This window comes from Macrotis lagotis, chromosome 1 (genome assembly GCF_037893015.1).
Source record: "Macrotis lagotis isolate mMagLag1 chromosome 1, bilby.v1.9.chrom.fasta, whole genome shotgun sequence".
NCBI classification, from domain to species: domain Eukaryota; kingdom Metazoa; phylum Chordata; class Mammalia; order Peramelemorphia; family Peramelidae; genus Macrotis; species Macrotis lagotis.
In genome coordinates, this window is record NC_133658.1 from 710,022,676 (window position 1) to 710,094,764 (window position 72,089).

The 72,089-nt window shown below is 34.4% G+C and overlaps 1 pseudogene; it reads right to left on the bottom strand.

The window, feature by feature from the left end:
• Positions 1-11,351: 11,351 nt before the first annotated feature.
• Positions 11,352-23,360, bottom strand: LOC141506300 (hamartin pseudogene; annotated as a pseudogene).
• Positions 23,361-72,089: the final 48,729 nt, after the last annotated feature.

Sequence of the window (72,089 nt, forward strand, 5' to 3'; positions counted from 1 at the left end):
AATTGTTCCTTTTGTTTCTATTTTCCAGGTTGGTTGTTTTACCAATGAAGTATTGTTACATTTTCTTCTACTTTTTCATTTTTTTTAAACAGATTCTTGTTGAATCATGAACTCATTATTTTCCATAGATTTCAATCTTTTCTTTAGAGAAGAGTTTTCTTCATTTACGTTTTTCATCTCCTTTTCCAATTGGTCAATTCTATTTTTGAAGGAGTTGTCTTTTTCCATTTGCCAAATTGTGTTTTTGAGAGAATTATTTTCTTTTTGCACTTGTCCAATTATATTTTCAAAGGATTTGGTAAGATGTTAATTTTCTCAGGCATAGTGTTAATTTTCTCTTGCATTCTTTTTTCCATTTGAATTTTAAACTCCTTTCTGATCTCTTCTAAGAAGTCTTTCTGAGTTGGAGACTCATTCATATTTTCTTCTAAAGCTCCAGTCCTCTCAGAGTTAGGATCCTTGTCTTCAAGGCCTTCCCTCCACTCTCACCCCACCCCCCATGCTTTGCACTGGCCTTTCTTTATTTTGGGTCCTTTCTCTAGGGTCTTTTGTTGGGTATTGAATTTCCCTGGGGCCTTGCTCACTGGGTTTAGGAATTCCAGGGTGTTCCTCAGTTGGCCTGCCAGTAAAGAAAGCCAGAAGCTTCCTCTGGATCATTTGTGATGTTGATTAGTGGCCCACTCCTTAAGCCTGGGGTGGGGGGTGGGGAGGAGGCATCAGGATCTGGGCTGTCCTTATACAATCTGAACTGAGCCCTCAGGCTATAAAGTTAATCACCTTAATCAGCAGTCAGCCTAGGGAGACCTGCTGTCTACTCCTGGGCCTTGGGGCAAGGTGAAACACCAGGAGCTGTTACTGTGTTTATTCTGGAGAAAATCAGGCCTTCCCACAGGAACAGGGGGATGAAGAGGAGTCAACTGGAAACACTGGGATTTGAGTGAATGGGGGGGAGGTTAGGGGGGGATGGAGGAAGTTGGTGGGGGCTTGTAGCCTGGGTCTTTCAGACCAGCTGGACAGATGTCTGACCTCTGTGCTGGAGCTCTCCTCTGCCCACCACACATACAGCAAATGGTCAGTCCCCTGACCTTACCCACCACTCTTGTGTTGGGTCTCTGATCTCTGTACCTCTCACCAGCTCTCCCTTGTGACAGACCTTGCTGCACCATGTTCCCCTGATTCCGGGTTCTGTGGATCCAAAATCTGTTAAGAGGCTTAGTTCATGTTAGATCTGAGGGAAAATCAGGATTGCTTAGGACAGTACCTGGTTTCTCTCCTTCATCTTGACTGGAAGTCATCAGTTCATACTTCTTAGAACTTTTTGGATTCTTCATTTTCATATTTCATATAATACTATCATTTCCTATATATATTATTATACCAAAGTTTCTTCAGATTTTACAATTGAGCTTATTTCCTTAGTTTTCTCATCTCCTTTCTCCTCTTGCTTTCTTCTCCTTTCTTTCTCCTCTAGCCTCTTCCCTCACTGCTTACTTCCTCTCATGCCCTACTCTCCTTTTCTCTTCTCTCCTTTTTTGAATTCAGAAAGTTTGTTTGGTTTTTGATTATTACTTTCCAAGTGTTATCTCTTTCTTCCATTTACCCTATTGAGCATATTGTATTTCCACTCCAGACATGTGTGTGTGTGTGTGTGTGTGTGTATGTGCGTGTGTGTGTATGTGTTTATGTGTGTGTGTGTGTGTGTGTGTGTGTGTGTAGATATATATACATATATACATGCAGGCCAGTCCATTAGGTCCTTTCTAACTAGATTCTAACTAAAAAAAAAAGACTTTAATAGTGAAATAACGAAGAGAGAGACACACATAGCAAATATTCTCCTGAAACACAGATATAAGCAATAGGAAAGGGATCAAAAGTCAAATGAAGAAGGAGATAAACATTTTTCATTCACATATTTCTGCAGGGTTAATATTCTCTCACTTTCCTTTAATTTAGGTATAATGACTAAGTTTTGTAAAATGACCAACATCCAACTACACTTTGCAATATAGCATAATCTTGCACTGGCTGTTCAGTGAGAAGGGGAAGAATAAAGATTAATGAGGTTATATTTGGTGTCCAAGTTCAATAGAAATACTGAAGGGAAAGAGTAGCATTTTTCTAGATGGGATGCAGTGCTTGTAGAAAACCATGATGGCTGTGTACAGAATCCTAGACTTGTCAATCTATCAACTTTGTTAGAATCCTTTTCCTGACTCTCACCTTGAGAATCTTCCATATCTTGATCCAGTTACTAATTTCATTTTCTGATTTTATCTCATCAACAACCATATGCACAACCTCCTGTTCCACCTTTGGATGTATTTTCTAGTGATAAGGTTTTTAGTATTTTCTACTATTTTCTCATTGATAGATCTGACACCAGATGAGCCCCATGTCATAACTTCATTACTGCCCAGCCTTTGTTGTCTGAAAATTTTCTTTTTCTTCTTAATATTCTCAATATTCAAAGGTAAGTTCAAGTATTAGAACTTGGCTTACTCTTCAAAACTCGGTATGATTTGATTCTTTCTAAACCTTTAAAATGCGATAAATTCCAACTAACTGAATCTGAGATAGGACTCCATCTAATAAGTTTCTTACAATACCCTAGAGCAGAGTTATTTGTAGGTAATGAACCATTAACATGTATTTTAATAGCAGCTTAGCAATAGAATCCTGCAACAAAGGGAAAAATATTGTGGAGAAAATGAACTTGGCATTCTCCTAACCAATATTTCCTTTGCCCTTCCCTATGTCTTTCATTTCCCCTTTCTTTCTCTTTCCAAAACAAAAACAGCCACCCCTGATGTAAAGGCCTTCAGCTAGTTATGGCATCATCATTCCTAAATGAGAATTTTGTTTCTCCTACTGTTTCTCTTTGCTTTCCAAGTGCCAACCTGCCCCACATGAGCATTTTCCCTCACCAAGTGTTCCCTGTGGTGAGACCAAATGTTATAGATCAGGTGGGCATGATTCAATCCACCAAAATATGTCACTGTCAGTGGAATGCACCATATGATCTCACCTATTTCCTTGTCCAAGTGACACACACATTTTGTTTTTATTCAGTATAAAAATTTGCTGGCAACTAGAAGCAGCATTCCACAATAGTCAGCCTTTAAGATCTCCCTGTGAATCCTATTGAGGGGAAATGGGCTCATTTTTGTGGCTAAAAAAATGCTGGACATTTTTTCCTGCTTTAGCTTTCTTTTTAGAAAATGGGTACAGCAAGTTAACATGACAAAACTGACCCTGATTTAAACTTCATGCCTAGGATATATAGCATTCTTCCATATCCATCCATTCATTCATTGACTTAATAAGCATTAAGTGAGGACTTAAAAACAGTTCCTACCCTCTAATATACAAGGACAATGGAAGGAGAGACTCAAGTTCTTCCCTACAATGGAATTATCTGACATTCATCTTTCTAACTCTGCCATTCCAAATTCTAGCCTTACTTAAAGGTCTAGCTCAAAGTTTTCCATGAAGCACCTAGAATTCCTTATTTGAACCATGTATGTTTCATTTCCTTCAACAAACTTAAATTCCTCGAGGGAGGGGACAATGCTTTATATTTGTGTTCTGTTTATTACTTTACCTATTATACTAAGTGCTCAGTAAATACTTCCAAAGAACCTAACATTTCCTGACTATAAACTTTTTCTCCCTTTCTAATTCATTCCTCATGTAAGTTTGTGCCTTATTAGTTACCAGGGAATATTACTTGTATTTTAATTTTTTTTTTATCCACCTAGTTCTATGAGGGCATATCTTATCCAAACTTTGTCTTTTTCCAGTGTCCAGCACATATTCTAAATATAGCAATGGTTCAATCAAGCTGAGTGGAATTTGTTTGTTCTCAGTTCCTTAAATCAAAGCTAAGCAGATTATATTCATTTTAATATATACCATAAAGCCTTTATTTTCTGTTAACTAACTCTAATTCATTCTGTATATGTTTGTATTATTATTTCTTCTATTTCTTCTATTATTTCTTCTATTATTATTTCTTCTACCTTTCTATTTTATTTGTATGTATGCATGCATGCACTTTCTTATCTGTGTATGTATGTATATATCTGTCTCTATCAGACTTGTTCTCCTTTTAGATTGTCATCTACTTAATGGCAGGGACAATTTGTCTTCCCTTTATCTTATTATCGTGCTCAGAATATTTTTCATGTTCAATAAAATTTCTTGAATATAGGAACATGGGAAAGTGGGTCAGTCCCCAGGTACCTGTTTTTAAATATTCCTTTCTAACTCATCCTGGTGCATAGGGCAATGCCCAGCATATAGTCAACATCTGATATATATATATTGATGTTGATAGCACAGATATTTTATAGTGCTAAGTATTTTTAGCTTCAAATGGAACAGTTATGAAAAAATTTCCACTATGTCATACTGAAAGGAAACTGGTCTCAGAATTGGGACAGCCTGGGCTAAAGTGTCATCTCTTACACATATTGGATATTCAATCCTGGGCAAATCATTTAGATACTCAGTGACCTGAGCAGTTGCCTAATAATCTTTCTAAAACTAGAAGTTGAACAGTAAGGGCTATGCTGCATGGGTAAAGTAAGTTTTCATATTAGAATTTCCCCTAGACCAGTGAGAACACAGTTCTAGTTCACATTACTTTCCACCCCAAAACAAATCAAAACAAAACAAACAATCAACCTGAAACTATAGCCTGGATCTTCAAAAATTACTAAGGGGATACTAAGAGAAATAGACATTTCACATAGCAGGATTTCTATTGTATTCAGGACAATTAAGCTATTATTGCAGATGGTCATTTTATGATTCTTTATAATATATCTTCAATTATTTGTTTCTCTTAATTTCTATAATGTTTTGCTTATATATTTATATTATATTATTTTATAAATTGAGTCTGCTTTGGTTAGTTAATTCCCAGATATTTTATATCTATTTTGAATTAAATTCTTCACATTATATTTTACTTCTGTTTTGTTTTGGTTTTTGTTAGCTCTGTATAAAATACTTTGGGACATTTATTTTGAACTTAACTACTTTACTAATACTATTACTCTGCTCAGTCAATTTTTTTATTTTTTATTATTTTGGGGCTAAGTACATTATATTGCTTACAAATTGGAATAAGTTTAACTCCTCTTTGCTAATGTTTACAACATTAATTTTTTTCTTCCTCTTGTTTTATTTCCATAACATTTTCTAGAATGTCAAATTAAGTTAGTCAAGTTAAGAAAGGAGAAAGGGGAGAATACATATTTATTAAGTACTCACTATTTGACAGACACTGTATTGAGTGCTTAAAACTTACTTCCCAATTTGATCCTTATGACCCTGGGAAGTAGGCACTATTATTTTTCCCATTTTATAGTGGAAGAGACTGAAGCAGACAGTAGCTAATTGACAAAGAGTTACATAGCTTAGGAAGTGTCTGAGGTCAAATCTAATCATTTTGTCAACTAATTGATCAAGATAAAGTTTCTTTATTCTTATTTATACTAGGGAAAGCTCTTGATTTTTCTTCAGTTTATGTTAATCTGGTTTTGTAGATATGCTTTTGGGGGGGGCGGTTTGCAAGGTAAATGGGGTTAAGTGGCTTGCCCAAGGCCACACAGCTAGGCAATTATTAAGTGTCTGAGGTCAGATTTGAACCCAGGTACTCCTGATTCCAGGGCCAGTGCTTTATCCACTGCCTCACCTAGCTGCCCTGTAGATATGCTTTTAAACATATTAAACAAAGGATGCTTTCACCCTTATGCTTTAAAAACAATGTTGTCTAAGGTTTTTTCTGCATCTATTGAGATAATCTTGTAGTTGTAATTTTTATTATTTCATATCTGTAAGAGAGATCACAAGGGGAATCCCTGATCTGCTGGACTGGAGAACCTCCTATGTATCCATTTTCATGGGGATGACCATATATTCTGATTTAGCACTGAGAGATTTCTGATTTGAGAAGGCAAACGAATTGATTTCCATATCTGATGGGTCATGGATGACTGACAAAATGTCTTTTATTTAGCAAGCAATTGGAGTTAAATGACTTGCCCAAAGTCACACAGCTAGATTTGTACTCAGATCCTCCTGACTCCAGGGCCAGTGCTCTATACACTTGGCTGCCCCAAGATAATTGAAATACTAAGAGCTGCTTCCTTCATAGGCTAGAAGATAAAGAAGAAGAAGAACTAGCTTTAGGTCTCTTTTAAGTCTTTCCAGAATTTGAATACAGCCAGTCTTTGGATTTATTGGGCAGATAGAAGATTTTTCTCCTTTCCCTATTCAGAACTTTTGGCTGTTTCAAGCATAGTGAACCTGTCCTTGACTAGGTGAGATTAAGACTGAACTGCTAGTCCATATCTGGCTCCTCTGTTTTAAGTTTCTTTGACTGAACACAGGACACTGAATCACATCCCTGAAAGATAGATATTTTCAACTTTGGTAGTCACCTTATAGGATATTTGAAAGATTTGGAGTAACTGAATTGCTTTCAAGTTCATAAGAGGAAGTGCTTCCTTAAATGGCAATATGCAGCAAATAAATGACTGGGTGATGCTAAAGCTAAAATGAGGAAACTCTAAGACATTCTTTGATGTGCTTATGAGAGCATGACTTGCGAGTTGTGCAGATAGTACAGGTCAAGAAATGAAATACTTACTTAGCAGTTCAATAAAGTTCCTTTACCTCCCAGAAGATTATAATAGGTGGTGAATTTGTGGTCCATATTTTAAGTACTTATTAACTGAAGCTTATGAGTTTTTCTTTTGGTGTTTTAAACATTTATTTTGGTGATAGAGGAAATAAATAGCTGTTATTTACATGAGACCTACTTTGTACATTGAATATCTTTTAAAATGAACACTATTAACCCATTCTAAAGTTCTAATCTGGTGTGGGGAAGACCCATAATGAGTCAAAGATTATGGAAAAAACAGCCCAAACTGAGTGCTGAATCAAGATGATGAAGTGAAAGTTTAACAACTATGTCATATCTCCCTCAAAACCTCTTCCATAGCCACCTTGAGAATACACCAAATTGAATTCTTAGTGGGAAAGTGACAAAATGTCATTTTTTCAGCCTAGGATTGCTTAAATAGACATTGAGGTCAGTAAATACTTAGGTGTGAATTGGCCAGGATTTCACCAAAGCAATAGAAACAATTCTGACACTTAACTGTGGCAGCAGTATCAAGATGGAGTGGCAGCAACGAGGAAGAATGGTCAGTCTAGAGCCCAAGGAGGGTAAGGGGACTGAATAACTGGGCAGAGCAGGAATGGGTACTATCCAACAGATTCTATTGCTTAGTTCTAGGATAGAAAGGAGTGATTGAGTTCACATTGGGGACATGGGTTTTACCTGTGTTAAAGATATATATTGAGAGAGAGAGACAGAGAGAGAGAGAGAGAAAGAGACAGAGAGAGATAGAGAAACAGAGACAGAGAGACACAGAGAGAGAGAGAGAGACAGAGACAGAGATAGAGAGACACAGAGAGACAGAAAGACAGAGATACAGAAAGACAGAGAGACAGAGACAGAGAGATAGGGAATAGACCAGGAAGGCAAACAAACAGATTTTTTCCCCACACATTGAAACTACTAAAATTTATTAACTCCCAGACTGGATTATAAAAATAGCAGAAGGACAAACCAGTTTGAACCTTTAGATGTGAGCAGAGTCCAACTCTAAAATAAATTCCAAATTCAAAACTAAGCTGAAAAAATTGAGCAAACAAAAGCATCAAAACTAATCTGACCATAAAATGGTACTATCAGGACTGAAAGCTGACTTAAAAATATCTTTTAATCAATTCTTCAAAAGAAAATGCCAACTAGACACAAACCCAATGATACTTCCTAAAAGAGCTAAAGATAAACTTTTGAAAAGAGAAATTCTTTTTAACCTAAGAAATTATCAAGGATAAATGAGAAAAGTAATGAATGTTATTCAAGAAAATTATAAAATAAAAGAACAGGTTGGTAAAGGAACCTTAAAAATTATTAAAGAAAATAATTACTTAAATATATGAACTCATCAAATGGTAAAGGAGATGTGAAACCTCACTGAAAAAAAACTCCTTAAACGTTAAATTTGGTCAAGTGGAAGATAATGACTCCAAGAAACATCAAGAAACAATAAAATAAAATCAAAAGACTAAAATAGGTAGAAAGAAAATATGAAATATAGCAAAGACAACTGACCTAGAAAATATGTACAGCAAACAGAAATAATTTAAAGACCATTGAACTACCTGAAAGCCATAAACAAGCAAACTAAAAATAAAAGATTTGGGGCAGCTAGGTAGCACAGTGGATAGAGCACTAGCCCTGGAGTCAGGAGGACCTGAGTTCAAATCCAACCTCAGACACTTAATTACCTAGCTGTGTGACCTTGGACAAATCACATTAACTCCATTGCCTTACATAAAAAAAATTTTAAAGTGATTTGGCATTATTCTTCAAGAAATTATTAGGAAAATAAACCCGGTATCTTAGAATCAGAGGGAAAAGTAGAAATTGAAAGTGTGCACAGTCACCTTCTGAAGGTAATTCCAAAATGAAAACTTCCAAGAATATTTTAACCAAATTCCAAAGTTCCTAGATCAAGTTAAAAATACTATAATTAGAAAGAAAAAAAGTTCAAAAACTATGGATCATGATCACAGTTCAGATTGCTTGTCATGGTGAAATGGAGAGGGAGAGAAGGAAGGAAAAGTTTAGGAACTCAAAAAAATTTTATAAAAATTAATGTTGAAATTCAACCTATAATTGGAAAAAATAAAATACTATTTATAATCAAAATAAAAATTCAATAACATTTTGTTTACAATAAACATACTTGAAACAGAAAGATACAGAGTTAAAATAAAGAGCTAGAACAGAATATTATGCTTTAATAGAAAATTTTTAAAAAGTCAGGAATAGCAATCATAATTTCAAAACCACAGCAAAAGTAGATCTAACTAAAAGAGAAAATCAGAGAAACGATATTTTGCTAAAACATAGATTGCACATATAAAGATTGAGCATGTATGTACCACATGGAACAGCAATTAAATTATTAAAGGAAAATGTGAGTTACAAGTGAAAATAGAATACTAGGAGATCTCAATTCTTCTCAGATCTAGATATATCTCACCATAAAATATACAAGAAAGAAGTTAAGGAAATGAATAGAATTTCAGAAAAGTTAAATATGATAGACCACTGGAGAATAGTAAATGAAAATAGAAAATAATATACCTATTTCTCAGTTCTGCATGGTGCCTTCACACAAATTGGCCATGCATTAGGACATAAAACCTCAAAACAAATGAAAAAAATCAAGATTCTTAAATACAACTTCTTTCTGACTATAACATAATAAAATTATATTCACCAAAGGGCCTTTGAGGCATAGGTTAAAAACTGAAAACTAAAATAATCTAATCCCAAAGAAGGACTGGGTCAAAAAATCATGTAAATAATTTAAATAATCATTAAAAATAATGACAACAGTGAGACAATACATCAAAATTTGTGTGATACAAAAACTACAGATTAAGCAGTACTTAAATGAAAATTTGTACACCTAAATTTTTATATCAATAAAAGAAAGAGCAGATTAACAATTTGAGCATACAACTAAAAACATTTTTTTTTTAGGTTTTTGCAATGCAAATGGGGTTAAGTGGCTTGCCCAAGGCCACACAGCTAGGTAATAATTATTAAGTGTCTGAGACCGGATTTGAACCCAGGTACTTCCTGACTCCAAGGCCGGTACTTTATCCACTATGCCACCTAGCCGCCCCCTAAAAACATTTTTAAATGTTTTTAATGTTTAATGTTTTAAAGAAAATACCATAATTTAAAAACCTCCAACTAACAATGAATTAGTGTCCCAGTTTCTCCACATTCCCTCAACATGTATCTTGTCTGATATTTTTTAGATGGTACCTCAGTTGTTTTAATTTGCATTTCTCTAATTAAAAGTTATTTAGATCATTTCTTTGACTATAAATATTTTTGACTTCTTCATCTGAAAACAAACTGTTCATATTCTTTAATGCCTTATCAATTGTAGAATAATTTGTATACTTACAAATTTAACTCAGTTCTCTATAATTTGAAAAATGAGGCCATTATCAGAGACCCTTGCCATCAAGATTGTTCCTAAACTTTGAGTTTTCCTTTTAATTTTGATTCCATTGGTTTCATTTGTACAAAACTTTTTAAATTTGATATAATCAAAATTATCCTTTTTTATCTTTTGTAATACTCTCTGTCTTTTCTTTTGTCATAAATTATTCCCTTCTATATGAATCTGACAAATTCAACTATTCTTTTCTCTCCTAATTTGCTTTTTTCCCTTTCTTTTGAGATACAATTCAAAAAACATTTTTTATATGATTGCTTTCCTTTTCTTGTCCTAGTGCTGTTGTTCTCTCTCTCTCTCTCTCTCTCTCTCTCTCTCTCTCTCTCTCTCTCTCTGTCTCTTTCTAATGCTCTCTCTGTCTCTGTGTCTCTTCAAGCTACCTTATAATTTGTATTTTTATGGTGATACCTCACATTAAACAGAATAGTAGGGTGCAACTAATTGGGGAAAGAAGGGAAAAAAGAAAGATGCTTATGAATATGAATTGGTCCTTGGTTTTAGCATGCATTTCTAGGTAAAGAAAAGAGAAGTTTAATTGAGAGTCAAGAGAAAAGTCAGAGGTATTTCATTGCCAGATCCAGATACTATTTTACATTTAGTTTTTTGCCAAAAGGAGCTGTCTTATTTTCATGGAACTAACTACTCACGTCTGAAATTATAAAATCTTTTATACATGCATTCATATCATGAATCTGAAATTGCCACTAATTGACCATCATCCTTCAAGTGGATTCATGTTAAATCTCTTTATAGTCCCTAAAATGAAATTGTCCAACACTTTTCTGTTTTTTGAGAGATGGGTGAGGGATATTACGAATCTGGGGGCTGGTATATCCTTCATTTTCCTACTTCAATCTTTGTATAATTTGATTTTTATTGTCTCAGAAAGGCCGTTGTTAAGTCTTCCTCATCACACTGGCTCTCACTCTCACTACAAAACAACTCTCGAGCCTTTATGACCAGGAAGCTCTTTGTACAAGGAGGTAAGCCAAAGTCACAAAGATGTTGGTCAAAGGTTCTAAAATTGTTATTTCCTGGGGCGGCTAGGTTGCATAGTGGATAGAGCACCGGCCCTGGAGTCAGGAGGACCTGGGTTCAAATCCAATGTCAGACACTTAATAATTACCTAGCTTTGTGGCCTTGGGCAAGCCACTTAACCCTGTTTGCCTTGCAAAAACCTAAAAAAAAATTAAAAATTAAAATTGTTATTTCCTGTCAATTACTGAATTCCCTCCCCTCTAGCCTGGGGTTTTGGAGGGTTTGAAACCTGCTGCTATTATTTCCTCCACCTTCTTTGCTGCCACTACTGCCCTGGTTACTACAAACTTAGAGGTCTTGTTCTCACCATTACATCCTATGGCCTTTTACTTTGCCTTAGCAGTGAATCAGGAGAACCCTTATCATGAGAGTCAAGCCTTTCCTTAGTTGCCTCGACTGCTTTAGCCTTTATGTCTTTTTAGGAGGTCATCTTTCTCTGGGTTGCTTTATAAGTCTGTGATTTCTAATTCATATGCCAAGGTAATCCTACTACCTGTAGCTGTCCTGTACACTGCTTAACATTTTCCAGGTATTTTTTTATGCTATTAGAAGATGATTTAGTTTTACAGGTGAGATTCTGGTTCCATAATCTGGTTTTGAGAGGTAACAAACTATGGTTCTGCTTGGAGGAGATGGCTTCCATTTTTTTCTATATTTCTTTCCTATAAGAAGTCTTCATCAATTCTACTTTCTTTGTAGTGTCTGCAATGCTTGTTCTGCAATGATTCCAAATACAGTTCATTGACCTCCCCAAAGACCAGCAGCTCCTGTTCAAGAACTCCATCTGTCACTGGACGAAATCACTGTTTAAAAGCTTTTGAGAAACTTGGCTGAGCAGAAATTCTCTAGGAGAGACACAGAGTTATACATCTCATTATTTGCTTTCTTTATTTCTGACCTCAGATTTGCAATCATAGTCCAGTAGTCTTCCAGCTTTGACTGTAATTCCTGGCTTTGGTTGCAGAATTCCTCACAATCATGCTGCAGCATTCTGATTTGCTTTTTGGAGCTGGATCACCACAGTGTTATGTTCCTCTTGAAGCTGATTGCATCTAGCCTGTACTTTCTGTAGGCTTACTTTCCACATCTAGATGTCCTACTCTTAGAACCTCTACTGATCATTCATTAAAGCTTTGTGCCTCTCCAGTGATGTTGTTTTGATCTCCTTTCATGATAGACATCTGTTTTGGAAAGCATATTACTACCTTTTGAAATGCTCAGAGGTGCACTGGTTGGATAGCAACAGTGATTGGTTCCAAAGGGTGTGAATCTCATCTGAGGGTGGAGAGTCTTCAAAGTGGGTCCAATTGGCAGACTTACTGGGTAAATGTAATTTGTTCAACTATTTGATATGTAAATCTGTTCCCTGGTTATCAGTTTATCCAGTACTTCCTCTAAAGGGAATAACTTGAGACTAGAACAGGAGTGATAGATTGGGAGAACAAAGATAAATGGGGGAATTAAAGTTGCAAGGCATATGAAGTTTAGATTTAGGGAACTTAAAGCATGGGGCAGAAAAAAGGAAAAAATGTTATGGTCAGAGAAAAGAATTAATTGTTGGAAGTATGATACTGGGGATATTATACTGCCTTTTTATTGGTGTCTATTGGATGCATGCTGGACCCAGAGTCAGGAAGATTTGAGTTCAAATCCAATAGTGGGTGTTTACCAATTGTGTGATTCTATGCAAGTCAGTTAACTTCTGGCTGCCTCAGTTTCCTCAACTGTAGAGATAATAGCATGTATCTCCTAGGATTGTTATGAGTATAAAATGAATATTAAACTTGTATTAAGTATTTTATAAGTAAATAATAGTTATTGTCATTAATGAACATATATTCCATAAAATGATATAGCCTATTTCCTTTGGAATCACAATAATACCAGTTCTTCCAGTTCTTTCATATGTTTCTCAAAGGAGAATCTGTGAATATTAGAGAATGTGAAAATCGATATGATTTTGATTCAGGTCCTTCAAAGGGGTTCTTGGCCTAAGGTTCATACATTTTCAAGGGGTACAGGAACTTGGGTTGAAAAGATTATAATAATTGAAATTTAATATTTCTTTAAAGTGTGAATATAGATAATAGACATTATTCTGAGGAAGTGTCTATAGGATTCAACAGACAATGGAGTTTATGGCACATATAAAAATGTTTAAGAATCCCTGACTTATATGTATATTGATTCATTGGTTGTTGAATAGATTACTCACATTTAGAGCCAATTGGGGTTTTCTTGGCAAAGATAATAGAGTGGTTTGCCAGTTCCTTCTTTAACTTATTTTACAGATGAGGAATTGGAGCAAGCAGAATTAAGTGACTTGCCCAGGATCCTACAATTACTAAGTGTTGGGATCAGATTTGAACTCAGGAAGATGAATCTTTCTAACTTCAGACCTGGCTTTCTATCCATTTGTGCCATCCAGCTGCCTTCACATTTAAAGTACTAATATTTAAATGAATGTTTTAGGATTATCTACAAATTTTTAGTACCTTTTACCTTATTTCTGGTTTGGAAATATCTCAAATGTGATAAAACTTTAAGCATACTTCTTTCCTAATGCTTCCTGATATTTTTACCCTTAAATTTTTCTAAGCTGTGTTTTTAAATCTTAATTTCAGTATTCACTTCAGAGAGTTTTAGTCAAATTACATTCCAAATACTACTTAGGAACTCTATTGGCGGTTTGAAGTGAATTTAAAAAAATTATTTTGTTGAAAATAAATCAAGGGGCATCTAGGTGGCGTGGCGTAGTGGATAAAGCACCGGCCCTGGAGTCAGGAGTACCTAGGTTCAAATCCAGTCTCAGACACTTAATAATTACCTAGCTGTGTGGCCTTGGGCAAGCCACTTAATCCCGTTTGCCTTGCAAAACAACAGCAACAACAACAACAACAACAACAACAACAACAAAAACCTAAAAAAAAGAAAAGAAATCATGATTTGATGGAAATAAACAAGTATAAGTTTGAACTCTGAGTAGAATTTGAAATCAGTATAATTATGTCTGAAAATTACATAGTAGAATCAAAAGTCCTAGAAGACTCATGATTGATAATGTGTTTCTTCACATAGTCAAATCACTTGTTTAAATTTTGCTTCTTTTCTTCTCTCAAAATGGTATCCATTGCGATCCAATATCTTCCCAATCTCCTTTGGAACTTTGACACAGTTTGGCTTCTGGATTACTTTTAGATTGTTTTCTACCTTGCCCAGGTTTAATAAAGTTCACTTTATTGAATCAACTCTGCCACCACTATCACGAAAGAAAGTGAAATCCATATTTAGTGATCGAATGTAGTGGTTTGATTGACCCTGGGATAAATTGCAAACTCTGGAACTACCTGTCAGATGAGTGAATATGGTTCCTCATTGAATTAGAAAGAGTTTTTAAACCATCTTCTTTGGACCTTGACTTGTAGTTGTAATAGAATATCAATTTGAAAATATTCAGAAGCAGTCCAAAGTAGTGCTTCCCAATAGCATAGTGCAAACTCTATTTTTAAATAGCCTAAATTGTTATGGGCTTGAAATATGTCTGTCTGTTAGTATTAAATCAATTCCTGTTTCATTAAGTACAGAATTATACCATCTCACTTCCTCATATTTTCTTCTTTATCTTTCATTGCTTGGCCTTCAGAGGCAGTATCAGGTATGGTGCTGCTAATACAAAAATGCCAGTAAACTTTAACATCTGCATCTCTTGCCAGTGGAAGATCAGCCACTCCATCTCCCCACCACAGCACACTGGGATATTCAAAGTTTGAATGTCTTAAATATCTGAAACATTCAGAATTTTCCTAAATATTAAAGATGATGATGAAAGTAACCTGGCAAACAGTTATGTTCCTCTTGCCTGGGACATGGGTTAACATGCCAGGAAGCTATAATCCTGGAAAGAACCTTAGAGAATTATTGAATTTTATTTTTTTTCTCGTCAATGGGGTTAAGTGACTTGCCCAAGATCACATAGCCAGGTAATTACTAATTGTCTGAGGCTGAATTTGAACTCAGGTCCTCCTGACTCCAAAGCCAGTACTCTAGCCACTGTGCCACCTAGCTGCCCAGAATTATTGAATTTTAAAGCTGGAAGTATCTTATAGTGTGTGGAAATCAGTTCCTTTATTTTAGAGACTGTTCACTTCTAGATAAACTTGAGTTTCCTCTTTCCTAAACAAGCCCTTCCAATACCCTATTTCTATTCAAATTAGCATTTTATCTCTCTCTTCACCTTCACCACTAAACATATCAAAAGTATAACTTGCAATTATTCCCTTTACTAATGACAATTTACTCATTCCTCAATCCTCAGAAATCAGATTTCCAATCAGAAACTACAGCTTTTTTCTTCAAGTTAATAAAAACAAAAAACAAACAACTGTGTCATGGACTCCAAGTTGAATTAAAAAAAAATCCTGAAAGGCAAACTTTCAGCAATATTTCAATCAATTAATTATAAGAATTTATTTGATACTGCAGGTAAATGTCAGGCATTATGCTAAGTTTTGAGAATTCAATGAAAAGCATTAAAACAAAAAAACAGTGCCTACCTTCCAGGAGCCCAATGTACAAAACTATGCAAAAGCAAGATAAAGACAGAATAAACTGGAGATTATCTTAGAAGGAAAGCTATACCATTAAAGGGTAATGGGAAAGACTTCTTGCAGAAAGTAAGTTTTTAGTTGGGATGGGAAGGAATTCAGGGAAGCCAAAAGACAGAAATGAGAGAGAGAATTCCAAGCATTTGGAATATCCATTGAAAATGTACTGAGGGCGGCAGCTAGGTGGCATAGTGGATAAAGCATCGGCCTTGGAGTCAGAAGTACCTGAGTTCAAATCTGACCTCAGACACTTAATAATTACCTAGCTGTGTGGCCTTGGGCAAGTCACTTAACCCCATTTGCCTTGCAAAAACCTAAAAAAAAAATGTACTGGAGTGGATGTAGCCAGATGGTCCACTGGATAAAGCACAGGCCCTGGAATCAGGAGGCGTCACTGCTTTGCAAAACAAAACAAAAACAAAAACAAAAGAAAGAAAAATATACTGGGCCAAGAGATGGAACGTCCCATTTTTTTTTTTTTTTTGAAAAGAGAGGTTAATGAAATTTGTAAAATATAGGCCAGTGGGCTACCACCTTTGGTGTTTATAAGAATAAAAGCTATCTGCCAGGCCGTCCACTAGAGTAGATAGAAGAGGATGGCCTAAGAGGCACAAGTTGAATGACTATCCTTTGAAAGAATTAGTTTGTTAAACTAGAGGAAAGACTGGACAAAAGATGAAAAGGAGTTTAAAATTAGGGATTGGGGAGACAAGGAGCTTATGATGAATGACCAGTATTTTTAGAAATAAAATGAGAAGAAAGTTCATCCACCAGAGGGGAAGGCAAAATTTTAGAGACTTGAGGAAAGAGGAGGTTTTGAACAAGAAGGATGATGGGAATTAGTAATGGAAAAAAGTGAAGTAATTCCCATGTAGAATCAAGGCCTTGTTGAGATCAAATAATCAAGGCTAAACTCCTTGAGAAAGTTATTCATACCTAATGTTTCCATGTTCTTTCTTTTCATGATTCAATTAACCTCTATTAGCAGATGATTCTCAAATCTGCTTACTCAACCTTGACTTTTCTCCTGATTTCTAGTCTCATATCTACAACTGTCTATTAGATTATTCAAACTGGTGATCTTCTTGTAGACATCTCACACTCAGCATCACCAGAACAGAGCTCTCCCCCCAACTTTTTTCCCCTTCTGAACTTCCTTATTATTGTTGAGGGGACTATGATTCTTCTAGTTTCTCAGGATCACAACTTTAGTATCATCCTTGATTATTCCCTCACACTTATGCTATATATAAAATATCTTGCCAAGTTTTATCTTCTTACCTTTATGATATCCCATTTTTTTCTTTGAAAGTCTATCATGGAGGTGAGGATTATGATGAATTGAGAGGCCAGGGATATATCAATATGAATACTTAGTATTCCTAGGTATAAGGGAAGAGTTTTGAATGTAGAGAAAGGGAAGGCAAATCACATGGGATTTGGTAGAGAACTATAATAACAATATGGGCAAAGATATATAGGCAGGTGGAATGAACCTCAAAGGAGGAAAAGTTGTTGAAATGATGGTAGGGAGAGAGCATAGGCCTAGAGGAGACAAAAGAGTTTTCTGACTTGTAGGGGAGAATGAGAAAAGATGCGATCTACACTAGTCTAAAGAGTGGCCAGAGATAAAGTGTTTTCAGAAGAAAGTCAAGATTCCTTGAATTCAAGAAGATGGAAAGAAGGAGTGAGGATGGAGGAAGACATAGGATACAAAGAACTCTGATAACTATGGATATCAAGTATTTCTAAACAACAAACCTTTATTGAGTGCAAAAGAATGGAATGGAATGAAGAGTCCAGGTAACTCTCTAAAAAGTATTAAATTATAGATGGAAAGAGTTTCTATGTCCCTGCAAACTAGATTGTTCATGTATTGGATGTGAAAGAATCATGACTTAAATGTGGTCTATTTTAAAAGTCATTTTCCTAGGTCTGATGCTTGGTTTCTCCATTGATGACACTAGCATTATTCTTTTTTTTTTTTTTAAGTTTTTTTGCAAGGCAAATGCAGTTAAGTGGCTTGCCCAAGATCACACAGCTAGGTAATTATTAAGTGTCTGAGACTGGATTTGAACCCAGGTACTCCTGACTCCAAGGCCAGTGCTTTATCCACTACACCACCTAGCTGCCCCACATTATTCTTTTTAGAGAAAACAAGGTCCCTTGTTTTTAGGTTTCTCTCCCTGTGCCTGTCCAAACCCTTTCCCTCCCTCTACTCTTTTTCCTTTTCCTTTGTAGCTGTGTACTAAACAGAAATTAGTTGAGAAACTCAAGTCAAGTCTGCATTTTCCCCAACTTAATTTTGATTCATCATGAGAAGAGAATCTAAAATCTTGCTAAAGGCAAGCTATATCACATTTTATTTCATTTCTTTGTGAATTTCTATACCTGTCACTGTTTCTTAGAAGATTAGATTATCTGACAGGACCTTTTCTTTCAAAAAGATTCTGGATTTCACTCAATTACTCAGTTTTCTTCAAAGTATGAATGAAGCTTTGAAATTTTTTTTTGCCTTAATACCTAAAATCAGACCAAGTACTTATGGGTTATTCTTGACACTACAGTTAATAATCTGTATGGCATTATGGGTTTACCTCTGTATTCATCTTAGCAATATGGGAGAAAAATCTCCTATGAGAAAGTACACTTGAGTGAGCTCCAGAATGGGAATGAAAATAACAGCAAGTCTGCAATTTGCATAGAGGTCATGTTTCCTTAATATGTGTCTTGTTGAAGCTGGCAGCATGGTAAAACCTGACCCAGCAGTGTTTTTAAATTTCAAATTATGCATAAAATGTGTATTAAATTAATTAGAGAATTCATTAAGAGAGGAGAGCAAGGAAACTAGTTAGCACTGTGCAACATTAGTAGCCCAAGTAATGTTCTAGAAGTGTTAAATATAAATTGTCTCATAACATTATCCTTTGGTAAATTATTGCAGCATTGTATGATATATGTGGCTTATTAACAGTTTCATTAATTACTATTAGAGGAAAGAAGCTATGAAATCTGGTATACATAGGAACAAATGGTAAAGCAGATGGTTGAAATGAGTGGAACGTGATCAGTTGCTGAACCAGTTTACCTAATTAGCTTATTACATCAAAACAGTTAAACTAAATTTGTCAAGTTGTCTTCAGGAGACCGAGACTTGTGGAACTTTCATCACTGGTGTCATATGTTAAAAAAAAGTGGGAAGCAAATAGCAAAGAACTGTGAGCTCACATCTATGGCTATCCTTGTGTTCTGTACAGAGATTTTCCAGGCTGGACTGAATAGAACAAGTGGGTAAATTCATTTTTTTTTTTTTTTTTTGGCATAGCCACCTGCACTGACATCTTTCCTATTGTCTTTACCAAAAGAAACAGAGGAAGGAGAGCTAATGGAAATTGGCTCCTTCCCCCAAATTTCCTAGATGCTGATGAATGCTTATGGAAGAATTCCCTGAGAAGCTGAAAAGGACTGGGTGGGGGGAAGGAACTATTCTACAAAAAGAAAGGTTACTTTAATGAGATCCCATGAAATTCTAGAGAAATAGTACCAGCTTTCTCTCAGAGCTCATATTTCAACTTGAGTGATAGAAGATAACCTCCTTGAGACAAATGCCACCTCCTAATTGAAGATTTTTGATCTTCCTGGTTATTTATTCTCTTTCCTTTCCTCAAATTATCTTGTGGGGGCTTTTAATGTAATTCTTATAACCCCCTAGTAAAATGTAAGGGATTATTTGTTTTTTTTTGTCTTTGTTATGTCCAGGACAACACCATCTCTGGCACATATGAGACATTTAACAAATGCTTACTGAATGAATGAATGAATGAATGAGTAGAATCAAAGCATTTGGAGAAGCAAAATGGTCAAGTGGGTCTTGGCTTTAGCCTTTCCCCCAATTCTTGGTACCTTGGGAGATATGCAGCACATGGTTTCAGAACTGGCAGTCTCTGGCAAGGAAAGTGGTTGCCAGCATAAGTTTTGACCTGGTAATTTGTGTGAGAGGCTCAGCCTGGAAGAGCAACAACAATGACTGTTAGCTACTCTGCTTCCTATGCTAATGTCTCTGTTGTCACTATCTTTATTAATTAATATTTTATATTAAAAATTATGCCCTTTCTGGAGTATCTTAGGGCATACTGGTAATAAATTTATTATTGGTTAAAATAATAGAAAAGAAACCTTCAAGCCAGCAGATTAGTGCAGACTTTAAACCTGCAAGATCTGTTTGATATGTTGTAATTTAAGTGCCATTAAATTTAAATGGAAAGAAAAATCTTAAGATGCAATAATCTCTAGGTTTGGGTTGTTCTCAGTTTTATCTCTGATAGAATGCCCATAGGAGGACATAAGGAAAGTCCACTGGATTTGGAATTGGAAGACTTGGGTTCACCTCTCTCCCTTATTACCTTTGTATTGTCAGGTCATTTTTTCTCCTTAGGTCTTAGTCTTCTCATATATTAAAGAAAAGATAAATGGGTGTTCTCTGAGCTTCCATTCCAATTCTTGAATCTATATTTCTAGTTCAAAACTATGTTCAAAGAGGATGAACAGTAAATATTCAGTGATCATGAGGGGGATATTTAGGGCAACTTTCTAATCACATAGACTGGAAAGAAACTAATTCATTATAAATCAAATTATTTATTGGATAATTATTGAATAATTGATTTAACTAAAAGGAGCAGTGGATGGAAAGTCAGATTTAGAGTTTGAAAAGTTTTGAATCCTACCTCAGACACTAACAATGTGACTCTGGCATTTAACCTCACTCAATGTCAATATCTTTATTGATAAAATCAGTATGATAATATGTAGCTCACAGACTTGCTGAGCATCAACCTGAATGTGCTATGTGCATTAATTGTTAGTATCAGCTCTATTGTTAAAACCTTTCAGTGCTTTTAGACAATGCTATAAGATGATAAATTGCAGAGAAGCTGCCCACATCTGTTGAGAATATTTCAGAGTTCCCTATACCAATGAAACAATAGGTTTGGTGATGATGCTACTGATGAGGATGATGATGATGATGATGATGATGATTTCTAATTCTTCCAAACTGGGACTAATGGGTCTTCTGAACCATATTTCAACAATAATAATCCATAGAAGTTTATTTAAGAATTGGAATTATATATCTTCCCTCCATATGAGTTTTTTTCTCTCTTCACTTATTTTTATACCCTATTTAAGCAAAAAGGGGAAACAGGCTGATTAATTCAATTATTGAATTCAAGTAATATTTAATCAGTACCTCCTCTATGAAACTGAGTATAGTTACTAACTTCAGGGTACTTTAAAGATATTCCCGAAGTAATCAGAAGATTTCATCAACAGGGATACTAGGATTTCACAATTATACCTTGGCTTCTTCCCTCTGCTTCTGGGCATTTCTTCCATTAATGAGTTCTTCCCAGAACTTTCTTTTGGGTAAAGGCAAAGAGACTTGGTAGCTCAAGATTTTTCCATTATATGCCCCATAGTCCCTTCAACTTGTCAGTTTTTTCTTTAATGTGTTGACATCTCCCATTAGAACATAAACATCTTGAGTTCAGGGACTCCCTTTTTGCTGATATTTGGATCTCCATTACTTAGCACAGTGACTTTTAAAAAGAAAGCACTTAAATTCTAATTGTCTATTGACTGACTGAGAGATTTAAAAATTTAAAAACCTAAGGGTTTTTATAGTAGCCAGAAAACTTTCTAGCCAAAATCCTCATTTTACAGTGGAGGATCTTGTTGCCTCAAGAAGTTATGTGACTTGCCACAGGTCATTCTTATAGTAAGCTAAAAAGCTGAAATTTAATTTTAATTTCGTATCCAAAATACTTTCCTTTGTACAATGGTATTATCTCATGTATATAAATGCTGTCTCCCCTAATAGATTATAAGCTCCTTGAGAAGGGGCTGTTGTATTTTTTAAATAATTTTTCAAAAGGTGAGTCTTCAGTGATCTTATGCTATCACTACATGAATATGAAAGACTTACTTTCATTAATATGACCCGGAAGGAGTTTAGGAGCTATTTTTACTAACAAGTATAGATAGACGGTATGATTCTTTCTGGTACCTCTTTGAAGATATGATGTCTAAATAAGGACTCACAAAATTGACATTAGCTTTCTAACCTCATCCATTTTTGTAAATATTCTAGACTCTTTGGGGAAAGTTAAGAAGAGGAAGAGAAGCTGAGAGTAGAAATTCTGCTACCTTTAGAAGCTCACTACAAAGAAACAAACATTTTAGAAAATATTTGATCATAGCCCTATTCTATTCCAGAAAATACAGTTCCTTTGAATACACCAACTTTTCCATTGTGCTATAATTATAAAGAATTTTCAATTTAATATATAAAATACAGTCATAGATCCACACTTGGACTCACAGAAATCACAACTAAACAGGTTTCCTTTCAGCGTTCTCAACAAATCACTGGTAGGAAGACCTACCCCAGTGTCAGAAGAGGAAAAAAGTGGTATATAGAAGAGATTGTTTGTTAAGTCCATTTCACAGTACTACAAGATGAATAGAACTCAAAGAAGTAAAAGGCAATCCCTGATAATTAGAAAAAGAAGATATACATATGTAAAACAACTTTCATAATAATTTTATCTTGAAATTTACATAGAGCTTTAGGGTTTACAAAGCACTATATATAATTATATATAAAATATATAATTATATCTATCTATCTATCTATCTATCTATCTATCTATCTATCTATCTATCTATAAAATTCCATTTGATTCCTGTAGCAATTCTTTGAGCTTGGCATTATTATTATGTCTTTTTTTTTACAAATGAGAAAATTGAATCTCAGAATGATTTGAAAATTGTTACCTGGCCAGAAAAATATCACTGGTGGGATTTGTATAGCAATTTAGTACAAGAAAAGACATAATCAAATTGCCAAATGAATGACAATAGGGATTTTGAGGACATCAGATGAGCAGAGGAACACTTATACCTGGGGAAGTTTAGGAAGGCATTCCAGAGAATGTAGAATTTAAATTCCTCCTTAGAGAATGGGGGGAGGGGAATTAAATTGATGAAGAATACAGAAATGGGACTATAAAGGCTGAGGGAATGGGATCAAGCATTTATCAAGCATCTATTAAGGGCATAGTATATACTAGAGTGTGCTTTAGACTACATAAGTACAAAGAATTGAACAATCTCTACTCCCAATGAGCTTATATTCTAATGGGAGGATTCAATAAGTCTATTTATATCTATATGTTTACATGCATATGTGTATGAGTGTATACATATGTATACATAGATTATGTATATATAATATAATGAAATATATGTTGGATAAATATAAAAGTTTTTATACATACATACATACATACACAGTCATTAAATTGAAAGTACTATAGAATGGACGATACCAATAGTAAGGGGGATTAGGAGTTTCATACTCATGGGAAGAACAAAAACATATAGCCAGAAAAGTGTCTTATATGTCTACAGAGCATGATATGGACAATAAGCAAACATGGTTGGAATGAAGGATTTACAGAGAATAATAGGAGATGGTAAGACTGGGAAGATAGGTTGGGGTCAGTTTGTGGAGGGCCATGCTTGAATTCTTGTCTAAAGCATTTGAATTTCTAGGGAAGAGGACTAATTAGAGGTATTTGGTCAGGGAAGTAACATAATAAAAAGAAGTTATATTTAATGATGCTTTAACATTTTCAAATGTAATGATCCAAGTTCAACCTCACAATAACCCTGTGAAAAAGGCAGTTTTTATTATTTCCTTTTTCAGATAAGGAAATTGAAGACCAGAGTGTGTGAAACATATCTAAAGTTATCTGTCTAATAAGTATCTAAGATAGAATTTGAATCCAGGTTTTCTTAACATTTCAAATTACATTGCAATTAAAGTAGTGCCAGAGTGAACAATAATCTTATTATGAGTTGGTTATATCTATGCATGAAGAAGCTAAGACATCTTTTCTTCATTTAGTATTTTAGAACATGGTTATCATGCTTTTTATATAAATATGTTATCAGAGTGTAAGTTCCTCTCTGACAGAAATTTAAAATGTAGTCTAAGAAATACTTTGAAATTTTAAACATATCCACATAGTATGAAATATTATTTACATTTATTTGTGTTAATATAGCCCTCTGATCAATGTATTTATAGAGGACACAGATCAATAACATAGACATATAAAGACTGGTATAAGCTCATCTAGGTGTAATGGTGATAGGTTACTAAGTCTGAACTAAGGAATTTTAAATCTGGTCTCAGATACTTAATAGTTGTGTGACCTGGACAAGTCAATTAGTCCTTTTTGCCTCTGTTTCCTCATCTGTTTAATGAGCTGGAGAAGGAAATGGCAAACAACTACAAGTGTCTTTGCCAAGAAAAGCCCAAATGGGGTCATAGTGAGTAGGACATGACTAAAACAATTGAACAACAACAAGAAAAAGTTCTAATGAGTCATAATGACACAGAGCTGACCTTAAAGGATAGGTCAGTGGAATGAAAGCTGGAAGATTCAAGTACGATAAAAATTGTCAAGTGTAATTCTGATGATGGATTGGATTTCTGCTTTCCAAAGACCATTCAGCTAAGTTCTAAGAGGTTCTTGCTTGAATGGTAAACTATATGCGATCCCTTCTTCCCTGAATATCACAGGGCAGTCTGTTTGACCTTTCTAATGCATTTAATAATAGTGTAATGTGTATTAAATTATTTGTGTATATCTTATTTTTCTTGATAGATGATAAATTCTTTAAGGAAGGAGATTTATGTTGATCCAGTTAATCAACAGATATGTATTAAGTGGCTACAATGTGATAGACACTATACTAGCCATTGGGCAACGATGATAAAAATGAATGTCTCTGCTCTCAAACATCTTACAGTCTATTAGGGGAGAATATATTTATATTTACTTATGCAAGTATATAGAGAATAGATACCAAATAAACCTATACAGTCTCAGCATAAGTGACAGCCAGTGCAAGGGTATGAAGACAGGAGATGAAGCATACTTTTTTTTTTATGAAGTATCTTCTTTAGAGTAGTCAGTTTATAAAAGTTTGTTGAAGTGGATTCAAGGACCTTGCTAGTTTTATCCTTTTCATCTTAACAGCAATATATAGAAAAAGGAAAATATTCTGTGGAAAACAGATAAAAATAACAAAAAATAGTAGAAAAATAAACTCTATGAGGAAAAATTTTGGGCGTCTTTGACCTGGGGAAAGAATTGGCAGACTGGGTTCTTAGATGATATTCAATACAGAAGGTCAGACATTATGGGTGTGTGTGTGGGGGGATAGAAAGTATTGTTACCAGTGTAGGCTTAACTATTCACATGAATTTATCTAAATGTGATTTACAGGAAAGTATGAACAAATAACTAGACTCCTTGCACTACTGTTCTCCAATTCCAAGGAAAATGAATTACTGACAAGAGAAAAAGAAGAAGAATTGGTTCTAGATGCTGGCCACTCTGCTCTAGAGAGGCTTGAATTATAATTGATGATGATGATGATGATGTTTATCCTTCATCCTCAAAGAAGATCATAACATCAGGGAGGTGATGCCATAACGAGCACTTGAATTGGATTTGAGTGAGGGGATGCTGTGGGTACTTCCTCCTCCAAAGTTATCTGGGTCCAGTGGTCAGATGTGAATCAGGATGACTGGAGATGGCTCTGGATGTGAGGTAATCAGGGTTAAGTGACTTTCCCAAGGTCACATAGGTAGTGAGAAGTGTCTAAGGCTGGATAAGAAGCTTCCATCCTCCTGACTCTAAGGCCAATTCTTTATCTACTGCACAGCTAGGTAGTACAGTGGATAGAGCATTGGTCCTTGAGTCAGGAAGACCTCAGTTCAAATTTGACCTCAGATGCTGAGAATTATAGCTGTCTCCTTTCCAAGTGTTCTTAGTCCAGTAGGGAAAAAAAGTTTAGTTTCAAACTGCATTCTTGATTGCTAATCTTTTATAGGGAAGAACTGCCTCAAGTTATCAATCTAAGACTGGGATCTCTTCCAACAAAATGCCAGTTCTACAAAGAACATCTATAGTGAATAATGTATAAGCCCATTTATTCAAGCAAGTAGCAAACAGAAATCAGAGAAGTTATGCAGATAAAACACACACACACACACACACACACACACACAAACACACATATATATATATATACATTTGTCAGATAATATACAAAGAGAATGAGTTAGCCCACTGGGAAGTAGTCAATAAACATTTATTACATGCTTACTATGTACCAGACCCTGTACTAAGCACTGGTTATACAAAGATATCTCCTGTCTCTCAGAGAGAAGATGGTCTAAAGAAAATAGACAACATGTAACCAACAATGCACAAACAGCTATATTCCAGATAAATTGAATAAAATCAACAGAGGAAATGATTAGAATTAAGGAGGGGAATGAGAAAAACTATCTTTAGAAGGCAGGATTTTAGTTAGGATCTGAAAGAAGCAAGGGAATCCAGGAGGCAAAGATGTAAGATATTTCCAATCAACCATGAGAGTCCCAGATCTCATCTCAAGAAGAAATATCCTGAAGTTTCTGGTATAATAAGTTGGATTATGGACATGATCATCAAGCTCTTCCACATGTTAATTACTTCTCAGTCTCTCCTTTCAGAAAATTCTCCTTAAAAAGGACCTGGAAATGGGTATTTTCTCTCTTGAAAGTAAAAGACGGAAGACCAAAATCTCTCTTCTGTCCAAGCTCTTGCCAACTCTACCCCTTATCCAGATATGTAGCATTGAGTAATCAATATCCATTAAAGAGGAGAATCTTATGCAAATAGGTTTTGAGACAGAATTAGATGACAAATATGAAAATTTCTTGATTCTGTATTCTAGAATTTTTGTCAGAGAATACTTGTTCCAAAATCCAATATTCTTCATCTAACTTCCAAATGGAAGTTACCCTTTTTGATAACAAGAGCAGGTGTTACCATCTGAAGTCCTGTTTCTTCACTTTTGACTAAGGCCTAATATAGGTCTTTGTTTTACCACTGAAATGTGCAACCTTCTCATTTCTGCCTCCCCTCAAGGACTAATTAAGGAACTACTTCCACTACATTTCCTATTTACACAGAAAGTTTTCTGTTCTTAAAATGATCCTAATGTGCTTCATTCTTCCCATATTTTTCATTTGCTACTTTTTATTATGTTTAATCTGTCCACCCTCTATTCCTCCTCACTTATGACCTCCAAATTATAAATTATTTGAGGACAGGAATCAAGTAGGGCATTAATGTCTAGAATAGTATTTTCTATGATGTCTGCAGAATGTATGAATGAATGAATTAATATTCTTTACTAAGGACAGAACTAAAAACAATTAGTCTTACACTGAAACAAGAATGACTATATATATATATATATATATATATATATTTATATATGTATAATGATATAGCATAATTTCCTGAATGTTGCTATTGAGGAAGAGAAGTTGTGAACTCTATTTTCTTGGAAATCTTTATGACAAAAATGGAGGTTTACATGATTTAAATGACTAAGGGTCAATTGATTTTGGAGAACTTTTAGAGAAGCAATAGAGGTCTCTTCCAGTTCCAGAATTCATTCTTTTATCTTAATTCTTTTCTTTAACTCAATTAGGACTTAATTTTTTTAATATTTACTTTACATTTATTTGAGAATTTAAAAGTGCAACCTTCTGACATTACAACCAAGAAGTTGAAAGAAGAAATGTTATAAAAGGGAAGAGAGACAAAGCTTTTATATAGATTTTAGAATATTCTTAATATTATTATTAAGAATACTGGTTCTTTGTATAAGAAACTATTAATGATGAAAAATGTGCCTTTGCATAAATAATTACATTTGCATTTATTTTCAAAAGACATGAGGCATTGTCACTGTTTATGATGAACATTTTGATACCTTAAATGAATGGGAAAAGATCATTGTTTCAATATAAACTATTAAAAATATGTGTATGAAGAAACAGATTTCAGGTGGGATTTTGGATTTTGGAAAGAAAGTGATCTGTGACATAGATTTGAGGATTTGTATCTCTTTGCTAACAATGTGTAATGATGCCTCATTTGTGTGGGAAGAGTTTAGTGTTATAAAGAGACTGAAAAATATCTTATTTATATAAAAAATAGAGAAATGTATGTGTGAAGAAACACAGTTTCAAGGGCACAAAAGAGACAGACTGCCTGGTTGGAGACAAGAAGAGGCATGATGCTAATTCATATATAACCAATTCACTAATTTATATGTTTTTTTAACTAAAGAGAGTAAAACTAGGGAAATATGTATATATATATGTACATATATATATATATATATATATGAATATATATGTGTGTGTGTGTGTGTGTGTGTGTGTGTGTGTGTGTGTGTGTGTGTGGAGGAAATTGGAAGAGATGGCAAGAGATGGCAAGAATAATAAGTAGGAGAATTTTAGGAAGGGCAGAACACTTTCATGGGTGGAGGGGGGAACAACTGATTTGATGACAGAAATTTGGGGAGTTGTGACATTTTAAGTTAAAGGTTAATCACTGAGAGTTAAGAGACTCTCATTTTAAGCTACAAATTCTACAGTGAGATAACTTCAGGTGAAAGACAAAATTTGAAGACATAGTAACAGAAGAAAAGGAACCTGAGAAAATAAAGATTGTGTGTATGTGGGGGAGGGGTGGATGGGGTGGGAACCCTGAGATCAACTGCTCCATTGAAACTAAGGCAGTTAGAGGGAGTCAGCTTTAGGGAAACAATGCAGCTGAGTAATAACTGATTGGGTGGAAAGAATTGATGTTATTGGCCAAGAACTCCAGGGACAGTGCTTTTGACCTTAACCTCCTAGAACCTAGAGTTCCTGGTTGCCTTATGCTTGTCTTCTTCCACTTTTGACTTGGAAAGGAAAAGCAGAGAGGTTTCTTAGGTGGTTTTGGAATCCTAGTGAGAGGAACAAGGTTGAAGAGAGCTCTATTTTGATGTATAGTGCAGTATCTGTGAATGAATAGTTTGTATAGCCCAAACAAGGCTAATTTGATGAATTTTTCTTTATTTGACTTTAAAGAGAATTGCTAATTGCATTAAAAGCTTGCAATATCTAAATGTCCTTTTAAGGTGAGAGCTAATTGAGAGATCTTTAAAGGTTATGTTCCAGGAGAAAAGAGACCATCTTTTCCCCAACTGAATTTCCCCAAATGTAGATGAATAGTCAGCCTCTGAGCAGAAGATTTTTATGTGGTGTTCCTGAATGGATCAATAACAATTCATATCTCCATATAGGGTTGTGATATCTCAAGCATATGAATTTTTTTTAGCAACTCATCCAATGTTGCTAAACCTATAAACCCATTCTTCATTATATGTAGTAAAGGAGTTTAGTGGTAAATGGGTGTAATCTAGATTGTTATATGTACTGTGATGTATTTTATTATATATTTACTTTGATGTATTGCTATTCATAATATTATTTATTTTGCCTTATTAACTAAATACTTATGATTAAACATATTATCTATATAGAAAAATTGGATAAGTATTTTCAAGAAGTAAAGTGTTGAATAGGGGGTGTTTATTTCCCCTCAACAGAATCATTCCTAGTATTCTTAAAGAGTTTGAAAGGAACCATGTCATAGTGGTCCTTCTCTTGAAACTTAGACCTGCCAGTGTGAAAGAAGGTTGAGGATCAAGTTAGATGTAGAGAGAAAGGTGATGTGTCAAACATTTAGATAAGCAGTGTGAGTCCTTAAGAGTGATAACTCTTGAATTGATGTCTTTATATTCTACAGTGCCTTTAGTGACCAGACTCCACCTGTATCATCTTTATTGTGTTACATTATGAGACACTGGAATAGACTAGACTATATAGACTATGCCACTACTATTGTTACATTAACAGTTTAAACCACACCAAGTAAATTTAAAGGTTATGATTATCACTAAATATTTTATTTTTTCTTAATTACATGTAAAAAGCAATTTATAACATTCATTTAAAAATTCCTTCCTTCCTCCTTCCCCCCCACTCCACATGTGCAACCATGTAAGATATTATCATATTAGTCAAGTTTTGAAAGAAAACTCAGATTAAAATATAGTATGCTTCCATCTGAAGTCAGAGTCTATCAGTTCTTCCTATACAGATGGATAGCATTTTTCATCATGAGTCCTTTGGAATTGTCTTATATCACTGTATTACTGCAATAGCTAAGTCATTCACAGTTACTCATCATACAATATTGCTCTTACCCTGTGCAGTGTTTTCCTGGTTCTGCTCACTTCATTCTTTTATGTGTCTTTCCAGGTTTTTCTGAAAAAAAAAAAACCCTACTTGTCATCTATTATAGCACAATAGAATCTCATTGCAATCATATACCACAACCTTTTTCAGTCATTCCTTGGTTGATGGAAATTTTCACAATTTCCAATTCTTTGCCACCACAAAAGAGCTACTATAAATATTTTGATACAAATAGGGTCTTCTCTCTCTATCTCTCTTTCTCTCTCTCTCTCTCTCTCTCTCTCTCTCTCTCTCTCTTGGATTCAGTTCTAGTAGGGATTGCTGGATCAAAAGGTATTTTCAATTCTGTAGTCCTTTGGACATAGTTCCACATTTCTGTCCAGAATATTTGGATCAACTCACAACTCCACCAACAATGCAATAATATCCCAATTTTCTCATACTCTCTCCAATATTAATTATTTTCCTTTTCTGTTGTAATAACCAAGCTGATAGGTGTGAGATGGTATATCTGAGTTGTTTTTATTTGTATTTCTCTAATCAATATTGCAGGGTAGTTGGGTGGTATACTGGATAGAACAGTGACACCATGAGTCAGGAGGACCTGAGTTCAAATATGGTGACCCTTGACAAGTCACCTAAGTATGTTTGCCTTAGTTCCTCATCTTTAAAATGAGTTGGAAAAGTAAATGACAAACTATTCCAGTATCTTTGCCAAGAGCACCCTGAATGGGGTCGTAAGGAATAAGACATGACTGAAAGGACACGGTGAATTAGATCTTTTTTTTATATGACTATAGACAGTTTCGATTTCTTTATCTTAAGACTTCCTATCCATGTCTGTTGTTCAATTTGATAAATTTGCCTTAGTTTTATAAAAATTTGAGAAATTCTTTTTCTCCATAAATGAATAGCATAAATTTGGTTCTCTGAATAATTAGTAAATAATTCATTCCTTAACGAATTTACCTCCTTAAAAATCCTTACCCTCTCAATGGGAAACATTAGAAAGACATAAACAAGAAACATAAACTGTTGTAAAACAAGTTTGCTTCCAGTTTTCAATATCTACACTCCTTTTCCTTTTGGCTTAGATTCAAGTGTTCAAGGTAAGCTTTAACATAAGTTTCCCTAATGGGCCTTTGTAATAGTGGGACAAAGAGCAGAAGGAGGCATGGCTTTTCATAATCTTTGTACTCCTCAGTGTGAGTTTGGGCTAGATACCAATCTCTCACTATGAACTTGCTCTTCAGGAGGATAAATAGAATAAATCAAAATTATTTTTGCCCTTTGTGCTTTGGGTTTCAAGGCCTGTTGTATTGAGAAGATAATTGGACCTGGAGTAAGAAAACTTGGTTCAAGTTGTGGTTATTTCTCTATTGGCATATAGTAGACCCTTAATCATGCTTGTTCATTGATTGCTTATTAGCTATATGATCATAGTTAAGACACCAAAGTTCACTGATCTTCAGAATCCTCATGTATAAAATGGAGAATAGAAAGATTAAATGTAGGTCAAGGCAGAAATTGGACCTTTAATTTCATTTTATCAGTAAAGGGAATTCTCTCCATCAATGCAAGCCATTTTTTTTTATAGTTTTGGAGTTATTTACTAAGAGAACTAAGGCAAAGTGACTTGTCCCTAGTCACAGAGCTGGGATATATCTAAAAAAAAGGTTTGAACTTAGATCTTTCTGACTTAGAGGCTAGCCTATAATGCTTTTGTGAATTATAATTAACATCAGCAATATTATTATATAAAATAAGGAGAAGTTTTATGTGTTTTATAAGAGGCATTTATAAGGGTGATAAACTAGACACTCCTGATCTGTAAGCATCACAGAATCAGAATGGATCTCTAAGTACTATATTGATAAAAATTCAGTGTTTTATTTTGCTTTACTTTCTCTCACTCTTCACATATTTGTGCTACATGGCTTTATTTTACTACTAATATTCTGTAAAAAAAATGTGATCTGAGCTTTTATAGTTAATGTATTTTCTACATGTGATTTATGTTGTAATATGTTTTATTACTTATATATTTGTTTCAATATATATTATATTATTTATTGTGTATTATCATAAAATAAATAATTACTTTGTGAAATAGTGTTTTATTATAACTATGATAAAGACAAAAATATATCTAGAATAATGGTTTTTAAAAGGATTACAAATAGTAATAATCTCAATAAACCATGTTGGAAAGGAAACTGAATCAAAGCCCAAGGGCACTTATCTTATTAATGATATTATTACCTCTTTGGTTTAGCAAAGCTCTGAACAGTACAATAGTGAGTTGGTAAGCACTTTAAAGAATATCCTATTTTTTTTTTTACTCTTTTATGAGTACTGAACTCTCTAGCTATCTATTGAAAGCAAGACATTGGAAAATGTTGGTGAGGAATGAATATTTTTCTGCATATTTTCCACATGACCTATCTAAAACCAATGGTCTTTCTTAGAACTTTGCCAGATAAATGATCCAAACTTCACTCTTACCCAGAATTGAGAACATAATGGGTTAGTATAATCTTTGCTTTTGGCACCTTCTTGATCAGGACTCTAACAAGTAAACAGAAGGATTTATTTATTAGAAATTCTGATGAAATGCTCGCTGTTAATCTGATACAAAAACCAAAAAGGTTTTTATTAAGACTAGGTTTAGTGTTACTATACCAGGAGACACTAGACCTGCATTGGATCAGGAAGATTAGAAACTAGATTAGGGAGCAGATTTCTGTTTTACTAATTTATAAAGTTCCTTGTTTGTAGAGGTAAAGAACAGATCATTTCTATAATCTCCAAATTATTCCGGAAGATTAACCTTTTTAAAAATTTGTCACAGTGTGATATATGGTTATTCTGTAGTCTGCTCTTTTTTAATGGAAATTTTGAAAGTATTTGGGTCATTTTTAGTGAGATTTAGAGGTAGGGTTCTGTGTCTAAGGTTAGCAAGTTCAAACTATTTCTAGTAAAATAATTTTATCTTAAATTTAAAAATAATCCACAAAATTATTATGAGAATGTAAAGAACTTATGGTTTGCCTTCTGCATCTACACTCAAACTTTGTGGTTAACATGGAGAAGTTTCATAAGAATTATTAGGAAAAGTGACAGGAGGTATAGGGAATGTTATTGGAAGAGGAGTATAAAGCTCTGTGCATTTAAAAGTAAAAATTCTTATATAGAGAAAGGACCTTTTTTGCATAAACATAAGAGATTTATATTAGAAATAAGAATGAATTTCCTGGCACTGAGGTCTATTAGACCTTAGAATGAATTATTGAGAAAGACTCTATAAACTTTCCTGAATGTTTTGAAAAATTGAATAAATTCTAGTGCAGGAGCCCTTAACCTTTTTTTTTTTAATGCTTTTGGCCATGAAAACTATGAAGTCTCTTCCACATACTGTTTTTATATGAATATAATCAATAGAAACATAGAAATGTGATATAAAATATGTAAGATTATAAAAGTTAACTATATTGAAATTGTCATCAAATTATTTAAATTAATAATACAAATCAGGTTAGGAAACCTGGGTTCATAGTGATATAAAAACAAAATACCTCAAATTTTTTAAAGGATAGACTTTTCACTGTTTAAGTTTAATGTACTAGTACTTTATATTGTATAATACAATGTGGTATAATTTGGTGGGTATGCAAAAATGGATGACAGATGACTTTTATGGGTCTCTACTTTCACTGTAGTTATATAATAAAAATAGTTTTCATTTATATAATTTTCAAACTGTAAATGATCTCATTCAGTCCTTACAATGTGACTTTGTGAGGTAGGTATCACAGACATTATTATCTTTATTCCACAAATGAGGAAACTGAAGCTTATAGAGTTTTTGAGTTGCCCATGACCATGATTTTGAAGTCATCTTTACTGAATCTATGTCTAGCTGGGTATCTTTCCAAGCTATGTCTCTTTTAAGATGCAAACAATAGTCTTACTTAAAAAAAAATCAATAATTAATTCCCTCAAATTATGTTATTTTGTGCCACTAGATTTTTTATATACTTCTCTTTTTTTAAAACTCTATGCATGTGTGGACTTGTGGCCACGATGGCAGAGAGAAGCTAGGCACTATGCTAAGGTCTCCTGCCTTTCTCTCAAAATTAAGATGAATCAAACCTCTTAACAGAATTCAAATCCACAAAATCCGGAAAGAGCAAAGGAGAAGAACATCTACTAACAAAGTCTGTCTCAGGGGAATGTGGGTGAGCTGCGGGCAAAGAGCAGAGAGCCAGTGCAGAGGCAGGGGAGCTCCAGTGCAGTGGCTAGATACCAATCTGGTCAGCTCCATTGGCCTGGAAGACAAGGACATTTTCAGTGGAGTCCCTGTGTTTCCAGTTGAGCCCCGCCTCCATCCCTGTGTGAGAGGGACTCTTCCCAGAACAAACACAGCAACCTAGATATGATAGACCTTTGGAGGAACTTGAATGGAGATAGAAAGGAATATACTTTTTTTTTCCTGCAGTACATGGCACTTACACAAAAATTGACCATGTACTAGGGCATAAAAACCTTATAATCAAATGCTGAAAGGTAGAAATAGTGAATGCATCCTTCTCAAATCATAATGCAATAAAAATCACATGCAATAATAAGCCCAGCAGAGATAGACCTAAAACTAATTGGAAACTAAATAACCTCATTTTAAGAATGAATGGATCAAACAAAAAATTATAGAAAGAATTAGTGGTTTCATCCTAGATAATGACAGCAATAAGACAATGTGCCAAAATTTATGGGATACAGCCAAGGCAGTTGTCAAGGGATATATTATATCTTTAAATGCTTACATGAATAAATTAGAGGAAGAGAAAATCCATGAACTAAACATGCAACTAAAAAAATTAGAGAAAGAACAAATTAACCCCCCCCCAATTAAATACCAAATTAGAAATTCTAAAAATTAAAGGAGAAATTAATAAAATCAAAAGCAACAAAACTATAAACCAATAAATAAAACCGAGTTGGTTTTATGAAAAAACAAATAAAATTGATAAACCTTTGGTTAATTTGATTAAAAAAAGAAAGGAAAAACAAATTACTAGTATAAATGAAAAAGGTGAACTCACCAGCAATGAGAGGGAAATTAAAGTAATAATTTGCAATTATTTTGTCCAACTGTAAGCCAGTAAATTTGATAATCTAAATGAAAGGGATGAATATTTACAAAAATATAAGTTGCCCATGTTAAAATGAAGAGGAAATTAAATATATAAATTACCTGATCTCAGAAACAGAAATTCAACAACCCATCATTGAACTCCCTAAGAAAATATCTCCAGGGCCAGAAGGATTCACAAGTGAATTCTATCAAACATTTAATGAACAATTGGTTCCAATTATGTATAAACTCTTTGGAAAAATAGGTGAAGAAGGAACTCTGCCTCTTTCTATAACACCAATATTTTGCTGATAACTAAACCAGGAAGAGTCAAAATAGAGAAAGACAATTATAGACATCTCCGTAATGAATATAGATACAAAAATTTTAAATAAAATCTTAGCAAAGTGATTACAGCAAGTTATCACTAGGATAACACACTATGACAAGCAGGATTTATCCCAGTAATGTAGGGTTGGTTCAATATTAGGAAAATTGTTAGTATGATTAACTATATCAATAACAAACCTATCAGAAATCATGATTGCCTCGATAGATGCTGAAAAAACCTTTGACGAACTATAGTACCCATTCCTACTAAAAACACTTTAGAGTGTAGTAATAAATGGCTTGTTCCTTAGAATAATTAGCAGTATATATATATATATATATATATATATATATATATATATATATATTAGCTTAGCATTATATACAATATGGATAAGCTCAGGCATGAAACAAGGATGCCCATTATTACCACTATTACCATTATTATTCAGTATTGTGTGGGAGATGTTAGTTTCAGCAATAAGAGAAAAAAAGAAATTGAAGGAATTAAAACTGGGAAGGAAGAAACAAAACTCACTTTTTTGTAGATGACATGATGGAATACCTAGAGAATCCTAAAATTCATCTAAAAAACTACTAGAAACAATTAGCAACTTTAGCAAAGTTGCAGGATATAAAATAAACCCTCATAAATCCTCAGCTTAAATATATATATATATATATATATATATATATATATATATATATATATATATTACTAGCAAGATATTCAGCAAAAGTTAGAAAGAAAAATCCCATTCAAAGTAGCTTCAGACAATATAAAATACCTGGAAGTCTATTTGTCAAGGCAGACTCAGAAACTCTATGAAAACAACTACAAACAACAACAAAACACTTCTCACACGAATAAAATCAGATCTAAATACCTGGGCAAATATCAACTGCTCATGGATAGAATGAGCTAATATAATAAAAATGACAATTCTACCTTAATTAAACTACTTATTTAGTGCCCTATCAATCAAAATTCTAAAAAAATTATTTTAATGAGCTAGAAAAATTTGTAAATAAATTCATCTGGAGAAATAAAAAGTCAAGAATTTCCAGGGATTTAATGGGAAAAAGTGCAAAAGAAGGTAACTTAGCCCTACTAGATCTAAAATTATATTATAAAGCATCAATCATCAAAATTGTCTGGTATTGGCTAAGAAACAAGAGTGGTGGATCAGTGGAATAGACTGGGTGCAAAAGAGATAGCAGGAAATGATTGTAGTAATCTGTTTGATAAACCCAAAGAGTCTAGCTTCTGGGATAAAATTTCTTCAATAAAAACTGTTAGGAAAATTGGAGTTTAGTATGGCAGAAACTTGGATTAGATTACATCACACATCCTATACTAAGAGAAGATCAAAATGGATACAGGATTTAGACATAAAAGACAATATTATAAGCAAACTAGGAGATCAAGAAATAGTTTACCTGTCATATCTATGGAAAGGGAAGCAATTATGACCAAGGAAGAGATGGAGAACATCATTAAAAATAAATTAGATAATTTTGATGACATTAAATTAAAAAGCTTTTGCACAGACAAAACCACTGTAACCAAGATCAACAGAAATTTAGTAAGTTGGGAAACAATTTTTACAACTATTATAAATATTTCTGAATAAGGACTCTTTTCTAAAATATATAAGAACTGAGTCAAATTAATATAAAAAAACCAAGTCATTTCCCAATTGACAAATGTCAGAAGATATGCAGAGGCAATTTACAGGTGAGGAGATCAAAACAATCCATAGTCATATGAAATATTGCTCTAAATCTTTAATGATTAGAGAAATTCACATTAAAGCATCTCTGAGGTACTACTGCACACTCAGACTGGCCAATATACTGTGAACTCATCCAACCTTTTTGGAGAGCAATTTGGAATTACTCCCAAAGGGCATTAAAAATATGCATAGCCTTTGATCCAGCAACATCACTAATGGGTCTGTATCCTGAAGAGATCATGAAAAATGGTAAAACCTCACTTATACAAAAATATTCATAGCAGTCCTATTTGTGGTGGCAAAGAACTGGAAACTGAATGAATGTCCATCCATTGGGGAATGGCTGAAAAACTGTGGTATATGTATGTTTACAGAACACTATTCTTCTATTATAGGCCAGGAGGGATGGGAATTCAGAGACACCTGGCAGGATTTGCATGAACTGATGCTGAGGGAGATGAGCAGAACCAGAAGAACATGATACACAATAACAGCAACATGGAGTTGATGGTCAATCTTTTTTTTAGTTTGTATAATGATATTTTATTTTATTTTATTCTATTTTTTAAAGATTTTATTTATTTTGAGTTTTACAAATTTACCCCTATTCTTGTTTCCCTACCCCCTGTGCATTTCATCAGTGCAACAATAAGAGACAATTTTGGTGTAACTGTGATGGAGAATGCCATCTGTATCCATATAAAGTATTGTGGAATTTGAACAAAGATCAAAGACTATTGCCTTTAATTTTAAAAAATCTTGTGATCTTGCTGTTATTTTGTTTTTTTCCCCTTAAGGATATGATCTTTTTCTCAACACATTCAATTTTGATCAATGTATAGCATGGAAACAATGTAAAGACTATCAGACTGGCTTTTGTGGGGGAGGAGGAAAGAGAGATTAGGGGAAAAATATAAATTAAATATTATATATCATAGATTATATATAATATACATATATATATATTAAAATATAAATTAAAAAACTATATGCATGTGTCACTTTCTTCAGGAAATCTTTCCAAATCTGCATAACTCATCTTAGCCCCTCTCCAGGTAGGTGTGATCCTTTGACCTCTCAGGCTTTTTTAGTTAATCTTTCTTCTATAGCTATTATGGAATATTACATTTAATTGTAATTACTTCTATATATCTATTTTATACCCCATATAAGATCCATGGCTACCTGAAAGTAGGGATTACTTCTTGCAAGTTTTATAGTTGTGTCTTCATCACCAGCTCAGTGCATTGTACATATTAAGACAAAAATAAATGTTTAATTGAAGGAAAAATAAAATAAATGAAATATACATCCAGATTTTTCAGTAATTATTTCCAGTAACTAAGTAATTATTGTTGCTTTTCTCTTTAACAGATATTTCAGTTAGATATGTTAGAAAACGCTTTGCTGTCTTTTTATGAAGTTTTTTTCATACTGTAATATAATTTGTGTTGTGAGCTCTGAGGGAATGGGGTAGTTGTAAGGTAATTGTTATCAGTAAGCATTTTTAAGCCCCTACTATGTAGCAAGCACTAGTGATCTATAGAGAAACGAATGTCACATTTCAAAGACAGAAATAAAGTAAATGATGTAGCAAGAAAAGCTAAGCATTAACTGAATGAGAAAATATCTCTTGAGATTATCCAGAACCATGTCATTTAGATAAGTATTGATACCTGATGGGTTTGTCATCCTCTCCGAATGTATACCATAAGAAACCCTGTATATTTACATCTGACTTGTCACTAAAACTTTTGTATGTATTGAATTTCAAATTTGAGTTTCTTTAAATCAGAGGTTGTCTCTTTGTACCTATTGGATTTAGCATAGTTCTTTGCATTTGCCAAGTATTTAATAAGTGCATTTCTATTTATTCATTTATTGACTGAGCAAAAACTCTAAAGGTAATTGGCTCCTGTCCATGCTACTTTGGAAAATGAATATAAGAATGAGCAAACTACAGAGTTGTAACAAGAGTGAATAAAAGTTTTAGGACCTTTCCATGGGCATATTTATTATTTTTCAAAATATTCTAAGGGTTCATTACATAGGAATCAGAAAAGAGGCCTTATTTAGACTAGGTGATTGGATCATGGAAAGAAGATATGGGAGAGCTCCAATGTTAGGAAATTTCTTGGAGGCAGATGCAGAATTGTAGAGTTGGATTTGGGGCTCATGGAATGAATTGATTAATAAAGCAATCCAGATGCTTATCAAATCACAAGGTAGTTGAAAAATGAATGGAAAAAATTATTAAGCATTTATTATGTTTTGAGAGTAAAAATAGAAGTCATATAGGTTTTAAGGACCTCACATGTTAATGGAGCAGGCAATAGATATGGAAACTGAAATTGCAAAACAAAAGGAAAGGTCTCATACTTTGTAGGGTACAGAAGCAAAACAGATGTTAAAGTTTCTTCTTGAATGTTATTTCCACTGATAAAATGATGTATTTCAAGTGTTGAACCATTCAACTGTGCCAAGGACTTTGTTGGCAAGAAATTTCCTTTCTGAGTTTTCAATAGCTATGGCCTTAGCAACTGCATGAGCAATTACCAAAGTACGACCGCCAGAGTTTGCTTCCCTTTGTGAGGGTTGAGAGCCCAGGACTGAAAGGATCACCATTCCAAGGCTTTTAGTTAGGTCCAAGGTCCTGGGCTGATTCCATCACTGGATGAGGAGAGATGCTGGCCAATGTGGTGGTGATGATTTGACTTACTTGCATTTGTGGCCTCCTGCCTCTTCCTCAGGGTACCTTTATGGAAAAAGAATAAGAACACCAAGAGAATTATGTACACATTAACAATAACATTGTGAGATGATCAACCTTTATGGAAGCAACTACTCTCAGCAATTCACAGAACTAGGACAATTGTATTAGACTGGCTATGGATGATGTTATCTCCATCCAGAGGAAGAAAAAAAAATAACAAATGAATAACAAAAATAAAAACAAAAAAAACCCCTTTAGAATCTGATGAACACTTTATAAAAATTATCTCATATATCGCTCCCTTAATCCTAAATTCTTCATAGCAAAAATGACTAATCTGTAAATATGTTTATCAAAAATATATATGTACAATGTTAACCTGACTGCTGCTGAGATGAGGATGGTAGGAAGGGAGGGTAGAGGGACATTATGTAACTTAAAATTTATATATCTATATGCATATATATGTATATGTATGTATACGTATGAATGTTAAAAAATAAGATAGATGAACTTTTGGAAAAAAGAAAAAGAATAGGACTTGAATGAATTGCTATAATCTTCAACTCTGATTTACTTCCTACTATAGTTACTTTTAGACTTATTTATTTCTTTAGCAGTTCTGGCTTTTCTTAAGAATTGCTATGACCTATTTATCTCCTTGAATTTTCTTTTAAGTCCAATGCAATGGTGTTTTGTATTTTGTTTTGTTTTGTTGTTGCTGTTGTTTGCTTTTTTGTGAACAAGGGCTGTAATTTCCTCATTTTGACACTGGTTTCTTGTAATAGATCCTAGATCATAACACGGCTCTTAACGCCCCCTTCTGAAGCAGAACCAGTAAATGGGACAAAGTCAGCATCTATTCCTTCACTGAGCAGACTTCAAAAGTAATGACAGTCGATCCCACAGATGCTTACCTAAAGAAATTTTTTAGTTATAGCAAATAATTTTTTGTTATTGTTGCCTTCTCTAATTCTTCTGGCAGCAAGATCACTTAATAGAGATTTAGATTCAGCTGAACTTTCTAGACAGTCAATACTCCCTCCATGCACTTTACCTTTCAGTCAGACTAGCCTACTCATTGCTACCTATATCCCTTCTCCTGCCATTGCATAGTCTATTCAATGGATCTGGATTAAAGTTCCTCACCTCCATCTTTTAGAGTTCCTATTTTCCTTTAAAACTCAGTGCAAATGCAACCTTTTCTAAATCCCTTGTTAGTGCTTTTCTTAATACCAAATTATTCTTTATTTATTTTATAAACTTTGCATTTATTTATCTTTGAATGAACAAATGTTGCCTTGACAGATTTGAGTGTAAGCTTCTTGAATGCAGGCACTGACTTTTTTTTGTCTTGGTGTCTGGCACATAGTGAGAGATTAATAATAATAATAATAATAATAATAATAATAATAATAATAATAGAAACCAACTAACATTTATATAGTACTTATTATTTCCAAGCACTGTAGTAAACAGTATATAATTATTATCTCATTTGATTCTCACCATAACCTGGTGAAGCCATTAGTTATCTTAATTTTACAGAAATTGAGGCAAACAGTTAAGTTGACTGGCCTAGGGTTGCACAATGTAAATGTTGGAGATTGGATATAAACTCAGGTCTCCCTGATTACAGCCCAGTGACCTATCCACTGTGTCACCTAATTACCTCAATGATTGCTGATTGTATTTAAAAATTAATTGCTCTGGCTGTCTAGGAGGTTTGCTTTAAACAGCATTTGAATACTTTGCACCCAGTACATGTCTTAACAAAATGACTTAAAGCTCTGGACTTCTGCTTCTCCTACCTTGTGAAAAATCTGTTACACTAGAAAGAAACAAGACTATAAGCCAGTAGGTTTGGGATTTAGTCTTGGCTCTGGACTAATTGACTAGAACACTGGACAACTGCCTTAATATTAATTTCTTCTATTGTAATATAAGGAAGGGATTAGGTTAAATGATATATTAAGATTTCTTCCAACTCTATCATTCTGTGATTTTACAGTTTAGAAGATACTTAGAAATATTAGAAATCATCAGAATAATGTAATTTTAGAATAACAATCATAGAATCACAGAATTTCAGAGTTGAGTGAAACACTAGTGAACAAAGGAATCTCTAAGAAGTGATCATCCTGGTTTTGCTGGAAGAGTTCAAATAAATTTTTTTAAAAAGATGTTTCATGATCAGGACAAAGTAATAATGATAAGAGATAGCATTTATAAAAATACTTTAAGAATTTGCAAAGTACTTTATAAGTATCTCATTTTATCCTCATAACAAATCTGGGAGAATAGTGGCTATTATTTTCCCCATTTTACAAATGAGAAGCCTGGCAGGAAAAAATCAAATGACTTGTCCAAGGTAGTGTTTAAGTCCAGATTTAAATTAAGGAAGATGAGTCTTAATTTCTCCAGGTCCAATGTATTATCCACTGTACCACCTAGCTGCCTGCAGGTTCTATCATTAGTTCTGTTTTATTATTGAGGAAATTGAGACTGAGGAAAGACTTGGTGTTTTCTCAAAATTACATAGCTAGTAAGCATCTGTGATTGTATTCAAATTTAGTTTTTCTTTGTTCTATATCCATCTCTTTATATGGTATGTTCCACTGCCTCTAAAGTCCTAAACCTGAAGTCAGGAAGACCAGAGTCTTCCCTAGACACTCACTAGCAGTGTAAGCCTGGAACAAATCACGTAAACCTCTGCTTGCCTCAGTTTCCTCATCTGTAAAATGGGTATAAGTAATAGCACCATCCTTAAATGATTTTTGTGATGGTCAAATGGGCTAAATATATGGGTGTATGTGTGTGTATGTATATAAACATGCATGTGGAGAGAGCTTTGCATATATAACTTAATATGTAATCTATTACATATTAAGGTATGCATACAAAACTCTTTATGAGCCTTGAAATGTTTTATAAATGATAGCAAACAAGACCTACTTGAGAGAATTATTATAAGGATTAAATCAGCTATTAAAAATAAAATATTACATATAATATTAAATACAGAGAGGTATCTATATCTATGAAGAAGACCCATATTAAGTCAATAGCATGAATCACATATGAACAAGATCTCTTGTTCAGGTCCCTGGACATTTCCTAGATCATCTAGGTTCTCATTTTAAGGAGGGGAGGGGAAACCAACAATGAGAGTTATTTATATAAGCTGTTGAAGGATACAGAAATGGGTGTAGAATAAGAATTCAGGGGGTGGCTAGGTGGTATAGTGGATAGAGCACTGGCCCTGGAGTCAGGAGTACCTGAGTTCAAATCCGGCCTCAGACACTTAATAATTACCTAGCTGTGTGTCCTTGGGCAAGCCACTTAACCACATTTGCCTTGCAAAATTCTAAAAAAAAAAAAAAAAAGAATAAGAATTCAGGGGTCAACCATTATCTTATTATGTCATTTTATGATCTCTTATACTTTATTTTTCTTCCTTAACGATACGATTTCTTTCTTATCACAATCAACTGAGATCAATGTGTATCATGGAAACAATGTAAAGACTAACAGAATGCCTTCTGTGGGGGTGGGGTGAGGGAAGCAAGAATGGGAGAAAAATTGTAAAACTCAAAATTAATAAAATCTTTCTAAAGGAAAAAAATTTTTTAAAAAAAGAATTCAGGGTATTGAACCTTAATTTCCTATCTTATGGAATAGATGAATAGTAGAGAAATAGATTCCTGTATGGATTTTATCTCAACCATTTTGAAATGCTTAAAACATTTTAAAAAATTCCTTTTTGATACTTTAATTTGCTTAATAAACTCTTGACATACCTTCATGATCACAAATCCTAAATTATTTTACTTGAATTAATTTAATTTTAGGAACTTGAATGGAATGCAGACCCTCTGAAGAACTCAAGCCTGGGGTTGCCTGCTCATTCTGCAAGGACGGTTTATAGATAACATTATGAAGTAAACAACATTTGTTCTTATCTTCCAAAAGTACTATTTAATTCTCCCCTTTCCCTTTTTGTTGTCTTTAAGCTACAACTAACAGTCTAACCCGCACTTCTCCCTACCAACCTTGACCCTTCCAGGCCAACCTGAACTTGGAAATACCACCTTTTTCTTTTCATCCTCACATTAAACCTTGTCTGCCCTTTCTGCTATTCCCCTAAATACTTACTAGGTCAGTAACTAGCTAATGAGATATAAGCTCTTCTCACCGAGATGTTAATGGATGATAAATAGTTTAATACACTATCTCTCTGAGATAGCTTAATTGCCTTTCCTAGTTCCCTCAGCTACCAAAACCTTCTACATCCAAGGTTACCCTGCATCTATTTTGTATGGATAATGTATATTGCATATATCTTTCTATGTGTATGTTGTTTTTTCCTATTTAAATGTAAGTTCTAAAAGGGCAAAAACTGTTCAGTTTTTGTCTTTGTGTCTGGGACCCTAACACAACGTATGACATTTGAAAAATGATTATGTATTAATTGATTTTGACAGAGACCTTCAAGACTTTGGCCCAAATGACTGGTTCAAATGGGAATTTTAGATACTGTGACAACCCATAGCTGGTAATAGTGGGTGATGTTTGCATATTAAAGTCCTTCAATAGACTTGAAAGAATAAAATAATTTAAAAAAGCTCCTTCTCTGCTCTCTTTCAGCTGTGATTATTGAGGGACTAACATAGAAAGGGTAAATTAGGAAGAATGCTGGACTTTGAACCAGAAGAGAGATGGGTTCAAGGCCCTGTTCTGATATTTCTTTATTTAGATTTGGCAAAGCAATGGGATTAAGTGACTTGCCCAAGATCACACAGGGAATTATTAAGTGTCTGAGTCAGTATTTGAACTCAGGTACTCCTGACTCCAGGGCCAGTGCCCTATCCACTATACCACCTCACTACCCTGGGACTTAGTTGTAAAGGAAACATTTCTTTGATTTTCATATGTAAAATGGGAATAAAAGCACATGATTGTTGTGAGAATAAAATAAGGCAGGGTAAGGTATTAAAACACTTTAATAACCTTATAATATTAATGATGTCAGCTATTATTATAATCATCATCATCATCATTATAATTTTGATTATAATAATAGGATCTATTAATCATTTGTTAAGTGCTTTCTGTATGTCACTGTGTGGCAACTACCAAGAAAAAATAGTGAAAGTCTGCCCTTAAGGAGACTGATTTCTTTGGGGAGAGAAAGCTTGTACTTAAATACAAGTATATACAAAAAATATGCAGAGTAAATAAAAGATAATTTTGAAAAGGAGGGCACTAGTGTGTGTGTGTGTGTGTGTGTGTGTGTGTGTGTGTGTGTGTGTGTGTGTGTGTGTGTGTGTGAGGGGGTTGGTTGAAGATGAGGAGAGACTTCAGGAAAGGTAGTGGTTCAACTAAATCTTGTAAAAGAAAGGCAATTTACTCTACCCATGGATTGTGGAAAGAGTAATAGTATACATAAATTTTAGAAGGTAGATTGGGTCCAGGTTGTGTAGGACTGTAACTGACAAAAGAGTTTACTTTTTTTTTTGGAAAAATAGGGGTTCTTGGGGTATTTAGGTGGCACAGTTAATCTATAGTTCCTGGCCCTGAAGTCAGGAGGATCTGAGTTCAAATATGACCTCAGACAATTACCTAGCTGTGTGGCTTTGGGCAAGCCATTTAACCCCATTGCCTTGCAAAAAAAAACAAAACTAAAAAAAAGTAAGGGTTCTTAATCTAGGGTCTGTTAACTTTTTTTATATTTTAACAATTGCAGTTTAATAAATTTAATTTCCTTTATATCATCTATTTTTAGGGGAAGCATTTGAAAACATTATTCTGTGAAAGAGTTCATAGTCTATACCAGATTGCCAAAAGGGTTCACAACACAAAAGAGCTGAAGGACCCCAATCTTAGAGGTAATAGGGAGTCCATTTTATTGAAGAGGGGAGTGACATAGTCAGATCTTTGCTTTAATAATTGATCATAATAATAACTAAATTATTTATCTTTTAAATATTTTTAGGCAGAAAGTATTTTAAGCTCTTCTTAAATTTAAATTGTTTTTGGCAATTACATTCCATTTCATGTCCTAGATTGTTTTTGTTGCTTCCAACTTTTGGAATCAAATATGACCATCCTTTGCAAATGAGGTGTCTGCCTAAGTGTTTTAAAAGATTATCATTTAATTTAGTCCCTTTCCACATCCAGGTAAAACTTCAAATAATGAACAGTTAAAATTGTTCTTCACTACAGATACTCATATATTTCCTTTTAATTTAATTTTTAAATTTTCAACAATCATTTCTTAGTGATAGTGAAAAAATTTTAATTTAATTTTAGTTTTTGTTTGTTTCCTTGTTTTTACTAGGTACTGTGGAAATCCTTATCCTTTTCTTTGGAACATGTATCAAAAAAAGAATGAAGTAGATAAAATGCAGTTAAATTACATTGCTTCAGGGTTCTAGAATCCTAAACTGGAAGAGATCTTAAGAAAACATTTGTCAGTTTTTTTGTTCTTATCCATTCAATCCAATTCAATTCAATTGATGTAATTCAGTGAAGTAGCATATGTTTGCAAAGATCATAGACCTGGGAACTGGAAGAACTAGGTTTGAGGCATGACTTTTACCTTCTGTGTGATCTTGGACAAGTCATTTTATTTCCCAAGGCCTCAGTTTCTTCATTGTAAAGTGAAGGGCTTGAACTAGGTAATCTAAGTTTCCTCCCATTTCATAGTCTGTAATACTGTGCATTCAATTAAATAAATATTTATTAAGTGCTTGTACTGAGAACAGTGTATATAGAAATAAAATATGGAATAGTCCCTGATCCCTAAGGAAATTAAAATCTAGTGCAGAAGAGTATATCCATATCTATCTATATCTATCTCTATCTCTATCTCTATCTCTATATATGATCTTTATATACATCTATATCATCTATATCTATATATACATACACAACATATAAATGTATACACATATGTATGTATGTATATATACATGTGTGTGTTTATGTATATATAAACATATATATTCAAGTGAATATAATATAGATTAGAACAAGTACAAAGAAGAATTTCAAATAAAATATTTTGAGTAATTCAGGTAGAGATAGATCTCCATTCAGTGAAAATCAAATCAACAAAGTCAACTTCCTATTTGACTATTGTCCTTTATTTAAAATAGGGATTTCAGTTATTAACAAGAGTCAGAGGTCTAAATTAGCTTCAATAATGCTAAAGTATGGATGTTAGGGAAGATCTCATGAAGAAATTGCCCCATAAGTTAGGCCTTGAGAGATGGGAAGGGTTTCAGTGGGCAGAGATAGGGAATGGGAGGGAGGAAGGAGAATCTCTCAGTTATAGGATACAGCTAAGGTAAAGAGATGGAAAAAAGTAGAATGAAATAGGTACATGCAGAGAATCACAGGAGAAATGTTTATGGATGAGGGAGATGGTGGCATGGTATCTAGAGAGGTGGAGTTGAACTCAGGAAGACCTGAGTTCAAACACTACCTCAGTTATGTGATCCTGGGCAAACCACTTTACTTTGTTCAGCCTCCATTTCTTCATCTATAAAAATGAAGATAATAATAACACTTACCTCCCAGGGTTGTTGTACATACTAAATGATATAACATCATCAATGATGTCATCATTATTTTAACCCTAGTCAAATTATGATATTGTGAATATCTCCTCTATCTTGAACACAAAATGGTAGATGTGATAGAAAAGGATACAAAAATTATGGTTCCTTTCCTCAAGTAACTTGTATTTAGAGATGGACAATATAAAAAATTTACATATAAAAATGTTTTAAGGCAACATCTAGTTGAAATCAAATCTATGTGGTGCAAATGGGCTAAATAAGTGATAAAGACAAAATAATAATAATAAGGTGGACTTGGTGATGGAATATTTCTTAGAGAATCTATTTTGAGCTAGGGTTTGAAGGAAGGGAGGAACATTCATCAGTAGAAAAAGTAAAGGATCCTTTAAACAGGATCCTTATTATAAGAATTTTAATATTTAACCATTTTTTCTTTATACCTTAGTAATGCTTGGGACACTTAGCCTTTATTCTGGAAAATAATAAAGAAATAAATGCTTAGAGTTCTCCAGTTGAAGGGATTCCAGAAGAAATCAAAAGGTGGGGTCAAGAGTACATAACTAGATGTAAAACTTCAAAGTTACCCCAAGTTCAATAAGGCAAAAGTTCGGGAATTCTGTCTTAGCTCTCTTATTATTGACCTAGAACTGAATGACTGTATTTGGAACTCCATATCTCACTTCTCACTGGCTCTGTCCTTATTTTTCTTTCTGTCATGATTTCTAATATGTGTTTAAGACAGGGATATTAAAATACTTCCCAAAGATTTGTGTAAACTCTCTGGCCCCTTTTGTAGGGTGTGTACCTCTCTCCTTGGAAAATATTTCTAACTCCTCCCTACCATTAGCTTTCAAGTCTGGTCCTTTTAGTTCCATGACGCATTTACCATTCTTGGATCCTTCCCAGAGTGATTCTGAGCCTTATTTTTTCTAGATAGTTATTTGGCAGGATAGGGGGAGGATAGGGATGTGAGAAAAAAATGGAGTAGAGAAAAATTTTAAGCAATAACAAACCAAAGAAAAGAAAATGAAGAAATAGACAGGCAAAAGGAGGAAAACGCTATAGATATTTACATTGACCAGAGAAAGGACCTAAGAAAGACTACAACTTTATCTCCTTCCTAAGAGAAGAAATTAGACATTTATACATATTGCTTCAGAAAACCTTTATTTTATTGCTCTTGGTTGAGAACAAGCATCCTTTCCTCTGATAAATATACTTCTAATCACATATAACCTTAGATTTTGAATCAATAATCAATTTACATATGTAAAACAAAATTTTAGCTTCCTGTTTATTAAACAAATTTCTATTTTTATTTCAAAATTGAGAATTCCAATCTCATATGGCCACAGTATTGAAATTTGTAATCTTGAATCAAATTTATGTAAAAGTAACGTTAAGACATATTAAATCCCAAATTGTATTAAGTCAGTTAGCCATCTGTTTTGAGAAAGATACCAAGTGCTTAAAATGAAACTTGACAAATATTTCATAAAAAGTATGTGTGAAAAGGGGGAAAAAATACACACACACACACATCACTATTTGTATTGCAGGAAGGCTTATGTCAAAATACTGTCCCCCTTTGGCCACTAGATGGTACTTTTGCACTCTGTATTTTAGTGAAAAGGCAAAAAAAATCTTTAAAATGGTTGACAAAAGTCTTTAATTTTAGAAGAATCATTAGAGTTCAAAGCACTAGTTATCGCTTCCAAAAATATTCCTCTAACACACCCTTGGGTAAGAAATGTTAATGTAAAGGTTAGAATAAAATGCATATATACATGTATACATATATATATATATATATATATATATGTATATACACACACACATTCCACATATATACATGTATGCCTGCACATATATCTCCTCTAACCCCCATGGGTACCATCCTTTGTGTCTCATTTCAATGGGCCAAAGTAATTAGCATTATTTCTGTGATCTCTAAGGTATGTTTTTCTAACTGATTAACACAGTTATGTCATTCTGCAACATTTAATATACCAAGAGACTATCACCAATTTCAATCTGACCATGAACTTGATGGTCTGAAAATTGTGGGGGGTGTGTGTAAAGAGAAGGAAAATGGAGGCATATCTTCAAAAATCTCTTGTTAAAAATAAAACAAAAAAAGGATTTGTTTCACTTTTATGAAATTGTGCTCCTGCTTTTATTTTTCTTGTTGGTAATTAATGTCTTGAGCTCCCTTTCTTCATTTGTTTTACATTCATAGGATCTTAGTGTAGCAGTGGTCCTCAGAGATCATCTATCTAGTCCAAGCTCTCCCCTAAAGGATGGATTCTGTCTACAACATTTCTGGCACCTGGCCTTGTAGCCATTTTCTCAAAAGCCAGGGGGCCCCCGGTGTTGACTTCATTTTTACTAACTTGCACTAGTAGAAAAGACTGCCTACAATCCCTTTTCATCTGCTAAAACCCTTTTCAGAGTTGATTGTTTTGACAGAGTTCATGAGTATCAAAGGACTTAGGGTTTTAAAATGTCTTGACTTTCAGACCAAAAGCCACTAGGGAGAGGGATATATTATTGTAAAGAGTCCATCCTGCCCATGCCAGTGCTTATGGGAGTTGGGAGAGGGAACCCAGAAAAGGGGGAGGGGTATTACAATGGTGCAAATGTCATTTTGAGCTTTCTAAAGATACCCCTTTACTGGAGAACTGTACTAGAGTAATGGAATCTTTGTAAATTTTTAAGAAAGTCAGTTAAATTTGTGAAAAAGAAAATACTTGGTGCTTCTTCCTAGAATCTTCCTAATTGTGGTCTAAGATGGGAAAAGAGCTGTGTTCTCATTGAAGCCTTCCCTTTCTTTGGGCCTTAATTTCCTCTTCTTCACAATGAGAGAGTCAGTCAGTTGTGATATCCCCTTAGATTCCTTCTAGCTCTGTCAGGTTTTGGTTCTATGAGAAGGGGAAAGAAACGGTTCAGTGTGTGAATCTTGCCTAGTCTCAACAGAGGTCCAAGGGCCCTAAATCTTTAATTTTGCATGACTCTTACTCCACCACATTCTTTTTATCTCACTATAGCTTTTTAACTTATGGGTCTGTTCACAGACCATTTGTAAGACAGTCTAACTTCTATCACTTCATGTCAACTGCAAGTCAAGAAAAAAATCAATTCCAATTCTTACCTTCATCTTAGAACCCCTGCCCTCACTCTCAACCTCATTCTAGACTGTTTATCTTAATTCTTTTATGTCCTCCAGACTCCAGAGTTTAACCCTGATTTACATGGAGCCACTGAGATGACTCCTCTGCATAATATTCACCTCAGTTAAGTAGCTTCCTAGTCTTAGGCGGCCACTTGCAAGTCTCCCCAAGGTCTCCAGTACAATTTTGTTTGACCTTTTGTTAAAGACCTGCCTCTACCATGCAACTGATTTTCCTGTTCCCAAGAGTGGAGGTTGGAAACAGGTTTTTACTATGCTGTATATTAAAATTGTATGAAATCAGTTGGTTTCATACTTAGTACCCTAAAAACAGAGATATGAGACATAAGTGCACAGATGTAGAAGGTTACCTTCTTGATTCAGTGGTTTCCTCAGTAGAGTGTTCACGGCCCTTGTTCAATTGTAAGATGATATAGGCAGCAAGGATTAAGGGATAGAAAGCCGACCAAGTCTGTGGTTCAATAACACTGGACAAGGATCTTAGTTATTCTAAGCCTTTGGGCAACTCCCTAAAACTTTAATAAACTTCAGAGCAGATTCTGATCTGTATAAGATCAATACATCAATAAATTCTTGGGTCTAGACTGAAGAGGTGTGTGTGTGTGGGGGGACAGATGCTGGATCACAAAATTACCAGAAATGATATTTTTATAGGAAACACCATTATTTAGACTAACATTAAGAGGGGGGGAACTGTTAATATGTCTCACTGACAGATTAATTTTAGGATAAATGTGTGTTTGTGTGTGTGTGTGTGTGTGTGTGTGTGTGTGTGTGTGTGTGTGTGTGTAATGAATGGTGGTCAAAGATAATGAGAAAATCTCTTTTAGTGATAGTGGCTCCCTAATGGCACAAAGAGAGGGGAACCTAACTGGGAGAAGGTAAAAGGAAAAAAATAACAACTTCCAGAGGAGGTCAGGAAGGAAGGTTGGGAGATGTTAACTACCTACCAGAATTTTGTGTTCTAAGTCTTCTTTCCTATGGTAATGTAGATGTAGGAAAGGACTTCTTTACAGAGAGGACTGTTTGTGGAGGATTTTTATAAGCTCAGAGGTGAACCTCTCCTCTACTATGTCTGTATCTAATGAGCCTCGTTTTATTCTGTAATGGGGAAGGAGGCTTCATGCTCAGTTCCTCAAAGTCCAATATATTTTCTGAGATATTTGAGAGAAGGAGCAGAGATGGTAGAAGACTTTAGGGAACTCTAAGAATTCTATAAGCCCAATTGAATAGCTTCTTGGGAGAGATGATGCCTAAGGCTTTTAAAGTCTCTCTAATTCCATATCAAGGGTCTATTTTCAGGGTTCTTAGTGTAATACAATTTCACATTTTCCTGGGATCTTAGAGAGTGGGGAGTTGGATGTTCTGGGAAGAGTATGCTGCCAGCCTGAGACGAAAAGGCTGTTAGACCGTGGAGTGAGAGGCTTGGATGTACTTTGTTGTCACAGCCTGCCATTGCTGAAGCAGCATGGTACCTCTCTGATATGTGAGGAAAACACATTTAAAAGACCAAAGACTCCCACACTATCCAGACCATCACCAGAAGTCTTCTTTCCTATCAAATAAAACTGTGGAGAGAGATGGTTCTTGAAGAATATCTTCGCACAACATTCCCCTCACTGTAATAAACATGATGTGCAAGTCTTGTCTTCATTCATTTGATGTCATGTTCTTCTTCAATTATGAAGAACAATAATGCAGAACATACACATGTTTGTGGGATAACCTGGCAAGGTAACTCACTCCTACTCATGAATTCCTGGAGGTCCAGGCCAAGTATATTTATTATAAGTTTAGAAGTATAGTTAGGTCTTCCTAAATTCAAGGTTGGTCCCTCATCAACTACTCCTTGCTGGTTTTATTCTCTTGGGTGTGAATTTTACAAAATCCTGATAGGATAAGGAAAAGGATATTCACTTTAACATCTAGTAACATTGAATCAGAGATAGGAGGAAAGAATTAACTGTAGGATAGAGAAACTAGTTGGTCAGAGTCCTGTGACAGAGTATTCACATAGGAGTGGAAAATCAGCTTTCCTAATCTCTCAATACTGGCAAGTGGAGAGAATTGGCTATGGGTGAGCCAGCAGAGAATACTATTGGTCTGTTGATAAATATCAAGGTTCCATGGTTCAGACTGATTTACCATTATCATTTCCTAGGATAGTATAAATATAATATTATATATATATATATATATATATATATATATATATATATATAGGCACAGCTAAACTCTTCAAATCTGATTTGTCTATCAGCAATAATGTTTATTCTCTGCTTTATCCTGGGCTATTCATTTAATCACTCAATGACTAAATTTTCACATCTGCCAAATGGAATAATAATGGCTTACTTCAAAGGATTGTAAGGAAAATTCTGTAAGTTTCAAAATTCTATATAGTAGTTTATGTAAGCATCACCATAATTAATACAATCCATGATAGATATTGCCAAGGGAGGGGGCAGTGAGTAATCCAGGAGACATAGAAACTTCATGTTGAGAAAGAGAGAGATTGGACGTAGAACTTTGATTTCACTGTTATAGGGAACTAACAAGTGAGCATCTTACTTAGTGGCAATATGAATCAGGATGACTGGAGATGGTCCAAGATGCAAGACATTCAGTGTGAAGTGAATCCTGATTCATGTCTGACCACTGGACCCAGATGACTCGGGAGGAGAAAGTGAGGATGCTGACTTACCACAGCATCCCATCACTCAAATCCAATTCATGTGCTGGTCATGGAATCATCTCCCTGATGTCATGGTTTTCTTTGAGAATGAAGGATAAATAACATCATCATCATCATCATCATCATCATCATCATCATCATAGTATTTTCAGGAAGTTACCTAAGATACTTAGAGAATAAGAGACTTACTTGCACAGATAGGAGGTCTTTTTTTGTTCTAAGGCCAGTTCTATTTTTGCTAGTTTCACTGACTCTCACATAACTGTACAAGGATAAAATAAGATGAATAAAAATTGGTTCAAAAGTAGGTACATCTTTTTATTTATACCTTTTTGTAAAATGGAAATATAGTTAGGAATGTTATTATTTCTTTTACATAATTTAAAATGACCATAAATTATACCAGAGTAAGAATTAGATAACATATTAACATTTTTGGTAACAAACATTATCACCACATTTAAGATACTATTTCTTATTCTTATTCTTTAGGAAATGGAGATATTAGTGAATCACAAGGTTATAGCATCTAATTGTTGATGAAAAAAGATCATAACTGGTCAAATTTATTTGCTAAAGAGTATTTTTTCATTCAGAGTTGAAGGAACAACATAAACCAGATTTTCCTATTAAGGAAGGATTAATAAAAGAAACATTCAATTGATAAATACATATGACCTTGATTATTTAAATCTTTTTTGGCAACAGTCATTGCTGGAAAATTCAGATGTCAAGATGAGCAATTATTCTTATTTTTTATATTATGCCTATCTTTCTTTCCCTTTCCCATTTAGTTTTTCTTCACTCCTTTTGCAAACTTCACTGGTAGATATGAGTTATAGGCAAATTTTATTGAGCCAAAATAATCAGTGAAGTTCAGGGTAATGATTTGTCTGATTTCCTACCCTGGTAGCTCTCTGTAGTTTACTTTAGGGACCATTTATTTCCACCTTCAAGCTCATCTCTAAGAAAAGCATTTCTAAGGACCCCTATATCTCTGCACCTGGGAGATTCGGCATCAAATCAGCCTTGCTATACTTTCTGTTCTGCTTTTTGGTCCTAGTTCCAGTAATTCGATCCCTGCCTTATTACTTGTCATGTACACTAGCTATAGTAAACAATTCCAGTTCTGTTGACCAATGTTTGAATTCCAAGTCTGAGGATCTGCATAGTACTACAGTTCTTGGATTTAGGTTCTGACTTATTTCTTTCAGTCCTTCTGGGGAATAGAGCTATCCCCTCTGACACCAATCCTTAGATTTTTATTTTTTCTCCTTCTCCCATAGCATGCTTTCATTCTCATACCAAGATTCAGTTCAATTCTCAAAGCATTTATTAAATACATTCTATGTGTGAGACACTGGGATAGGTGGTAGAAATGTGAAGACAGCACAGATAATAGTTACTGGCCCCAGGGAGTTTATATTCTGCTTGGGAGAGAAAACTCATAATAAGATATGTGTATTTGCACATATACATGTATATCTCTTAATGTGGAGGTAGAGGAGGAGGAGGAGAAAGAAGGGACACAGACAAGTAAAGGAGTTGTCAGAAGGTTGAGGACATGTATGGTGAAACATTCAAGGCTCATAGGATCATCAGTTTTTAAAGCTGGAAGCATTCTTAGAGGTTATTGACTCTATCTTTATTAGATGAGGACACTGAGGCACATAAAAATGAAATGACTTGCCCAGGGTCATTCAATGAGTGTCTAAGGTTGGAATCAAATCCTAGTCTTCCGGAGTTCATCACTCAGACCTATCTTTATGACCTTAATTATGTAAACTCTCTGAATTTCAGTTTCCTTGTCCATAACAAAAATAGTTATAATAATATACTTACAATAATACTTTTAAATTATACAATGTGTAAGCACAGGATTGTTATGAGTGTAAAAGAGGAAAAAACCCAAAACACTCATTTTCACATTAGTCAATGGAAACCATGCTCTGAAGAGTCAGAACCACCCATGTTTGAGTATTATAAGATTTGGAGATAAATCAAGAGGCAGCTGGGGTGTTTTGACCAATCTGTCCTTGGGAGAAGGGAGGAGACAAAAGCAGAATTAGAGAGAGAATGAGATGCTCAATTCCCACCCCTGGATAGAAGGAAGGTGATTTGAGCAAATAATGCTCCACTGGAGTAATGAACTAAGCAGTGAGTATTTTTTAGCTGTCTATTTTGTTCCATGCTCTGTGTAAGATACTGTAGATACAAATACAAAAAAGATACCTGGGGTACAGAGGAGGTACATGGTATGAGGCACCATGATTCTATATGGGGAAAATTAGGAGAGATTCATTTACAAGGTGGAAGGAGATAATTTACCATTAGACCCTGAGATATTACTTATTCTGAGGTATGGGACAAGTGAAAAAAAGAAGATTAAAGAGAATCTGAGATGTATTTTCAATCAGAAAACTAACCTGGATGGTTTTTGTTTTCCTTTCTCACACAATCTGCTTATTAAATATCTGGACCTCTGAGAAAAGTAATGAGTATTATTCACTGTGAAAAGATCAGCATAAATGTTGGGGGACAACAAGTGGATATGAAGAGGAAATGAGCCCCTGCCAAGGAAGTGAAGACAACTTCTAGAAGAGAGATGGAGAGGAGTGACCAGCTGAGAGGGGGTGGAAGCTGAGGAGATGTGAATGAAGTAGGGGTTGTGCCGTGGAGGGAAGGGGTCAGGTCTAGTGATGGGAGAGAGGCAGTGGCTGCCAGAGCAGTTGTAGGAGGAAGGAGTGGATTGTAAATGAGCAAAGCTGAATAGCCTAAGAATGGATTTTGATCAGTCCAAGCTAAAACCCTACTCAGGATAGTACTGAAAGCCATAGAGGTTGTACACCCAACTCTGGGGAGAGGGTTATTTACAGATCATATCACTACTTTCTATTGGCTTGGATATGAATTCTGTTTCCATTACTTTGTACATAATTCTATTTATGTTTTGAATTCACTGAGTTTTTGTAATGAATCACAGGGAGCTCTGGTGATGAGGGTAGAAGTGTCTTGAAAGGTCACTGCTCTGTAATCAGGGAAGAGCGGTCAGATTCTACCTCTGGTGCTGTATATCTGTAGGACCTTGAGTAAATCACTTAGCCTTCTTGGTCTCAGTTTTGTTATCTGCAAAATGAGGCAGTTGAGCTGCATGGGTCCTTAAATGCCTTTAGGCTTCTATATTAGAGGTAACCTGTCTGAAAAGTGAAGAGGTTCCCCAAGGTATGTCCATGGCCTTCATGTCAAAATGGAATTTCTAACATAAGAGTTAGATGGAAAAAGTATTTAGTAAATGTTCGAGTTCTTTGTAAGTGAAGTTATTTTACTTAAAAGTCGATCACCTTGCCTAGTTGGTCTTCCTTTAGTTATCTACTGTTGACCCCAGATGGCTTTTTGCATGGATCATGTCTGGTCTGTTCTTCACCATTTTCAATCTGGTCTCTGATAATGAATTTCATAGAAAGGCACTAGCTTGCATTAATTTTAGATAGTGTTGTTAAATCACTTGGATCACATTCCATGATGGTCACAAATTCCTAGCAGTAGAAGATTCATCAAGTACCTAGACATGAAGGACAATAACACATATTACCAAAATTGTGCTCCTGGGGGCCTTTTATTTTTTTTTCCTTGTAGAAAAGCATCTGAGGCAGATGATTTACCTCTAGATTTTATGTGTGATAAACTGAGGAGGAATGACAACTGATGGAGAGGAAAACCAAGAAGGCAGCTTAAGCTCTCTTCTCTAAAAAGCATCAGCCTGGGTGTGGGTGTGGCACAGATGAGTAGAGAGTAGGCACTGATTCATTAAATACTTGGGATTTTTTTTTTAAATTCCAGAGACATTGAAAAAGGATAAAAAACTTTAAAATGCTATTTCAAATTTTATGTTGTCTTTTATTTTCAAATATCACACAAGGTATTTTTATTATTATGTGTGTTCTGATAATTTTACAGAAGAAACACCTGGAATTCATTCAGAGACTGTTTTCTGAGTTTTTTTCTGGGTTCTTCATAGACTTGGGTATGTTGTTCTCTCCCTTACCATTTTTAAAGTTTTTAAATTCACAGGTCTAAAGGGTCATAGATAGTGCAGTGGACAGAGTGATTGTCCTGGAGTCAGAAAGATTCATCAAACTAAGTTCAAATCTGACCTCAGATACTAGTTGTGTGATCCTAGGCAAATCACTTAACTATTTACCTCAGTTTCCTCATCAGTAAGAGCTAGAGAATGAAATGGCAAACTTTTCTAGTATCTTCACCCATAACACCTATGAAGAAACAGATGTGACTGAAAAAGAAAAAAAAATTAATTATCTTTTGTATGACAAACTGACCCTCTTTTCTAGCTGCAGCATCTGGGACTTCTATTTCTTTTCTCCACTTAAAGGTTTTACCATGCTCACATTCATGGCTATTAGCATTTCTTGATCTTCCCAATCTCATTTATCCTCATAATCAATCAGTCAACTGACAAACTTTTATTAAGCACCTTTTATACACCAGGTACTATGCTAGGGTCTCTTTACTTCCCTCTACCGAGGGAGAAAAGCATGTACAGAGTTAACATTAGAAGGAGTATCAGTTAACAGAAAAAAATAATTTCATTATTATTTACTATATATATTTTGTCTGTTAGTGCAAATGAGCTTTGAAAACTAAAAATTACAAGCAGATATAATTTTATTTTGCAATAATCTTTTTCTATTATCACTATTTTCTTAGCCTTATGAATAAAAATGTCCTATGTCAATTACTACAGTGTGATCTTTTGAGATATTCTTAAATTCTGATCCTTCTATTAAACAGATGCAGAAAATATATGAAAAAAATACAAGGTAATTTATGGGGGACAGGAGAGAATGACTACTAGCTAGGGACATGATGAAAGACTTCATGTAGGGCTTATGAGTTATATGAGTTGAGCTTAGAGGGAATCTAGGGATTCTAAGAAGCAGACATAAGGAGGGAATGCATTTCAGCCAGAGGAAGCTGTGCAGGAGGAATTACAAGAAGGCCAGGTTCACTGAACCTTAGTGTTAGGAAGAAGGCTGAAAAGATAGAGAGGAGAAAGCTTATGAAGGGCTTTAAATACCAAACAGAGGAGTTTGGACTTCATTCTTGAATTAAGGGAACTAAAGAGTTTATTGAGCAGGCATGTGACAAGATCAAACTATGTCTTAGAAAAATCCCTGCCATTTGTGCAGTTGTTCTTATTTGTTGTTGAGTGGATAAGAGATGGATTAGATGACTCTCAGCTGAATTTAAATCCTGCTCTGCTACTTAATAGTTCTGTCCTCTAAGCCATCTTTAGTCTCCTCCATGACCAGTGAGAGTCAATGGAAGGAGGATTTCCCTAGTGGAGATTGGTCTTACCTATAGGAATGTGAAACAAACAGGGTAAGACTATAATAATAATAATGTGTTAGTTAATATTTATATGACATTTTACCATGGGCTAGGTATTGTACTAAGCACTTTGCCATCATTTCATTGTATCTTCACAACAACCCTGGGAGATAGGTGTTATTATTATCTTCATTTTACAGGTAAGGAAACTGAGGCAAACAGAGGCTAAATGATTTACCCAGGATCTCATAGGTAGTATTGTCTGAGGTGCATTTAGATTCAGGTCTTCCTGACTCTAGGCAGGGCATTTTATTCACTCTACCACTTAAATAACTTTATTCACCAGATACACTTGACTGACTCAGTCTGCAGGTTTTCCCCCTGACTTTTATTCACCTTTGTTTTTTAGGCTTCTTTGTAATACTTGAAGATACTTCAAAAATATGTATATCTGCTTTTGTAAAACATTTTGATTTTAATTCATATACTTACCAACTGAATTCTTGTAATAGTTTCTAAGATAAGGTTGAAATGCACTTTCCTTCTCTGTCTGGGAAGAGGCAGGTGGGATTGACATAGGAATATCCCTAGGTAGTAGGGATGTGGGGTTAAACACTGGTCCTTAATTATCCAGAAACTGAATAACTTAAATGTGGGTAATGAAGACATAACTGAAAAAGTAAGACATGACAATGTCAAATGATATTTCTGAGGTGAAGAAATATTTGATAAATGAAAAATGAAAATGTGTCTTTGTGCCTCAGCTTATATTTTTTCTTCATTGTTTATTTGTTTATTTTTTTAAATTAAAAAATTTTTTTTTTAGTTTTTGCAAGGCAAATTGTGTTAAATGGCTTGCCCAAGGCCATGCAGCTAGGTAATTATTAAGTGTCTGAGGCCGGATTTGAACTCAGTATTCCTGACTTCAGGGCTGGTGCTCTTTCCACTGTGCCACCTAGCCACCCCTTTAAGTTTATTTTATTTTGATCACAAGATCATAGATTAACTCACAGACTGCAAGCTTCTCATGGACTGAGTATGGGCAGCAATCAGATTGAAATGTAATTGAGAAATGTTAAATGAAATGAATAATAAAATCAACACAACAAGGATGCTAATTTATGATTTTTAAAGTCAATATGTGGGAAAAGGGACCCATTTCTATTTGAGTTTGCCATCACTGGAATGGGACTTTAGAGACCATGAAATCCAATTCCTTCTTTTTGCAGATGAGGAAATGAAACCCAAAGATATTAAATAATTGACCAATGTCATGGAGCCAGGAAGTATTTGAAGCTGGGTTTCAACCTAGAACATCTGGATTCTAGCTTCAATATTCTACTTAACTTCCTGACCCTGGAGTTTTCATCAAACTTTAAGATCACATGATCACAAGAGAATGATATTTTAAGCTCGATTAATAAATGATTATTTACTCACTATTGGCCTATCCCATGAACTTAGTCATTAAGAGCGTCAATGCAGAAAGAGGGAAAAAAATGAAGAATGGACAGAAATATTTGAGAATCTGATAAAGATGTATTTCAATAAACTAATATTTATTAAATATGCATTATACAAGAAATTATAGCACATTTAATTCTCAAAGTCCTGTTCTCAAAAAGTTAAGATTGAGCTTGGAAATGAGATAATGCTCATGATGTCTGCAAGTGATTCATGTCTAATGAGTCATATGAACAATAAAAAATACAGGAATTTAATGGAAGAAGAAATTACTGTTTATTAGTATACTCAGATAAAGACTTCAGGTTATAGATGACATAAAATTTGAACTGAGCCTTGAAGATCGGATATGATTCAGTTGAGTTGAGAGAAAGAGGAAGAACATTTTGGAAGGAATCAATATAAGGAGCAAAGCACATTTGGAAGACAACACATTTACTGAAATGGTGGGTTACTCTTGGATTGCAATGGAAAATAAGATCAGAGTAAGAGGAAAGTAGAGACTATTTTATGGAAGAACTTGAATGTTAGAATTTTAAACCTTATGGTATAGGCTAGTAGATTAGGAAACAGTATATAGTAGAGAGGAATGATGAAGACAATGAGGGGGGATGAAGAAAGTAGCATTTTTACCCTCATATGAATGTTCTAAGTCAGCTTTAAGAGGATAATGGAGTCTGTATGTCAGTGAAGAAAAAAGCTAAAAGATTTTCCATGTATGGGATATTATTAAGCTTGCTCACTGATATTTTTGGTTACACAGAGTAAATGTATTATATGTATTGTGAACAAATTTTTTGTTTATTAGCAATAGCTATGTGAAATTGAGACTGGTCTTAATGATTGCTATATTAATTATATATTTTATTATAGTAATGATAAATCACAAATAATGCTTCAAGAGTTTACATATACTAGGTCATTTGATCCTCACAAAAATCCTGTGAGGTGAGTGTTAATATCACTTTCATTTTTCATTTTTTTAAAATTTTTATTTATTTAAGGCATTGAGATTAAGTGGCTTGCCCAAGGTCACAGAGCTAGGCAATTATTAAGTGTCTTAGGCTGGGTTTGAACTCAGGTTCTCCTGACTCCAGGGGTCGGTGCTCTATCCACTGTGCTACCTAGCTGCCCCTGTTTTCATTTTTCCAATGAGGAAACTAAGGTCAAAAGAAGTTGAATAAATTACCTAGGATCACAAAGATAAACATCAGAGTCAGGATTTGAACTCAAGTATTCTTTTTTTTTTAGGTTTGTTTTTGCAAGACAATGGGGTTAAGTGACTTGCCCAAGGCCACACAGCTAGGTAATTATTAAGGCTGGATTTGAACTCAGGTACCCCTGACTCCAGGGCCGGTGCTCTATCCACTGTACCACCTAGATGCGCCTGAACTCAAGTGTTCTTGATGTCAGGTCTTATGCTTAGTATATTTCAGTGTTTTATATACCTGCTGGGGATGATTGTTGGTCTTTAATCATCGATTTTGACGTCCCAATATTTGATTATTTTTAATCAGTGGGACTGACCATTTAGTGATGTGATCCATTGCAGACTTTCTGGCAGTAAATTGCACATACACATATATACAAACACATGCTTTCTGAAATAGTTAATTTGATGTACTGGATGGAAATAACACAGTACAGTGGTCCAATGGGTTTCCTGTACAATTGATGGTTAAGCAAGCACATTGCCCCCACTGACATCATGTGGATAGCTGGGAAACCAACTCACATTCTTGGAAGTTTCATTAAGAATATGGAGTCAAAGGAGCATGTCCATGGCATATGTACTGGAAAGTCAAACCCAGAGTATATATTTACACCTTATTTAAGTTTCCAACTGATTGCATGATGAAGTTCCATGGGAAAAGTCTTTGGGTAAATCTGATCCTTTTCTGCCATTGCCAAAACAAACTCATTTGGACAAATAATAAAAAAAAGATTTGGGAGTTTTGAAACGTAAATTATAAACCAAACAGGATGCAGCCTATTTCTTGAGGAAATGATTCACTGTATTAACGTAATGAGAGAACTTTATTTGTGTAAGGCTTAAACAATTGTGCTCTATCTTCAATTCATAGCTATCTGTGATATTGCCTTGCCCAGAGTGACTGCAGGTAGAAAAAGTGAGAGCCCAGATGAAAGACCTCAAAGTCTGTGTGTTTATGGGTACACCTACCTATTCTGTCCTTTGCTAGCTGTTCATGTTCCTTAAAACCTGGCAGTTTTGAAAGCTTTATTAAACTATGACTATTTTTGACAAAAGATTGATTTTTCTCACCACGAATAAAAACAATGAGGTCAAATGAACTGGATGCAAGAACTCTGAGGGGCAGTGAAAAGGTAGTAACCTTGAGCTGCCTCCATTTCTTCTCTTCTACATAACAATGATGAACATTGATTAGGAGTTGAAAGAGGCTTGAAGCTGATGTGGCATTCCTGTCATCATAGTGGGGCAGGGGAGTTGTCACTTGCTCTGCTACACAGACTGCCCAGCTGAACCCATCCTTCCTTGGCAACTGTACCCCAGTGAGACAAACTAGAGTGCCATATGGTGAGTAGGCACAATGCCATTTTGACAGGCATGAGTGTCGGCAAGGAAGGGACCATGTATGAGCATCAAATGTGTTTGTTGTGGGAAGAATTCTAGGCCAGGAATATTAAAATAACTGTCTGTCCTTAGCTTTTGCACATATGGTTAAGGAGATATGCTATGATGACTCACATTAACATGGAAAATAAAAAATATATATAGAACCATGCAGCCATACTAAGTAGACTTCTTGTGCTGATGAATCAGGCCTGAATTTTTCACAAAAGAAGTTGTAGAGATTTGTGTACTATGACAATCAAATCTTTTCTAGATGCCCAATAGAACTGTCCAGCTTCCCCCCAGAGTCATATTTCCTTGGAATTCACAGAAGGGATAAAGACTTTTTTTTTATTTTTACTGAGAGGTCCTGAGATATTTTCTAATATCATTTCAAAAGTAAATGGGCTAGAATAGGCCTATTTAATATTTCAATTCCAAAGAAATTAAATTAATTTTTGCAATGTTAGTAGAACTATTTTCTTGCCTCAGGGATCATTTGTTTTAAAATCATTAAAGGTTTTGAGATGACATTGCACTGACATTTTGTGTGATTAAATTAAAGGAATTAGCACAAAGCCATTTCATTCCTTCATAGCTTTCTTAGTGGGTAGTGTATCTGCCTATGTAGGAAAAGAGAAGAATTGTGCTACTTGTGTAAATATATGTACGTTTGCATATGTTTTTTTTTTTTTTTGCAGAATTTAAAGAAGTTCAGACTTGGAAGATCTGTTTTTGCTTCCCATTTCTGTGGATTGTTGTGTAATTAGATGGTTTAACTCCATTGGTACGTTTTACATGGGAGAATGTGTTTTTTGCATATTGGGATGCACTGATAAAGTTTGTGGTTTCTAGACTGGGGGGGGACCCTCAAACAAATAGGAAGTGGGTTTTAGTATCATTGTACTATTAGGATCAAACCACAATGGGATATTTGGATATACTGACTCATTGTTCCAGGTGGAAATCTACCCTTTCCCTTTTCCAAACCTAATTATTTATATTTTCATTTGTTCAATGACTATTTCTGTGGCCCCACTTGCATAAAATTCCAGGGTAGGGTCCCTTAAGAGACTTAAGCAAAACTTACAAAAAAAAAGTGGAAGTGCTCCATAAATGAGGATGGGAAATAATTTCTTCTTTGGGAGTATTCTGAACTGTAATAATAACAGCAACAACAACAACAACAACAACATTTATATTAGCATTTACCTTATGCCACAAACTATGAGTACTTTACAATTATTGTCTCATTTGGGTAATAACCTTGGAAGGAAGATATGATCCTTATTCTACAGTTGAGCAAACTGAAGGAGACAGAAGTAAAATGACTTTCCCAGGGTCACCCAACTGAGGATGGATTTGAATACAGGAATTTCTGACTTCCCATTCATTAGGCCAACTAATTGCTTTTATGAAGTAATATGAGTATTACAGTTATCTCAAAGTTTCATATAGTTTTAGAAGTGAAAGACTCATCAGAACCTGTTGCAGATTTTTCATAATTTGATATTTGTCAACCTAATGATGATAATGTTGCTAATTATAAGGTAATTTTGGTAGACCAGATGCAGTGTTTGATGATACAGCTGGAAATTTTGAACAATAAACACATTTGCATACAGGGCAAGAAGAAAAATTATGTTCAGTTGTTTAGCTTTTAAAATGATTCAGTCTAGATATATTACTGAAGTATAGAACCTTAACAGAGTGAATTGGAGAATTGAAGTAACTGGACAATTTAAGATGGGAAAAATTAACACTTTCCCATAATGATATGTTTGAATTTTTTTAAATTGATACCCTCTCTGTCATGAGTTAGGAAGCTTAATTCAGGCATATGGTTTAGACTAAAGTGGTTCATCCTGGGTTCACTTTTAAACTTTACTCACTTTCACAATCCATTTCATATATATTATATATATATATATATATATATATATATATATATGATATTAACATTTTTGTTGTTATTGTTGATCACATTTGACTTTTCATGACCTCATTTGGGATTTTCCTGCAAGATATTGGAATGGTTTGCCATTTTCCTCTTCAACTCATTTTACAGAGGAAGAAACTGAGGCAAAGTTAAATGATTTCCCAAGGGTCACACAGTTATTAAGTGTCTATTTTTGAATTTGAACTCACAGCCTTCCTGATTCCAGATCTAGTGTTTTATCCAGTGCAACAATAGCTGCTCTGACATATTCTATCTGGAGACACATCTCTTTACAACAGTACCAGAAACAAATAAACAAAATTTAAATAGAACAGATGACTCTGGAGAACAACTTGCCAGTTAGCTAGGTAATGATGAGGTGGGGTAGGGGGAGAGAAGATGGACAAGGAAAAACTTCCCCATGACCCACAGCCTAGAAAGGAGAGACATTCAGTAAAACTGCAAGTTCTTTGGAGGTCAATCACTTTTCTGAGGCAATGGGGGAGATTTGGGGTTTTGTAATTAAAGGAACTAAAGGAAAAAAGGTTCTAAGAACTTAAATTGAGATAGGGTTTGTTAGATATTATTGAATAGGAAGAAAAATCACCATTCTTTTTGGTTATTAATTATTTTGGTTTCTTTTTACTATGTGAATAACTAAAATTTGGAGGGATAGAATGGACACTTGCAATACAAATTCTCAAGGAAGGTCTGTCTCATACTTCTACAATATGGTGACCACTCTAAATCTTAGGGTGGAAGTTTGCAGTGAAAGGGAACTTTAACATGTTGTGCTCCCGAATAATATTCTCTGTTCATTCCAAGATAATTATGTTCATGGCCATATTTGACTATAATACATTGAATTTGCCTAAGCTCCATTCATGGGAGGTTTGGCATTTGGAGCTTAGTATTTGTTTAAAATTACATTTCTTTTGAATACATAAAAATGGTCTGTTTCCCACTGTGGTTCTATAACAAAACAATGCATTCATAGATAAAATGAAACTTAGAGAATGAGGTGCTGAACTAGTGTTCCAGTCAAACCTGGGTTCAAGAATGCCTCTGACATTCTTCTATTGGGCTACCCTAGGTTGTCAATAATTACCTCTGAGTCTGAGATTCCTCATTTGTAAATTAAGATTAAAAATAGTTAAAATTTCTCCCTCACAGGACTATTAAAAGATTCTGATGCATTAGTAACATATTATATATTTTATAATTATGTATTTTATATACTATATAATTTTATATAATATATAAAATATAAACCTGTGCAAATTTTGTGAGCAACTAGGTGGCCCAGTGAATAGGGTGCCTGACCTAAAATTAGGAAGATTTATCTTCTAAGATCCAAATCCAATTTCAAACACTATTTGGGTGACCTTGGTCGAGTCATTTAACCCCTTTGGCCTCATTTTCCTCATCTATAAAATGAACTAGAGAAGAAAATGGCTAAACATTCTAGTGTCTCTGCCAAGAAAATCCATATGGGATCACCAAGAGTTGTATAAAACTAAAATGATTGAACATCAGTACAATAACATGTAAACTTCAAAGCACTATAGAGAGTCTCCCAAAATCTATCCATGTCTACCTGTTCTGTAAGACTCTGGAATCTATAGTCTCCCATAGAATCCATCTGACATGCTATGGCCCTTGCTATTATGCTTTTTACATTATTTGCCAAATTTTCAGTGCTTTCCCTCAATTTATTTGCCTCTGAAAAAGTACTACACAGGGTGTACCAAAAGTCTTAGTGCAATTTGAAGCTTTTAAACCTTCAAGCTACACTAAGTCTTTGGAGATAATCTATATAAATGTATTTATATCATTGATTAATGTGAAAAAAGGTGATATTTACCAATAGTTCATATTTATAAAGCACTTTATAACTTACAAAGTTCTACTTTTATAATATTTCTGCAAGAGAGTTAGGACAGGCATCTTTATTCTTCTCATTTTATTAATAAGAACAAAATTCCCAAATAAGAAGAAAAATTGATATGATCTTGCCAAGCTCATATGACTACTCAAATGATTAAACATTATTGTTTTAAATTATACTATTTTTGGACTCCTGTCAATAATCATTTCCCCAGTTTTGAGAATTGGTACATTATAATAAAAGAAGAGTTCATGCATGGAAAGCATTTTAACTTTTACTTATATATTAAAAGAAAAACAAATAATCTGATGAGAGTCAAGATTGAGTCAAGGCTACTGCAAAGTGGGAAGATGGGACTCCAACCCAAGGCTTTTGACTTATAGTGTGGTGCTCTTTTTAGCTCATCTAATAATATTTATTATGCATCCACATTAAGAATTAACTTTCTAGGTAGTTGAGAAAAGAGCAGAATGGTTAGATAGTGCCTAGATTGGTCACTTCCTGTGAAATCAACCCATTGAGCTAATGACCAAAGCAAAGTCAAAGTAGGGTTTTATGTCTTTCTGTCTCTTTTAAAGGTGGATTTTCACCTGTGTAAAATTCCTTCTTCCATGCACACAAGAAAGTTTTCTGCTGTTGTCCTGTGAACATAGTGTGAACTTGCTTATGGAGACTGCTGTTCTTTTAATGCATCTTCCTGCAGTTCATACGAGAGTCCTAGGCAATTGGATGGATTTCAAAAATAAAACATTTTCAAAATATTCTCGTTAAAGGAGAGGAAAAAAGAGATTTGTAAAGGCAGAGTGCAAATTTAATTTTTAACGAAAAAGAGCTTCATTAGGGACTGATCATCATATAAATCTACAAATATGGAGAAATATTGAATGTATTGAAATAAAAGTCTTCTTCAAGCTCCCAAGTCAAATAATAACTTCCTGGCATTTGATAAAATACTTTTAAAAACTCAATATAAATATGACTAATTAATAGGGAGATTGTCTGAGTTGATGAACATCAATCTTTTAAGAAATGTTTGGAAAATCCTGAGAACTATTGGTTAGAATAAGAACCGTTAGTTTCAGTAAAACTAGGCACTCCTTTTTGAGAGATCTTGTTTTTATTTTTCTGTAACTGGCTTTGATTCATATCTTTGGGATAGAATCTTAGATTTGGAAGGAACCAAAGAGATCATCTAGTCTAATTTGCTCATTATAAACATTTCTTCTATAGCAGATGGCTATCTTTGACAGATAGTCTTCTACCTTCTGCTTAATATTTCCAATGAAGAGGAGTTTAGTACTTTGTGAGGCAGCAGATTCTTGTCCACAAATCTTCAATATAAACAACATTTATTAAGCACTGATAATGTCCTGAGCTAGATGAGAGAATACAAAGACAGAAGACAAACCATGCTTGCTCTGGAGGATCTTTCAGACTATTAGGCTGGTGGAAGGATATTCTCCTGCACACAAAAATAGTGATGTAGGGAAAGTTTTATTTTAGAAAATGATTGTCGAACTGAACCTTGAATTTCTAATCACTAAGCATTTATTAAATACTTACTATGCCAACCACCAGAGCTCCAAAGGCAAAAACAAAATCACCCCTGTCTTCTAGGTATTTTTCAATTTATTATACAGGGGGAAAGAAGTAAATTTAGAATATGTACCAAATAAATGTAAAATAAGTTTGATAGTATCATTCAAGATATCTTACTTTAATATTAGAAGATTCAAACAAACTTAAAGTGGTTAAGGATTCTGAAGAGTGGTATGAAAGTATGAAGAGTGGCTTCTGAGAAATCTTGGAGGTGACGGGAAGACTGGCAAATAAAGGTAGTACTCCAGTTGATTAAGAAGTAGGAGGTAGAAAGAGGGATATAGAGAAGTATGAAACAAAACCAGAGAAAACTAGATGTTCATTCTTCATTATGAAGAGCCCATATGACATCACAAGGTGATGTCTTGACCTAATGCAGGAATTAAATTTAAGAGAGGCAAAGTGGTGCAACTGTCAATGTCATTCTCTTTTCCATAGTCATAGCAGTCCAATGGCAAAACAAGCATCAAAACTACTGGTGATAGCCCAGGATGCAGTGAATGACTTTGGTATCTTTAATATTTGACCAGGTTCCAACTGATCCCCAGCACATGCTTCAGCTGCCTTCATAGCCTTGAATAGGGTTGTAACTTTGTCACATGTAGATAATTTTATTTGACCTTTGGGGAATTAATTTAGAAGCTCTGTGGAGGACTAATAATAATAATAATAATAATAATAATAGTAATAATAATATCAATATAAATAATTATTATTTAACACTTTGAGATTTACAAAGATATATACACAAAACATATAATTAATGTACATGTATACATAATATTTAACCCTGTATGTTTAAAGAGTTGCTTAAATCATAGGTTAAGTGATTTGTCCCAGGTCTTCCTGACTCTGAGGGTGTATCTCTCTGTTATGCCAGTCCATCTCTTTTCTTTTTGAGTTTTGTTTATGTGTTTTGGTTTTACATTACATTAACAATAAAGATTGCTCTCATGTCATGAGAGATACCTCATAACATAATCAAAGTAAAGTAAAAAAAAGCACACCATTTCATAACTGTAACACACTTCATCTTTCCATTTTTTAGTTAAATAGAAATTTATTTTCTCTCCCTTCTGCCTTCCAAACCTCACTATTGGAGGGAAAACTAATTTCTTAATACAAATATGCTTAGCTATAGCAAAACAAGCACTCTCAATAGTTGTATCCAAATAAATACATGTCACATTTTGTATTTTAAATCTGGTATACATTTGCAAGGGATAGCATACTTCATCATTACACCAATGGTCACACCATCTCTCAATAATATTTGAAAACATCAAATGATTGGAAACAATTACAAATGACATTATTAATCAAAAAGTTGATCAAGAAATAGCAGCAACCACTGATCTGTATGCCACAGTTTTCCTTTTAAATCTTTATGAATATAATGTGTATATATTTGGATAATAACTTTGATTAAAATAAAGAACAGGAAGAAAAATTAGAAAAGAAGAATTTCATCGGTGATTTTTATTGCAGATCACATTTTTAATCACCCATTTGACAAAGGGAGGACATAGTACACCAATATTCATAACCCATATCACCTGATTCCAGATCCAGATATCTTTGTATTATGGTTTGATCATGTCATTCCCTCTTCATTCATCTTCAATTTGTTCTGATTCCCAACCCACTGACACATTTCCCATATCTCCTTTGTCTCATTTCCAATATTTTCTATGATTTGGTTCTATATAACATTTTTAGTTCCCTTTTTTCATAGTAGTTCTCCTGTATACCCTATTTTTCAGTCAAATTGAACCATTTACTCATTCCAATTCTCATCTTGTCCACAACTTTTGACATTTTCCTCTTTCCAAGCTCAGAGGCTGCCTCCCACATGCTATCTTCCCTTCCATCCCTAGCTAGAAGCAATGTTTTCTTTAATTCTCGCTTGATTTCTTCCTAGTCACTTCATTATATTATAGTTATTTATGTACATTATTTATCCCCATAATAGGTCCTAGTATTCCCCTTTAAGGTCCTTGCAAGACATTTTTAATCGTAAATATCTATTGTTTGTTTAATTAAATTTCTCCCTATACCCATCACCATCACCCTGGTCTAGTCCTTCATCACTTCACACCTAGTGGCCTCTGGCCCATCTGAAACCATTCCCTTTCTCCACTAATCCATTTTGCACATCACATTTCTAAATAGTTTTCTTAATGATCTTAAAGATCTGATTTTTATTACTGCCCTGTTCCCAAGCCATTAATTGTGCCTTTGTTTCTAGTCTATCACATTTGAAATCTTTTATTTAGTTCTGATGATCCTCCATAATCTAAATCCATATTCCCTATTTGACTTCATTTTAGTCATTTTCGGTTCTCAATTTGAATACTCTGCTATAGTAAGGTCAGTTCCCTTTGCCACAGTCATGCTCATTTCCAAAGCTTTGTCATCATTCATCTTATCCCTTAGACAGAAATGCCTTCTCTTTTTCCCTTCATCAATTGAAATCTTATCCAATCTTAAATCATGTTAGGCATTGTGTGCAGTCTGTCTTTCCCAACTGATAAAACTCAAATTAATTCTTTTTTAAAATCAGAACTCCTCTACTAGTCTGTAATGCCATGAACTATTATTTACATACTATCTTGTATTCTTTGCCAATTATTTCTTCTGTCTTAGTCTTAATGTCCTCAACTAGATTGTAGGCTCCTTGAGGATAGGGCCCATAGATCTTTTGTATCTCTCTTAGGACTCAATACAGCATTTGCCAGTTGATTAAAATAGGCAAAATAGATGTCCTCCCTGCTTCTTCATGCAAATAAGTCTGAAATGTGTTCCTTTTCTTGCTCAGTGATGATATGCTCATTAAAGATATATTTTATTGAGTTCTTAAAGTGTTCCTTCAGCTCTTTCTCCCTGCTCATAGTCATTCCCCTGGAGATCATGATAGAGAAGCTGCCTGGGCATTTTGACTTGTCGACCAAATGAATGGCAGAGGCTGGTACACAACCAGTCTTTTTTTTTAAGTTTTTTTTTTATTTTCAAGACAAATGGGGATAAGTGGCTTGCCCAAGGCCACACAGCTAGGTAATTATTAAGTGTCTGGGACCGGATCTGAACCCAGGTACTCCTGACTCCAAGGCGGGTGCTTTATCCACTACGCCACCTAGCCGCCCCCACAACCAGTCTTATTCAGGCTTATTGTCAATTCTCAGGGTTGTGTTGACTCGGCAAAATGGTATGTAATCTTCTTCAATGTAGACATTGCTGCTAGACCAAGCCCTTATTTTTTATACAAGATTTACTGAGCATATCCTATGTGTACATCCTTAGAGGCCTTAGGAGTAGTTTATTATATTAATAATGTAATTGACATTTCCACAAGACTTTAAGAAGTACACAATGTTTTTCCATATTATCTCATTTAATCTATAATAATTCAATGCTAATCAGTGATCAGTTCATAAGGGCTATTATTATTCTCTTTCTTTACAGATGAGGAATTTGAGACGCAAGAGCTCAATCAATACTTTGTCCAAGGTTACTGAATCAGTAAATGTCTGAAGTTGCATCTGAACCCCTTTATCTCCTGTCCATTTCACCTTGTAACCTTGTATCTTAAAGAAATAGCAGATTTGACCTATAACTTAAGGGAGTAGAGAAGCTTGAGGGAAGGTTGTGGCATGGTAGAATCTAGAGAAGTCATCTCATAAAAACTCTAAAAATGATTGGGAGAATAAAGATAAAGAAAACCAAAGAGAATCAACTATAAACTCCATTCAATCCAGGATCTCAGAAAGGAAGGGTAGAGGTAAACAAGGATAGGTGTAGGGATAGGTCTAGACTACTTCTGAGTGTGGGAGGGTCATTCTTGTAGAATCATCAACATCAACTG